This window comes from Triticum urartu, chromosome 3 (genome assembly GCF_003073215.2).
Source record: "Triticum urartu cultivar G1812 chromosome 3, Tu2.1, whole genome shotgun sequence".
Taxonomy (NCBI): Eukaryota; Viridiplantae; Streptophyta; class Magnoliopsida; order Poales; family Poaceae; genus Triticum; species Triticum urartu.
Window position 1 is genome coordinate 46,366,299 of NC_053024.1, and position 71,569 is coordinate 46,437,867.

Here is a 71,569-nt window from a genome sequence, read left to right on the forward strand (position 1 = left end):
GCGGTCGGCATGCTACCTCTACATCTACCTTCGGGATTAATATTAGACCTAAATAATTGTTATTTGGTGCCAGCGTTGAGCATGAACATTATATCTGGATCTTGTTTGATGCGAGACAGTTATTCATTTAAATCAGAGAATAATGGTTGTTATATTTATATGAGTAATATCTTTTATGGTCATGCACCCTTGAAGAGTGGTCTATTTTTTATGAATCTTGATAGTAGTGATACACATATTCATAATGTTGAAACCAAAAGATGCAGAGTTGATAATGATAGTGCAACTTATTTGTGGCACTGCCGTTTAGGTCATATCGGTGTAAAGCACATGAAGAAACTCCATACTGATGGACTTTTGGAACCACTTGATTATGAATCACTTGGTACTTGCGAACCGTGCCTCATGGGCAAGATGACTAAAACGCCGTTCTTCGGTACTATGGAGAGAGCAACAGATTTGTTGGAAATCATACATACTGATGTATGTGGTCCAATAAATGTTGAGGCTCGTGGCGGATATCATTATTTTCTCACCTTCACAGATGATTTAAGCAGATATGGGTATATCTACTTAATGAAGCATAAGTCTGAAACATTTGAAAAGTTCAAAGAATTTCAGAGTGAAGTTGAAAATCATCGTAACAAGAAAATAAAGTTTCTATGATCTGATCATGGAGGAGAATATTTGAGTTACGAGTTTGGTCTACATTTGAAACAAAGCGGAATAGTTTCGCAACTCACGCCACCCAGAACACCACAGCGTAATGGTGTGTCCGAACGTCGTAATCGTACTTTACTAGATATGGTGCGATCTATGATGTCTCTTACAGATTTACCGCTATCGTTTTGGGGTTATGCTTTAGAGACGGCTGCATTCATGTTAAATAGGGCACCATCAAAATCCGTTGAGACGACGCCTTATGAACTGTGGTTTGGCAAGAAACCAAAGTTGTCGTTTCTGAAAGTTTGGGGCTGCGATGCTTATGTGAAAAAGCTTCAACCCGATAAGCTCGAACCCAAATCGGAGAAATGTGTCTTCATAGGATACCCAAAGGAGACTGTTGGGTACACCTTCTATCACAGATCCGAAGGCAAGACTTTTGTTGCTAAATTCGGAGTTTTTCTAGAGAACGAGTTTCTCTCGAAAGAAGTGAGTGGGAGGAAAGTAGAACTAGATGAGGTAACTGTACCTGCTCCCTTATTGGAAAGTAGTACATCACAGAAACCGGTTTCTGTGACACCTATACCAATTAGTGAGGAAGCTAATGATAATGATCATGAAACTTCAGATCAAGTTACTACCGAACCTCGTAGATTAACCAGAGTAAGATCCGCACCAGAGTGGTACGGTAATCCTGTTCTGGAAGTCATGCTACTAGATCATGATGAACCTACGAACTATGAAGAAGCGATGGTGAGCCCAGATTCCGCAAAATGGCTAGAAGCCATGAAATCTGAGATGGGATCCATGTATGAGAACAAAGTGTGGACTTTGGTTGACTTGCCCGTTGATCGGCAAGCAATTGAGAATAAATGGATCTTCAAGAAGAAGACTGACGCTGACGGTAATGTTACTGTCTACAAAGCTCGACTTGTTGCGAAAGGTTTTCGACAAGTTCAAGGGATTGACTACGATGAGACCTTCTCACCCGTAGCGATGCTTAAGTCTGTCCGAATCATGTTGGTGATTGCCGCATTTTATGATTATGAAATTTGGCAGATGGATGTCAAAACTGCATTCCTGAATGGATTTTTGGAAGAAGAGTTGTATAAGATGCAACTAGAAGGTTTTGTCGATCCAAAGGGAGCTAACAAAGTGTGCAAGCTCCAGCGATCCATTTATGGACTGGTGCATGCCTCTCGGAGTTGGAATAAACGCTTTGATAGTGTGATCAAAGCATTTGGTTTTGTACAGACTTTTGGAGAAGCATGTATTTACAAGAAAGTGAGTGGGAGCTCTGTAGCATTTCTGATATTATATGTGGATGACATATTATTGATTGGAAATGATATAGAATTTCTGGATAGCATAAAGGGATACTTGAATAAGAGTTTTTCAATGAAAGACCTCGGTGAAGCTGCTTACATATTGGCATTAAGATCTATAGAGATAGATCAAGACGCTTAATTGGACTTTCACAAAGCACATACCTTGACAAAATTTTGAAGAAATTCAAAATGGATCAAGCAAAGAAAGGGTTCTTACCTGTGTTACAAGGTGTGAAGTTGAGTAAGACTCAATGTCTGACCACCGCAGAAGATAGAGAGAAAATGAAAGATGTTCCCCATGCTTCAGCCATAGGCTCTATAATGTATGCAATGTTGTGTACCAGACCTGATGTGTGCCTTGCTATAAGTCTAGCAGGGAGGTACCAAAGTAATCCAGGAGTGGATCACTGGACAGCGGTCAAGAACATCCTGAAGTACCTGAAAAGGACTAAGGATATGTTTCTCGTATATGGAGGTGACAAAGAGCTCATTGTAAATGGTTACATTGATGCAAGCTTTGACACTGATCCAGACGATTCTAAATTGCAAACCGGATACGTGTTTACATTGAATGGTGGAGCTGTCAGTTGGTGCAGTTCTAAACAACGCATCGTGGCAGGATCTACATGTGAAGCGGAGTACATAGCTACTTTGGAAGCAGCAAATGAAGGAGTCTGGATGAAGGATTTCATATCCGATCTAGGTGTCATACCTAGTGCATCGGGTCCAATGAAAATCTTTTATGACAATACTGGTGCAATTGCCTTGGCAAAGGAATCCAGATTTCACAAGAGAACCAAGCACATCAAGAGACGCTTCAATTCCATTCGGGATTTAGTCCAAGTGGGAGACATAGAAATTTGCAAGATACATACGGATCTGATTGTTGCAGACCCACTGACTAAGCCTCTTCCACGAGCAAAACATGATCAACACCAAGGCTCCATGGGTGTTAGAATCATTACTGTGTAATCTATATTATTGACTCTAGTGCAAGTGGGAGACTGAAGGAAATATGCCCTAGAGGCAATAATAAAAGTTACTATTTATTTCCTTATATCATGATAAATGGTTATTATTCATGCTAGAATTGTATTAACCGGAAACATAATACATGTGTGAATACATAGACAAACATAGTGCCACTAGTATTCCTCTACTTGACTAGCTCGTTGATCAAAGATGGTTATGTTTCCTAGCCATAGACATGAGTTGTCATTTGATTAACGGGATCACATCATTAGGATAATGATGTGATTGAATTGACCCATTCCATTAGCTTAGCACTTGATCGTTTAGTTTGTTGATATTGCTTTCTTCATAACTTATACATGTTCCTATGACTATGAGATTATGCAACTCCCGTTTACCGAAGGACCACTTTGTGTGCTACCAAACGTCACAACGTAACTGGGTGATTATAAAGGTGATCTACAGGTGTCTCCAAAGGTACTTGTTGGGTTGGCGTATTTCGAGATTAGGATTTGTCACTCTAATTGTCGGAGAGGTATCTCTGGGCCCTCTCGGTAATACACATCACTCAAGCCTTGCAAGCATTGCAAGCATTGCAACTAATAAGTTAGTTGTGGGATGATGTATTACGGAACGAGTAAAGAGACTTGCCGGTAACGAGATTGAACTAGGTATTGATATACCGACGATCGAATCTCGGGCAAGTAACATACCGATGACAAAGGGAACAACGTATGTTGTTATGCGGTCTGACCAATAAAGATCTTCGTAGAATATGTAGGAGCCAATATGAGCATCCAGGTTCCGCTATTGGTTATTGACTGGAGACGTGTCTCGATCATGTCTACATAGTTCTCGAACCCGTAGGGTCCGCACGCTTAAACTTCGGTGACGATCTTAATTAGGGTTTTTTGTGTTTTGATATACCGAAGGTTGTTCGGAGTCCCGGATGTGATCACGGACATGATGAGGAGTCTCGAAATGGTCGAGACATAAAGATTTATATATTGGAAGCCTATATTTGGATATCGGAAACGTTCCAGGTGAAATCGGGATTTTACTGGAGTACCGGGGGTTACCGGAACCCCCCCCCCCCGGGGGGGTTAATGGGCCTACATGGGCCCTAAGGAAGAAGAGGAGGGCCGGCCAGGGAGGTCGCGCGCCCCCTCCCCCCTAGTACGAATAGGACAAGGAAGGGGGGGCGGCGCCCCCCTTCCTCTTTCCCCCTTCCCCTTTCCTTCTCCAACAAGGCAAGAGGGGGGAGTCCTACTCCCGGTGGGAGTAGGACTCCTCCAGGCGCACCCCTAGTGTCGGCCGCACCTCCCCCTCTCCCTCCTTTATATACGGGGGCAAGGGGGCACCCCATGACACACAAGTTGATCTTTGTGATCGTTCCTTAGCCGTGTGCGGTGCCCCCTTCCACCATATTCCACCTCGGTCATATCGTAGCGGTGCTTAGGCGAAGCCCTGCGTCGGTACAACATCATCACCGTCATCACGCCGTCGTGTTGACGAAACTCTCCCTCAACACTCGGCTGGATCAGAGCTCGAGGGACGTCACCGAGTTGAACGTGTGCAGAACTCGGAGGTGTCGTACGTTCGGTACTTGGATCGGTCGGATCGGGAAGACGTACGACTACTTCCTCTACGTTGTGTCAACGCATCCGTTGCCGGTCTACGAGGGTACGTAGACAACACTCTCCCCTCTCATTGCTATGCATCACCATGATATTGCGTGTGCATAGGAATTTTTTTGAAATTACTTCGTTCCCCAACACTACTTTCCAATTTGGAAGAAGGTACAATTACCTCATCAAGTTTTACATTCCTCCCACTCACTTCTTTCGATAGAAACTTCTTCTCTAGAAAGGATTGATTCTTAGAAATTAATATCTTGCCTTCAGATTTGTGATAGAAGGTGTACCCAACAGTTTCCTTTGGGTATCCTATGAAGACGCATTTCTCCGATTTGGGTTCGAGCTTATCAGGTTGAAACTTTTTCACATAAGCATCATAGCCCCAAACTTTAAGAAACGAGAGCTTAGGTTTCTTGATAAACCATAGTTCATATGGTGTCATCTCAACGGATTTAGATGGTGCCCTATTTAATGTGAATGCAGCTATCTCTAATGCATAACCCCAAAATGATAGTGATAAATCAGTTAGAGACATCATAGATCGCACCATATCTAATGAAGTACGGTTATGATGTTCGGACACACCATTACGATGTGGTGTTCCAGGTGGCGTGAGTTGCGAAACTATTCCGCATTGTTTCAAATGAAGACCAAACTCGTAACTCAAATATTCTCCTCCACGATCAGATCATAGAAACTTTATTTTCTTGTTATGATGATTTTCCACTTCACTCTGAAATTCTTTGAACTTTTCAAATGTTTCAGACTTATGTTTCATCAAGTAGATATACCCATATATGCTCAAATCATCTATGAAGGTCAGAAAATAATGATACCCTCCATGAGCCTCAACACTCATCGGATTGCACACATCAGTATGTATTATTTCCAATAAGTCAGTTGCTTGCTCCATTGTTCCAGAGAACGGAGTTTTAGTCATCTTGCCCATGAGGCATGGTTCGCAAGCATCAAATGATTCATAATCAAGTGATTCCAAAAGTCAGCATGGAGTTTCTTCATGCGCTTTACACCAATATGACCTAAACGGCAGTGCCACATATAAGTTGCACTATCATTATTAACTTTGCATCTTTTGACTTCAATATTATGAATATGTGTATCACTATGATCGAGATTCAATAAACCTTTCACCTTGGGTGTATGACCTCAGAAGGTTTTATTCATGTAAACAGAATAACAATTATTCTTTGACTTAAATGAATAATCGTATTGCAATAAACATGATCCAATCATATTGTGCTCAACGCAGACACCAAATAACATTTATTTTAGGTTCAACACTAATCCCAAAGGTAAAGGGAGTGTGCGATAGTGATCTTATCAACCTTGGAATCACTTCCAACTCACATCATCACCTCTCCCTTAACTAGTCTCTGTTTATTTTGCAACTCCCGTTTCGAGTTACTTCTCTTAGCAACTGAACCAATATCAAATACTAAGGGGTTGCTATAAACACTAGTAAAGTACACATCAATAGCATGTATATCAAATATACTTTTGTTCACTTTTCCATCCTTCTTATCCGCCAAGTATCTAGGGTAGTTCCATTTCCACTGACCATTTCCTTTGCAGTAGAAGCACTCAGTTCCAGGCTTGGGTATAGCTTTGGGCTTCTTCATGGGAGCAGCAAATTGCTCGCTATTCTTCTTTGAAGTTCCTCTTTCTTTCCCTTTGCCTTTTTCTTGAAACTAGTGGTCTTGATAACCATCAACACTTGATGCTATTTCTTGATTTCTACCTTCGCTGATTTCAACATCGCGAAGATCTTGGGAATTACTTTCGTCATCCGTTGCATATTATAGTTCATCACTAAGTTCTAGCAACTTGGTGATAGTGACTAGAGAACTTTGTCAATTACTATCTTATTTGGAAGATTAACTCCCACTTGATTCAAGCAATTGTAGTACCCATACAATCTGAGCACATGCTCACTGGTTGAGCTATTTTCCTCCATCTTGTAGGAAAAGTATTGTCAGAGATCTCCTACCTCTCGACACGAGCATGAGTATGAAATACCAATTTCAACTCTTAGAACATCTTATATGCACTGTGTCGTTCAAAAACATTTTTGAAGTCCCGGATCTAAGCCGTAAAGTATGGTGCACTAAACTATCAAGTAGTCATCATACCAAGCTTGCCAAATGTTTATAACATCTGCATCTGCTCCTGCAATAGGTCCGTCACCTAGCGGTGCATCAAGGACATAATTCTTCTGTGCAGCAATGAGGATAATTCTCAGATCACGGATCCAATCCGCATCATTGCTACTATCATCTTTCAACATAGTTTTCTCTAGGAACATATCATAAATAAAGCGGGGAAGCTATACGCGAGCAATTGATCTACAACATAGATATGCAAATACTATCAGGACTAAGTTCATGATAAATTTAAGTTCAATTAATCATATTACTTAAGAACTCCCACTTAGATAGACATCCCTCTAATCATCTAAGTGATCACGTGATCCATATCAACTAAACCATGTCCGATCATCACGTGAGATGGAGTAGTTTTCAATGGTGAACATCATTATGTTGATCATATCTACTATATGATTCACGCTCGACCTTTCGGTCTTAGTGTTCCGAGGCCATATCTGCATATGCTAGGCTCGTCAAGTTTAACCCGAGTATTCTGCATGTGCAAAACTGGCTTGCACCCGTTGTATGTGAACGTAGAGCTTATTACACCCGATCATCATGTGGTGTCTCAGCACGAAGAACTGTCGCAACGGTGCATACTCATGGAGAACACTTATACCTTGAAATTTAGTGAGAGATCATCTTATAATGCTACCGCCGAACTAAGCAAAATAAGATGCATAAAGGATAAACATCATATGCAATCAAAATATGTGACATGATATGGCCATCATCATCTTGTGCCTTTGATCTCCATCTCCAAAGTACCGTCATGATCTCCATCGTCACCAGCATGACACCATGATCTCCATCATCTTTATCCCTATCAACGTGTCGTCACATGGTCGTCTCGCCAACTATTGCTTTTGCAACTATTGCTATCCCATAGCGATAAAGTAAAGCAATTGTATGGTGCTTGCATCTTATGCAATAAAGAGACAACCATAAGGCTTCTGCCAGTTGCCGATAACTCTATTACAAAACATGATCATCTCATACAATAAAATTTAGCATCATGTATTGACCATATCACATCACAACATGCCCTGCAAAAACAAGTTAGACGTCCTCTACTTTGTTGTTGCAAGTTTTACGTGGCTGCTACAGGCTGAGCAAGAACCGTTCTTACCTACGCATCAAAAACCACAACGCAGTATAGTGATTGCCTTTTGATCTTAAGAAAGAACCATGTTCATTGAATCCGATTCAACTAAAGTTGGAGAAACTGACACCCACCAGCCACATGTGTGCGAAGCACGTCGGTAGAACCAGTCTCGCGTAAGCATACGCGTAATGTCGGTCTGAGCCGCTTCATCCAACAATACCACTGAATCAAGAATCAACTAGTGACGGCAAGCAATATGTATATACCCAACTCCTTTGTGTTCTACTCGTGCATATAACATCTACGCATAGACCTGGCTCTGATGCCACTGTTGGGGAACGTAGTAATTTCAACAAATTTCCTACGCACACGCAAGATCTATCTAGGTGATGCGTAGCAAGGAGAGGGGAAGAGTGTTGTCCACGTACCCTCGTAGACCTTAAGCGGAAGCGTTATGACAACGCGGTTGATGTAGTCGTACCTCTTCACGATCCGACCGATCCTAGTACCTAAAGTACGGCACCTCCGCGATTTGCACACGTTCAGCTCGGTGACATCCCACGAACTCTCGATCCAGCTGAGTGTCGAGGGAGAGCTTCGTCAGCACGACGGCGTGATGCCGGTGATGATGAAGCTACCGACGCAGGGCTTCTCCTAAGCACTACGACGATATGACCGAGGTGGATTATGGTGGAGGGGGGCACCGCACACGGCTAAGACAATAGTCAACTTGTGTGTCTATGGGGTGCCCCCCTCCCCGTATATAAAAGAGTGGAGGAGGAGGGAGGGCTGGCCCTCTATGGAGCGCCCTGGAGGAGTCCTACTCCCACCGGGAGTAGGATTCCCCCTTCCCTAGTTGGACTAGGAGAGGAAGGAAGGGGGAGGAAGGAGGAAGGAAAGGGGGGGGCGTCCCCCACCCAATTCGGATTGGGCTTGGGGGGGGTTCCCCCTCCTAGGCTTCCTTCTCCTCTCTCCCACTAAAGCCCAATAAGGCCCATATACTTCCCCGGGGGTTCCGGTAACCTCCCGGTACTCTTGTATATTCCCGAACTCACCCAGAACCATTCCGATGTCCAAACATAGGCTTCCAATATATTGATATTTATGTCTCGACCATTTCGGGACTCCTCGTCATGCCCGTGATCACATCCGGGACTCTGAACAACCTTCAGTACATCAAAACACATAAACTCATAATACCAATCGTTACCGAACGTTAAGCGTGCGGACCCTACGGGTTTGAGAACTAGGTAGACATGACCGAGACTCATCTCCGGTCAATAACAAATAGCGGAACCTTGATGCTCATATTGGTTCCTACATATTCTACGAAGATCTTTATCGGTCAAACCACATAACAACATACGTTGATCCCTTTGTCATCGGTATATTACTTGCCCGAGATTCGATCGTCGGTATCTCAATACCTAGTTCAATCTCGTTATCGGCAAGTCTCTTTACTCGTTCTGTAATGCTACATCCCATAACTAACTCATTAGTCACATAGTGCAAGGCTTATAGTGATGAGCATTAGCGAAAGGGCCCAGAGATACCTCTCCGATACACGGAGTGACAAATCCTAATCTCGATATATGCCAACTCAACAAACACCATCGGAGACACCTGTAGAGCATATTTATAGTCACCCAGTTACGTTGTGACATTTGATAGCACACTAAGTGTTCCTCTGGTATTCGGGAGTTGCATAATCTCATAGTCATAGGAACCTGTATAAGTTATGAAGAAAGCAATAGCAACAAACTAAATGATCATCGTGCTAAGCTAACGGATGGGTCAAGTCAATCACATCATTCTCTAATGATGTGATCCCGTTCATCAAATGACAACTCTTGTCCATGGCTAGGAAACTTAACCATCTTTGATTAACGAGCTAGTCAAGTAGAGCCATACTAGTGACACTCAGTTTGCCTATGTATTCACACATGTACTAAGTTTTTGGTTAATACAATTCTAGCATGAATAATAAACATTTATCATGATATAAGGAAATAAAGAATAACTTTATTATTGCCTCTAGGGCATATTTCCTTCAGATGGATGTGCTGACGGTGCTCGTACAGAAAGCCATGGACATGGGGGTGATGAGCCAATTTCCTGGCATTACGGCTGTGCAAAGACTATCAATATACGCGGATGATGTTGCATTGTTTATCAAGCCAATCAAGTTGGACCTTGAGTTCGTAAATATATCTTTGCAAGCCTTTGGAGAGGCATCGGGTCTACGGGTGAACTACCAGAAATCTTCTGCAATTGTGATGAGAGGGAACCCGGAGGATAGACAGAGGGTGGCCAAGCTACTACAATGTGACATCGCGGAATTTCCATGTCGGTACCTTGGTCTACAGCTTGCGATGAACAATTTGACCCGGGCTGAGTGGCAGCCAATATTGGACAAAGTAAGACGTTTCGTGCCAGCTTGGCAGATGGGGTTGATCCAACGTCCTGGACGATTAATCCTAGTACAATCTGTCATATCTGCTAGGCCTATACATCATCTTATGATCGCAGATGCCTCGGCATTGGTCCTTGAGGATATCAATAAGTGGACATCATTTTTTGGGGCAGGGAAAGACAAGGTGAATGGAGGGCAATGCCTAGTCGCTTGGGATAATATATGCATGCTGAAATGTTTTGGAGGTCTTGGTATTAAGAACCTAAGATTACAATCACTCGCTCTAAGAGTTAGATGGGAATGGCTCAGGAGAACGGAGCCACACATGCCCTGGCAGGGGCTTTTGATGATCGAAGATACAATGGTGAGGGACGTGTTTGACAGCTTTGTGCAGATTAGTGTTGGCAAGGGAGACAAAGTGCAGTTTTGGCGCGATAGATGGATTGACGGCTTCGTAGTGGATGACATTGCGCCCCTGTTGCTGGATACCGTGCAGAAGAGAGTCATCAACACACGGACGGTGCAGCAAGCCCTCCTCCACGACAGATGGACGGAGGATTGCCAACCTCAAGTCACCTTCATGGCGCAAATACAATGTATGCATCTATGCCACACACTTGCCACGGTGCATAGAAACCCGGATGAGCGGGATGTTTTCACCTGGACTTGCACGGCAACAGGACAGTACTCGGCTAAATACATTTACAGAAGGATATGTTCGGGCTTGGGTTGGACTAAATCTCTGATGGCCACATGCATTTGGAGGAGCTGGGCGCCACTTAAGTACAAAATCTTCGCGTGGTTGGCTATGTAGTACAGGATCTGGACACCGGATCGGCGTGTGAGGCATGGCTTGCAGGATGAGACTTCGGCGTGTTACACTTGTCTGCAGGACGAGGATAACGCAGACCACATCCTCACATGATGCCCGTACGCCCGTGAGGTATGGTGCAATGTCTGGGACATGCCCCGGATCAATGTCCAGGACCCCCTTCCTACAGATATGACTATAGAATGGTGGCTCAAAGAGAGAAGGAAACTCCACAAGGCCGATAGAAGAGGTTTCGACACTATTGTCATAGCAGTTACATGGTCCTTATGGAAACAGAGAAACGCGAGGGTGTTTAACAAAACAGAGCAGCAAAAGAGACCCTTGGAGCTCACCACGACAATTCTAGTGGAGGTGGCAGATTGGCAGCAGGCGGCAGGTGGTGTTAGTGGCCTACAACGTTTTGTGAGAGGGTAGCCTAGGTTTTGTCATAGTAGGTGTGAGTGTTGGCGTCTTGTGTTTGATTGAATGTACGCAGTCGAGATACACTTCTTGTAAATATGCTCTCTTTCCTCTATAAAAATATGATATGCCATTGGCGTACTTTTGAATTTTTTTTGTTGCTGTTGTTGTAGTAGATGTTTCCGTCATCTTGGCGGCTAAATTCCCTGTCAGTGATTGATGATGTCTTTGTTACGTGTGTGGGTAGTTTTTCCTTGCTATGATTCTCTATGCGAAAAAAATTGGCGTCCTGTACTTGATCTTGACATTTTTTAAATGTCTAACGTTGAAGAATGTCAAGGTGCGATAAATGGAGAAAGAGACTTCTTCAATATATTGTGACGCAGAGCCTCTTTGGTTCAAAGGAGTTTTACATGAATTTTGGAAGATTATGTTTCTTACTTCCTATATAATTAGTTTGAATAATTTGTAAGACTTTTCCTTCAAAATAACAATAATTCGCAGGACTAGAAAGTGAAAATCATATGATTTCTTATGGACCACTTTACATGCGTTTAATTTGAAATGGGAAAAAAATATATTATGCTCAAGTTTCTTCTTTTCTTTTCTTATTATTGGGACGCCGAGTTCAAGGTTAGGGAAATGTTGTCTCGATGATACACCATTCACCTAATCCTTTTAGAATAAACATCATGCTCTCTGTCACGCAACTAATGAACTTGTATTATATCACCCGCAAAAAGAAAAGAACTTGTATTATACCAACACGTTTTTCTTGAATGACGCGTGACAAATTCGTTCGTACGTTGCCTTGTGTTTGATGGGAGGAGGCCATGAAACAACCTGTATTATACTTGCAGTCAAATCGTTTGCTTACACAAATCCCAATTTGCAAATTACATAATCTCTAGTGTGAATGGCGAGGTGCGGGCCGTTGGATTCCGGTCTACACTTTGGCTCTCGGACGAAAGGAACCCCGTGGTTGCTACTACCAACCGAGTGAGCCAATGAATCTTCTCCAGACAATTGCGGGGTTGACGCTTTTGCCGGAATCTTTTGCGTGGAATACCAGGTATCTCACCGCTCAATCATCCATCCTCGCTTCCTTGGCAAGAACTGCGATGAACACTAATTAATTGGTCGATAATACTACACCTACGTAACTTTTTACGCAGCCTTACGTAATCCTTATACATCCAATAATAACCCGAATATTCCTTAGATAAGCTGCAGTAGAGACTTTTTCTTGAAGCGTTTTCTAATATTTTCTTAGACAAACTCTCTTCTTCAGTCTTTGCTGACGAGCCCATGGATTCGCATCTCATCTGCCTGCCGCTCCGGCCGTCAATGACGGGGAGAGGAATCTGTGTGCCTTTGCTCCGCCTAGTAGCCTAGATTAACTTTTTTAGTCCCCGTAGGTGTCATGTTTGGATAGATGGCGACGCTTCTTTTTTAAGTTTGCCTTCCGGACTCTGTTCCTCCTTGAAACCGTTCATCTAGACATAGTCAACGGAGTTCTAGCGTAGATTTCTGCCGTCATATTGGAGCGGCAACATTAGGGTTTTTTGTTGTGGGTGCGGGCGACGACGAGATTTGATGTTAGTTGTTTTAGATCTATTTAAGGGTTCAACAACTAAAACCACGCCAAAGCGCTTGTCCCTTAGGGGCTCGTGTACGAAGACTTTCCGTCTGTCATCGACAAGGTCAAGCAGGAATAGATAGGGGAGCAACGACAGTGACGCGTCGACGCCTCGTTCTGCCAGTGGTAGTGGTCACTCGGTGATCTAGAGATCCTGATATATATTTTTTATTATGTTTAAGGGGCTCTGTAATACATTCGGAAGGGCAAACACAGGGTGTACGTCGTCCTCCACGCATGCGGCCGGGTGGCCATGGACGTGGTCGGCTCACGGCAATATATAACCCGCTGGCCCCGGCGCCTCGATCGGTGCATGGAGAGGAACGGCTGCTCCTTTTCGTCGTCACCTTGTTGTCTTGACTGACTCTCGGTGCCCCACTGCCATTGCGCCGTACGGTACGGTAGTATATATGCACACCCAGGTCCTTCCTGGCCACACAACGCATACACACATAGAGGTCCCGCTGCTTTCTCAACTCCCGATCTTCAGGGTACTATAGCCGCTTACGATGGGCTTTCTCGGAGCCGGCATGGCGACGGCGGCGGCGACGGAGGAGGACACGACGCGGTTGTGCGACCTCCCGGAGGCGTGCGTGGCGTACGTGCTCGCGCTCACCTCCCCGTGGGACGCGTGCCGCTGCGCCGCCGTGTCGCCCTGCTTCCGCGACGCGGCCGAGTCGGACGTCGTCTGGGCGCGCTTCCTCCCGCCGGACTACCGCGCCATCCTCCAGCTGCACCAGGCGCCGGCGCGGCGCCTCCCTCTCTCGCGCTCCGGCTCCACGGCGGGGGCGGCGTCGCCGTCGGGCTCGAGCAAGAAGGAGGCCTTCCTCGGGCTCACCGACGCGGCCGTGCTGGTGGACGGCGGCGGCATGGCGGTGTGGCTGGCCAGGGGGAGCGGGGCCAAGTGCGTGGCGCTGTCGGCGAGGAGGCTCAGCCTGCCGTGGGAGGACGGCGAGTTCAGCTGGAGGTGGACGCCCCACCCGCTCTCCAGGTACGTACAAACATCCACGTCCATCCTTGTTAGATTCTGCTCCTTTCTCCTCACTACTCCCGATCTACGAACTCGATTGCCATCTTTAACTTTAATTGGTTGCTAATCTACTACTAGTAGAACACAAACACACCAATTACTAGTCTACCATGCATGCCTGAATCTTCTCTTGTGTCGTTATGCCTATTTTATTTCCTTCAAACCAGGCTGCAGCCAAGTCCATCGGTGAGACTTGTTCGGAAATTCACGTCCACAAACTATGCCATCATCTTAAAAAAAAACTATGCAATCGTTTTCTCCGACAGCGTCGTAGAAGGCAGAAATCACCGTTGCCGGGCAGGATTAACTAAGCAAGTCCATGCGCGTGCGTGTGGCTACGATCTACTTACAAAGTCAACTCCACAGGCCACCGCACCCGACGACTCCCCAAATAATTTGGCATCCATCACCAGTTGATCACTCGTCAACTTGCGCACGTCGCCGTCGACGAATTTTTTTCCAGAGCTTTGCGTGTTGATTCATTAAGTTAGGGAAGAAACAGTTACAAAGATTTTTAATGGTACAAACTCAGAGTCAGAGCCACCAATACCACCGATACACTATGCATTGGTAATCGTATCCTAGCTGTGTGCATCACATGATCGACGTGGATCGTTGCCGGCAAGTTTGCCATTCTATTATAAGATTATTAAATTGTGATACTACCAGTAGTGTCCTTGTGCTGATATTGACTATTATAGTATTATTAGCTCGCTGGCTTTCTTTTTGAGAAAATAAGCAGCTTGCTTATACCACGCGCTTTCTCCATTTGTGTCTGATTTGTTGTTCTACATAAGTACAAATCATCTCTAATAAACTTTGACTGACTGACTAAGTGTCACTGATTCAAATGGTTAGCAATGCTTTTTACGTTATTGGTTAGCTTCTTTTTTTGCGTATATACGTTATTTGTTAACTTCCTGTACATAGAGAAAGGTGCTCAGTGTTGCATCGCCACAAGAAGTTAAAAGATTACTACAGTATGGAGTTTGATCTTGAATTCTTTATCTGCTGAAGAAATCATTCCGCGCACCCAAATGGATTTGGTTGTAAAATTTGCAATAATCTCTGCCCTATAAATATATCAGGTTCGCGGACGTGGCCCAGCTGGAGGACTGCACGTGCCTGGACATCTACGGCCGGCTCCCCACAGCCGCGCTGACGCCGGCCACCGCCTATGCAGCGTACCTTGTCTTCGTCACCACGGACGCCCACCGCGGCCTGAGCTTCCCGGACCAGGAGACAACGATTAGCGTGGGCGGCAGTGCCCCATCCCGCCATACCGTGTGCCTCCGCCCCGACGCCGCCGAGGCACGCAGGTTCAGAGGCGGGAAAGGTACGGACGGCGTCGACGTGAGGGGGCCTGCGCTGCGCGGCGACGGGTGGTGGGAGATAGAGATGGGGCGGCTGCGCACCGGCAACGAGGCAGTGGCGGGGGAGGAGGTGGCGGTGAGCTTTGAGATGCTGGGGTGGTACCACAAGCGTGGGCTCGTCGTGGAAGGCGTCGAGTTCAGGCCCCTATGATCAAATCGATGTCGGAGATGACCTCAAGTTAATACGGATGTGTACATACCAGTGAAAAAGAATACGGATGTGTATGTCGTTTGCACTCTGCGCTGAATGCCGGTACATCAGTCCATGAGCTAGCACGCGGTTTGCGTGCAGTTTGTGAATAGTAATTTGAACAACTTTATTTTGAGTGCCCAGTGTCTTAACTAGTGATGTCAGAGGCTTATTCTTCTTACTTTTCTGCATTGCATCAGAGACATTTTTTTACGAACATGGCATGGGCGTATACGCTCATATACACGCTCAAACACTTACTCATATGAATGCACTTATCTCTATGAGCACATTTGAAAGAGTTACCTAACGGGTCTAGAGGCTGACGAAGTCTCTCTACCGATGAAAACCTCGCCTCCCACTTAAATATGAAAGAATATCCTGCCTTTATGAGACACATGTGTCAAACTTAGGGTTTGATCCTATGGACCGAGGAGTGAATTAATGGTACCATGCACTCTTTACGGTTAACAAACATATTCATGTAATGATCCCATGTACTCTAGAGTCTACGAGTAATACCTGTAATAACCCATATTTTTGGGTTATTAATTTAAATTAAGATGATTAATTAAATTTCTATTATTGTTTAACAGAAAATATTGGGCAAATAAGATATGCTAGATTATTGATTCAAGTGATTAAAATAGAACTGTAATTTTTGCATGCATAAAATATTAGATGGATATAATTACACACTAAGTAAGTATGTATATGTGCACATAGACTAGCATCCATGCACTCACGTTATGGCATTAGCATGCAAAGTAATACAAATTAGTGGGTAGTAGAGGCTAGCTAGTAATGAGAAGATGGCCAAATACTAGAAGATGTGCATGCATGTAATGATGAGAATGCACACGTATGTACTATGCTTACAAGCTAAGTAAAATCCTATGCATGAGAGGGCCAACGTGGCCTGGTACTAGATGAAGCTAGGTTGTGCTGGCAGCACCCTTAGATATTTAGGACCAAGAAATTTCTACGTGGAGGTTTTGTATAGTGGTCAGGTTTGTTTGGCTTTTGCACAAGCAAAAGGGGCAGCAGTTCGAAGGGTCAAGGGGCAAGGGTCAAAGGCCATTGCGGCTTGATCTTTTACCAGGTTCTCCACGTAGACCAATGCATGCTTGCCACGTAATAGGTAGAGTCCAGATGATCGTGTGCTTCAAGAACAGCTCAGCTAAGTTCACTCTGGGCTCACCATCTATAAATAGCTGCTGCTACTCGTTTTGCACATCCTCATCACCAAGAGTGAGAGCATGAGAGAAATAGAGCATACCAGCGGAGAGAGAGCGAAGAGAAGAGAGATGAAGAATATAAGTATGCATGCGTCCATGTTTGAAGATATATAGATCGTGTAGATGTTGCTGGAGGGAAGAACGGAGCCATACGTCAGAAGAATATTAGTATATGAGTGTTCGTCAGATTCTATACAAAGATGATGGAGTATTGGAGCTGGCAAAATATTATTTTAAAGGACAAATCATATTATCCGAGGCAAGTGGTTACTTTGCTAACTCCTTGAATCCTATCTTATTGTTGTCTCCTGTGATCATCGTTCTGATTATGTTGCTAGACCTTGAATCTTATTTATCCTTTGTTGATTCCTGTTTTATTTGAGGACATGTTGTCCTTGATAATCCATTTGTTGAAGGACATGTTGTCCTTGATGATCCATTTGTTGATGGAAAGTCTGATACGAGAGGAACTCATGTAAAGGCATGGGTTTATTGTCTTGGCTGATATTTCAGTGATCCTATATAGCTGATCCAGCCCCATGTCATATTCTGTCCATCTATATTGGTGTCACGACGGCAAACGTATTGTACCGGTCATAGTTCAGGTATGGGACTGTCTGAGTTCTTCACTAAGGACGGACCTTCACTAGTAGAAAAAGGGGCTATAGTCCCGGTTCGTAAGGGTCTTTAGTCCCGGTTCCTGAACCGGGACTAAAGTGTCGGTATTAATGCCCTATACCTTTAGTCCCGGTTCAATCCAGAACCGGGACTGATGGGCCTCCACGTGGGCAGTGCGCAGAGCCCAGGCAGGAGACCCTTTGTCCCGGTTGATGGCACCAACCGGGATCAATAGGCATCCACGCGTCAGCATTTCTGTGGCTGGGTTTTTTTTTGAAAGGGGGGGGGGTTTGGGGGTTTTGGGGAGTTAATTTAGGTGTTTCATATATTGTGTTAGCTAGCTATAATTAATAGAGAGAAGTGTCCTCTCTTACGTCCGTGCTTGGTCGACGCTACGTACTATACATACGTATAGAGAGGACTAGACACGCTAGTTAGCTAGTAAGCAAACGAAGGAAACAGAAGATCGTCATGAACATATATGCATACAGAGAGAAGTGATATCGACCACCTCTCCTTCTCCGAGAGATTGGTCGAACAACAAGTTCTCGTATATCTATCCGACATTACCGGCTACATATATACAATAATTATCTCTTACAAATATAATCATACGGACTCATGGTCCACATAGTATTCTCCGTCTTCAGCGATCACTTGGTCAAGAAAGAATGCCGCCAATTCCTCTTGAATTGCTCGCATGCGAGCTGGTGCTAGGAGTTCATCCCGCTTCCGAAACATCTAATTTGAAGAAGGGGGTCAATACATATATATATGAATGAATGAAACTCAATACAAATGATGGTAATAAAATAAAATTGTGAATGTTGTTATTTACGTACTTCATATTGTTCGTCAGAGTACCCGCCCCGCTCACAGGTCGTGTGGCGAATGGACTCGCAGACGTAGTATCCACAGAAATCATTCCCTTTTTCCTGCCACAACCACTTTACAAGAAATAGAGGTCAATCAAACTGATAAGCAAGAATGCTAAATGGTATTGATGAAACTAGCGCTTGAATCACTAGGAGATGCATGGAACATGCTACTATAGTACTTACTTTCGGGTGTCTAAATTCCAGCTCCTTCGGCAGTCCCGGAATTGTTCTGGTGAATTTTCTCCAAACCCTGCCGGACAAAGAAAACAATTACTTGATATCAGGAAATGAACAAAGTTGCCGATATGGTGAATAATGATCGATTTAACTTACTTCTTGAGGATTTCAGTCATGTCCGCATACTCCTGGGGATCTTTTCGTTTAGAGTCCAAGACGGTTACTACTCCCTGCTCAAGCCTAATCTCTAGGAGAATATAGTGGAAACTGCACACGCATGCATAACTCATCAATTACATTACTATAACCTGGACTAATATATAAGGGAAACCGAATATGCACAAGACAGTAACACTCACTTGAAGTTGTAAGGAAAGAGTATTATATCTTTGTTTTCATTTTTTTTGAATGATCATAGCAAGTTGGCCTCGGTATCTCCGGGACGATGTTGAACCTCAGTTGCATCTATGAGATATGTGTTAACGAACCCAATATCACCGATTTGTCTTTTCTTCAATTCGGCGATCTTCATTCTGCATAATATAGTGAGGATAATTATAAATACATGCAATGAAAGAGATGAGCTATATAGAGAGACTTAATGACAGAAGTAGTAGTACTTACAGACAGTAGCAGGTGATCGTTGTTTTATCGAGGGCCAATTGATTGAAAAACTGATAGAACTCCTCAAATGGAATAGGCAACAGTTCATTTCCAACGAGGTCATGCTCCGGTTTAACTCTCGCATACAAAGTACTCCTCCCCCAGACTATCTGCAGATTTTCAAGTACCAATCATGTAATTTTCGCATCATCGTTGTTAAAGATTTTTCATCTTTGACGAGAGGCTTCCCGTACTCGTATCTGTGTATCTGCACCTCCATGGTATCATAATGTACATCGTCGGGCAGGTAATCGTCAACATTGCCATAACCGGGCACCATCCTCGGATCGACGATGTCGCTAGGCACCTTGAGGGGGGGCACGATTGCTTCGCTTGTTTGCCGAGCTGGGCAATTTGTTTCCCAGCTGCTCGTCGTTCTTTCAGCCTTTGATCACTGACTGTACTTCCCGACCGCTCCGCTTCGGCCCATGTCTTTGCAATAATGCGCTCATAGTTGCCTTTCGGCGGAGACTTGGGTGGTTTTGCCAGGGCAGCCAGAGTGCGCTTCACTTTCACTGGATCTACCTTCTCCTCCGGAGGTGGATGTCTCTTTGCTCTCAACCCTTGAAACCAGTCATCCACTTCGGTTCGCCCGATCTCGGCGTTCTCCTCCGGGGTCCTCTCATATGGTAACTTCTCTGGAGTCTTCAGAGAAGGACCGAATCTGTATGTCCTCCCGCCTCTGGTTGTACTGCTAGACACCGACCGAGCAGACGGAGCGGTTGTCTTCTTTACTTGCTTACGAGGCGGAGGAGAAGGACTACGACGCGCTGGAGCAGCTGGAGCGGCGGCAGGTCTCTTCCGCCCTTGCTGACGAGGCGGAGAAGGAGGAGGCTGGCTGCTCGGGCACGTCGGCGCAGGCGGAGAAGGAGGCGGAGTGCCGCCACGCGCCGGAGAAGGAGCCGGCCGAGGGCCCTGATCATCACTCGTCGGAGGAGGAGGCGGTGGAGGAGGCGGAGTGCCCTGACTCGCCGGAGGAGGAGGAGGAGGCGGAGGCGTCCAGTTCGGAAGGTTGATGAGCTCCTTCCGCCATAGGCATGGATTTCTTCAATACTTTGACACTAGGAAACCTCTCTCGACCCCTCGGCGATCCTCGACCCCTCGAACCCTCGACGACCCTGGAACCCTCGACCCCTAGACAACCCTGGAACCCTCGACCCTCGACCCTATAGAACCCTCGAACCCTCGACCCTGAAACCCTCGACCCTTGACCCTTTAACGACCCTCGACCCTCTACCCTAGTTCCCGACCCTCGACCCCTCGGCGATCCTCGACACCCTCGTTCCCGATAAAAATTAAGAAGAAGAAGAAGAAGAATAAGAAGAAGAAGAAAGAGGAGAAGAAGAAAGGAATAGCTAGAGGAGAAGATCAAAGAAAAAAAAGAAGAAAAAAAAAGAAGAAAAAAAAAGAGGAGAAAAAGAAAGGAATAGTGGAGAAGAAGAGAAAATAGAATATATTCTATTTTCTCTTCTTCTCCACTATTCCTTTCTTCTTCTCCTCTTCTTTTTCTTCTTTTTTCTTCTTCTTATTTATTTCTCCTCTTCTTCCACTCCTCTTCTTCTTCTTATTTAGTTCTCTCGACCCCTCGTCCCTCTCTCGACCCCTCGACGACCCTCGTCCCTGATAACATTTTTTTTCTCCCCTCGCCACCTCTCGACCTCTCGTCCCACTCTCGACCCCTCATCATCATCTATCACCCCCCTCATTTTCTTTAGCATATATCCATGAACAAAATAATAATTCATATATAGAAAAAATGCTATATGAACATACATACATATGAGCATATACATAGAGCATATACATAGCCAAATCCATATACAGAGAGCATATACATACATACATACATATGAGCATATACATACATACATAGCCATACATACATACATAGCCATACATATGAGCCTCTCGGCGGCGATGGTCAGAGCGACAGGGATCGATGGGAAGGGGAGAGCTCACTGGGGGCGCAATGGGGAGGAGGCCGGGGACGGGGAGGAGGCCGGCGACGCGGCGCGGGGCGAGGGGACGGGGAGGAGGCCGGCGACGCGGCGCGGGGCGACGAGGAGGGGGTCGGAGATGGCGCACGCAGCGACGAGGAGGAGGCCGCGACGGGCGCAAGCAGCGACGGGGACAAGGCTGCGGCGGCGCGGGCGACGGCGACGGGGAGGGGACGGACGGCTCGGGGCGGCGGGACGACGACGAACGGCCTGGGGGCGTCGGGGGCGATGGGAGGTTGGCGAAATTATCACAAGTGCTACCTTATATACCAGAGCAATGTGGTCCCGGTTCGTGGCACGAATCGTGACCAATGCCCCCTTTGGTCCCGGTTGGTGCCACCAACGGGACCCAAATGCAATTTTTCAGACCCAAAGGGCGGGAAGCGGCGGCCTTTGGTCGGTTGGTGCCAACCGGGACTAAAGGGGCATTGGTCGGTTGTGCCGAACGGACAATGCCCTTTAGTCCCGATTGGGGTGCACCAATCGGGACCAATGGCCTTGTGCTGCCCGCGCCCAAAGTTTAGTCCCCACTCGCTAGTTGAGAGGGCTCGGGAAGTGGTTTATAAGCGCTGCTACGCCCACCCCCGAACTCCTCTCAACTGCAGGCTTTCGGGCATCTGTCACTGCAATGCTGTGGGGCTACTGGGCGCTGCGGGCCTGAATCCTGGCCCATGGTGAGGTTTTTCTAGTCGTATTCAGGCGTGGTGGCAGTAGGTGGCATTTTTTGTTTTTTTTGTTGCTTTATTTATTTTCTTTTGTTTTTTTGCTTTATTTTTTAATTCTTTATGCTTTTAGTTTTAGAAAAATTATAAACTTTTTGTTAATGCCATTAGTTTTCAAATTTGAAAATAATTTTTTAGTTTTTTAGTTTTCTTTGTTGCTTTATTTTATTTTATTTTGTGATTAACTTTACTATAAAAATAGTATTTTCCTGTTTTTTATTAGTTTTTTGCATTATTTATTTTATTTTGTTTTTTGCTTTAATTTTTAATTCTGTTTGCTTTTAGGTTAGCAAAATTATAAACTTTGATTAACTTTACTATAAAAATAGTTTTTTCCTATTTTTTTGATTTGTTTTTTGCATTATTTATTTTCTTTTGTTTTTTGCTTTAATTTTTAATTCTGTTTGCTTTTAGGTTAGCAAAATTATAAACTTTCTGTTAGTGCCATTAGTTTTACAAAAATTATAAATTTTCTGTTAGTGCCATTAGTTTTCAAATTTGAAAACACTTTTTTAGTTTTTTTGTTTTCTTTGTTGCTTTATTTATTTTATTTTGTGATTAACTTTACTATAAAAATAGTTTTTTCCTTTTTTTTGATTTGTTTTTTGCATTTTTTTTGTTTTTTGCTTTAATTTTTAATTCTGTTTGCTTTTAGGTTAGCAAAATTATAAACTTTTTGTTAGTGCCATTAGTTTTAGAAAAATTATAAACTTTCTGTTAGTGCCATTAGTTTTCAAATTTGAATAGTTAAAATTTGAATTCTTTGAATCACAAGTTTGTGATTAACTTACTAAAAAATGAGAATAGATGAAAGTTGAAAGTTTCTGTTAGTGCCATTAGTTTTAGAAAGTTGAAAGTTAAAAGTTGGCATGGGCCAGGGACTAATGGTCATGGTATTACGAGGGCCGAACCATAAGACATGAAAGCATTTCAAATGAACTCTAAAAAAGTTGAAAGTTGAGATGGTATCATAATTTCACCCACATAGCATGTGCATGTACAGAACGGACAATGGTAGCATGTTCGTGTGTTACAAAGTTGCGGGAGAAAGGAGCGATGCTAGGGCATATTTCCAACAGGCATCCTTCCCGCGACCCTTAAACTGTCCATGCCATGCTAGAAGGAGCGATCATGTTGGTTCACAAAATTGCAAAATGTGGATGAACAAATCTTTGGATATCCTGAACCGGAGATGGAAGTACCCTCTGGAAAAACGGGTGGTGTACCAAAATAGTTGCACATCAATCCCTCATGCTCTGAACCCGTTCTCCCGATGAACTCACGGCCAAATAAGGGACCACCATGCTTTGACTTATTCCTCTTGTGCATTGCCCCTCGCATAGCACTGTCCTCTTCTTCGTTCATATCAAATTCCTCATCCGACGAGGAATCGTCCATGAAAGAGGAGTCGCACGACTCATCTACAATGCGGAAATCACCGTCAAACTACACGTTCATGTCCGATAAAAAAACCCTCCTAGTTTGCAAGATTTTTTTTCATTGCGGGAATTTGCTCGAACACGTTGCGGGCAAGGTGGAAGGAATCAACCAGCGGCGGGTCGGGATGTGTGCGGCGGCTGCAGACTTGAGATGGCGGGTGCCGGGTGGGCAATGGCTGCAGGTAGCCGCGTGGCTGCCGGAGGACTTTGCTTGCGTGGAGGCGCCGGTGAAGGCAACACCCGAGAAACCGCTGGCTCGGCCGATTGCGGTGGTCGTGCGACATCACCTTTTTAGCTTCGGCGGCTGAAAACTGCTACAAGAAGGTGGCCGAGAGCTTGTACAACCATTACGACAGCTGGAGCTCCGACGAATTTCCAAATCGGTCGCGCGATCTCGGCGGGGCACAATCAGATCGGCGTCGACTACGGCGGCGCGGTTGATGGCGGGAATAGGCAGCCGAGTCGGGTAGGCGGCGTCGCGTTTTGGGGCAAAAATCGCATGTGGACGGGCGGGCCAAAGTGAAATGAAGGTTTATTATATTACGTCTTTCATGTTACAAGTTGAAATGACATCGTATTCAAGATTTTTTTTCCGACAAAGGGTGGATTTTATTACCTCAAAATGAAGCATCAAGTGAATACAACAGATAATGAGCAGACACCAGCCTCTGCATAGCTAAGATGCACAAAGGCAACACAGACTAAACACACTAAACACACCGACAGATAGCAATGTCATACAAGACCAAAGCCATGCCTTAGCATGGAAAAAGAAGAAGAAGAAAAAAGCCAAAGCGGTCAAAACAGAGATCGACAAACTACAATAACGATCTTATCCGCACTAATCTTCTCTTGACACCACAAGGACGGCGAAATTCTTCAACAACAACGTCTTCAGACAGGAAACAACGCTCAAACGCCGTATTGAAGATGATTATTGCATCACAGTGTGCAGAACCCCCAATCCTGATTTAAAAAAGAAGAATGATTGATGATTGCAGTTGTCACAGTCAGGATCTGATTTGCTTATCCAGAAGGCGACGATCCCAATGCCCATGCCCGCCTCCGTTACAAAGCTCCGACCCATCATCCATCGTCCATCACCAGTGCGGTATACACCCCGGTTGACTAGCGCTGATTTGCTCCCTCTCCAGCTCCGGCTCCCAGATCGAGACGGCGGCGGCGGCGGCGATGGGCGCCCACCCTTACGTGCCGGCGAGCCTGGACCTCCCGGGCTACGTGCCGCTGCGCCTCACCCAGCTCGAGATCCTCGGGGCCTACCTCGGCACCTCCCTCTTCGTCCTCGTCGCCGTCTGGCTCCTCTCCGGTAAAAACATTACCTTCCCCCAATCCCGCCCCAGTCGAGATCTCGCCGGCCGTCAGTCAGCTCACGCCTCCGCCTCCGCCTCCGCTGCGCAGGGAGATGCCGCAGGTTGTCCGGCACCGACCGCCTGCTCATGTGCTGGTGGGCGTTCACCGGCCTCACCCACATACTCATCGAGGGCCCCTTCGTCTTCACCCCCGATTTCTTCACCAAGACCAACCCCAACTTCTTCGACGAAGTCTGTAAGTTGATCTCCATGCTGATTCTTTTCACCAAGAACAATCCCAATTACTAGCTAGTTTAGCTCCAAATCTGGATCGGTCAAGATGGAGTCCTTGAGGTCGTTGTGTCTGCTCTCGTGTTTGTCCAGGGAAGGAGTACAGCAAGGGTGACTCCAGGTACGTCGCCAGGGACACCGCCACCGTCACCGTCGAAGGAATCACGGCCGTGCTGAAAGGCCCCGCCTCGCTGCTCGCAGTGTACGTCTTCTCATCTTGGCTATGAATGATGGTGCTTCATACGAAGCAGCAGCAGCAGCAGCTTGCTCTGTTTTCTGCATTTTTCAGACATGGTTCTGCAAATGGGCTTAACTGCGTAGGATCCGCAAGTAGTGTGGTGGTCCTGTATTAACACTAGTGCTCTATATTTGCATGATAAGATGCATGAAAGATAATGGAATTCCAACAGATTGCAGGACTCTTGAAAGGTGGAGTTGGTTTTCATGTGCTTTCTTGTGGACTGTTTTGCTGGCCCTGAAATAAACAAGCATCGTGATGGTTTGAGTATTTGGTTGAATCTAGACGGTCCTGGGTTAGAATAGCATATTTTGAGCGAAATTGGAGTGCTTACTGCCCAGTATATTCTTTCAAAAGTATAAACTCTATCAGCTTAGTATTGCATTTTGCAAAATGTAAGAACCACATGATAATTTTGCAGATTGATGTTCTTGCAGATATTAGTTGTGGTTGAGTAAATCTGTAGTACATGCTTGGTGATTAAATGTGCAAACAAACAATTCAGTACCTTTTGCGTTTCTTGGTTTGACCCAAATTTAGATCTACTCGACCGCAAAGTATAGCAAGACAAGGCACTAGCACTGTTTTTACTGAACCTGTTCCAGGGGTCTGAAGAATCTCTCCTCTTGACAATTTCAGTCTGAACTTGTTTATAAAAATGGCAAGCTCATTTTCTTGCCTAGTACACAAGTCCATCGCCGATATAGTTAATCTGAAATTTCAGTCCAGCTCCGCTGTTCAAACTTTTATGATGCACAAGCTTTACTTTCATCTTACCACGAGTTTTCTCATTGCAGCTATGCCATCGCATCGCGCAAGTCCTACAGCCACATCCTCCAGTTCGCCGTGTGCCTCGGTCAGCTCTACGGATGCATCGTCTACTTCACCACCGCCTACTTGGACGGCTTCAACTTCTGGGCCAGTCCGTTCTACTTCTGGGCATATTTCATCGGCGCAAACAGTTCATGGGTTGTGATACCGTTGCTGATCGCCACGAGGAGCTGGAAGAGGATCTGCACAGCGATTCATCAAAGTGAGAAGATCAAGACTAAGTAATTCCTGCAGCAGACAGGATTTGGTTGCAACCAGGACACACTGAACTTCTTATTTTACGCCTAGAAATTTGTTGGCTTATATCGTACCCTTTGCAAACTACATTGCCTGAAACAAGTATGTTGTACTACTGGATTGTGTTGTAACATCAAGGAGGGCGGCTGTTTATTCCTGCAAATGAAAATTATATGCCACCCTTGCATGGTTGGCATAATTTTCCATGGACAATCACCATTTCAAATATTGTCAGGCAACTAATAGTCATAGGCTGGGTGTTGCTCATTATGCTTTGTATCCGACGGAGGTTACATTTTGAATTAATAAAAGCACCTTTTGTTGGAAGAAAAAAAAAACTAACAGTCAGAGCTGCTAGTACATTGGCTCCATAGGTCCACTGCATTAAGCAAAACCTCTGAAATGCTACTACTGGATCTGAAATGAAACTCTACCCTATCTCACTAATCAGCAACCTTGCAGATGTCCTCGTACTCGACAGCCTCGAGAATTCTCCCATCATAGAGGCCCTTCTCAATGCGCAGTTTGGCGGAGAATCTCTCCATGTCCACCGAGAGCAGCCTCGCATTCGATCCCCGGTAGGCGCCATTGACGATCCGCACAAGCCCGCCGATCCGTGGGACGACGGTCTCGAGCTCATCTTGGTCGACCCTGACGACATGCTTGCTCTCCAGCATCTCGATCTCGCCGACGTACCTGTCTATGACCCTCTTCACCAGCCCTTTGTGCTTGTAGTAGTGGTGCCCCTTCTCGGCCAGTGATTTGCTCATCACCTTGACCACGATGCCGGGGCACAGCCAGTGGTCCTTCCTGTTGCTCCGGTCCTTGGCCTTCTCCTCCTCCTCCATCAGATCATCAATGGCTGACCTCCTCGTACCCGTTGATTTCCCTGCGTCTTTCCCCTTGTTGTTGATCACCTCCTCCTCCTCTTCATCCAAGCCAAATTTCATCTCTGGCTTAACCTCAGGCGTTGCCGGAGCAGCGCGCCGGAGTGCGATCGCAACCTTCCCGGTTGCCTTGTTGAACTCTTCTTGATCAGCGTCGCCTGGTCCCGAATACGCATCCTCAATCTTCCCGAGGTCGCCATTGTCGGCACCATTGGCCTCGGCCATGGATTTCTTCTGGGCACGCTCGATCTGCCGGGCAATGACGAGCTCCTCGGACTGGACCCTCTTGCGCTTGAGCCCGGCCTTGGCGGCCTGCTCGGAGCCTCTGTCGACGTAGGCGATGAACCAGCCCTTGGGCGTGTGCTCGACCGTGGCGAGGCCCTGGCGGCCGAGGAACTGGACGAACTCGGTGAGCGTGGCCCAGCGCGTGGAGTTCATGTGCACGTGGCGGCGGTCGGCGACGAGCTGGTTGTAGACGACGGTGGCGGCGACGCGGGAGCCGCGGTGGCCGTGGCGGAGCAGGGCGAGGAACGCCTCGAGGAACTCGCCGGAGAAGCGCTCGACGGCGCGGTCGGGGGCCTGGCCGAAGACGGCCATCTGCCGCTGGTGCGACTCCGACGAGCAGTGGCACCTGAAGCCGTTCTCGTCGCGGCACTGCTTCTCGCACATCTGGCAGTACCACCGCAGCTTCTGCAGCCCCTTGGCCTTCATCCGGTTCGCCATGGCCTTCAGCTCGCTCTTCCCCATCGCGCCTGCGCTGCGCCGCTGGGGTACGTCGTGGGAGGAGGCGGCGTTCCTCTTCTCTTTTGTGGAGGGCTGGGAGGTGCCCGGCGGCCCGGTTTTGGGTCGGCGTTGGTGACCGACACGTATACTACTCGGACACGTACACAACATGGAAAGCGTATAGGAAGCCGTCGACATCTCAATTTGTCTTGCGAACGTTCATTTTTTTTTGCGGGAAATTACTTGTATTACTCACGTAGCCCGAGCTACTAGCAGAATTACACAGTTTGACGACCTCATCAGGTCCAGATCCGAGCCACACCATGGTACGACCCGTAGTTCTACCAAAAGATGCCAACAAATGGCTTACAGTGTTTTGACTACGATAAATGTGAGTAATACAAGAATTTCGTTGATCCATGAGTATTTTGATTTCATGAACCATGAAACTGTTCGCAGATCTATCCATTTCTCCCTTCTTCAACAGATTGATAGCCTCCAAGCAATCAGACTCAATGTCTATAGGTAGCTCGCTCCATTGTAAAGCAAGTGACAACCCTCTCTGATGGCTGCAAGTTCAGACTCTAAAGCATTGAGGCAATGATACAGATGACGACAAGCACTGAGGACTATATTACCGTTGTGATCACGCAAGATCATGCCGCTGCCAGCAGTACCGTCCGCTGAAACAAAGGAGCCATCTGTATTGAGTTTCAATCGTCCTTCTTCAGGTCTCAGCCACACAGCTGGTGGAATTACCAGTTCAGACGTAGCCGCAGGTGCAACAGAAAAAGAACAATCTAGCATAGCAGATTTCCCCTTCAAAGGGTCTTTCTCTGACTCTTTGGCGATTGTCAAAATGGACTGAACATAGCTTCTAAGAAAGCGTACAGAAACCTGAACTGGCGGTGCTGGTTTATCATGTACTACCTCATTCCGAACGTACCAAATTCTCCATAAGAGCATAACCAGGTGCAGGCGCTGCTCATCAGGCAATTTGCACAGGGCATGGAGAAGCCATTCCGGGCCTGTGTTCATCATGTCTTTAAGATCGGGGATAGGCCAAATATCAGCCATTGCAAGCCAAAGATTCCTGGCATTGGGACATCGACACAAAGCATGAAATGTGTCTTCTTTTTCAGTGCCACAAACTGGACATAAATCCACAACCTCCAGCTTCCTAGCATGCTTCAGATCCCAAGTCGGAAGTGAGTTGTTTGCAGCACGCCAAGCAAAAATGCGGGTCTTTGGTGGAGCATTACAAGACCAAATAGCTGACCAAGCTCTTCGTTCTCCATCAGGAGAGTTACTGGAAGAAGATTGATTCGGCTGGTTCATTTCTTCAAAGGCAATCCTATATGCGCTACGAACCAAGAAGATGCCCGTCTTCTCTCCAGCCCAAGCAATAAAATCGTCCTCGTTGCACACGGAATTCTTGATCTTCAAGATTACATCAGCATCAAGCGGAAACCATTGACGGACTGCAGCAACGTCCCAGTTGCCATTGATATCCAAGAGTTCGGACACCCACTTCAACCTGCAACGCCCCTTGGCAGAGATTATTTGGAAGGAGGGTTTTCGAGGGATCCATCTATCTCTCCATATTCGCACTTGGGTGCCATTTCCAATCCTCCATATTAGCCCTTTTTTCAAAAGCTCAAGACCATGAGCTACTCCTTGCCATGATGATGACGGGTTACCAGCAAAAACAGTGTCCTCAAGCCTACCATTAGGGTAGTATTTGGCACGTAGGACACGTGCACAAAGACTGTCCGGGATTGTCAGGAGACGCCAAGCTTGCCGCGCAAGTAAGGCTTGGTTAAACAACCTGAAATCCCGAAAACCAATACCACCCATACACTTCGGTTTAGTAATCTCCTCCCAAGATTTCCAATGGGTTTCCTTTTCCCTTTTTCTGAGCCCCACCAATAGTTGCGGATCATCTGATTTAGTTCATCGCAAAGTCCTAGAGGCAATTTAAAGATACTCATGATATAAGTTGGAATGGACTGAGCAATGGACTTTATAAGAACTTCTTTACCACCTTGTGAGGGGCATCCCCAAAGCAACATTCTCTTTGTCAGCTTAACTTGTAGATTTTGGAATTTACCTTTTGTCATGCGACCACCAGGAGTCGGTAAACCAAGGTAACTCTCTTCAAATTTTATGGTATCAGCTTGGAGCATGGCTCTGACTTCATGCTGCTGAATAATGGGACAATATTCCCCAAAAAGGATGGAGCATTTTGCAGGGTTGAGTAATTGTCCAGTAGCAGCAGTATAAGCATTCAAAATACTCTTAACATGCATTGCCTGAGATTGTTTTGCTTCAAAGAATAGGAGTGTATCATCAGCAAACAATAAATGAGAGATTCCCGGGGCGCTACGACGTATCTTCACAGGAAAAACATTCCCTAGTCTGGTTGCACTGTCAAAAAGAGCAGACAGACCGTCTGCAACAAACAGGAATAGGTACGGAGATAGAGGATCACCTTGCCGTAGCCCACGCGACGGTGCAAATGAATCCAAGATTGTTCCATTTAATTTTACAGAATATCTCATAGTGGTGACACATGTCATTATCCAGTCAACCCATTTGTGAGTGAAACCAATCTTTTCCATTGTTTGCCTAAGGTAATTCCAATCAACCCTATCATAAGCCTTGGAAAGGTCAAGCTTGTAAGCACAGAAACTTTTTTCTGGGTCCTTCTCTTGCTTGATATAATGGATGCACTCAAATGCAATTAAGGCGTTATCCGTGATCATTCTACCCGGAATAAATGCACTCTGAGTAGGAGAAATAATATCATCGAGTAGAGGTCTCAGTCTATTCACCAGGCACTTAGCAACAACTTTATAGATAACATTACAAAGGCTAATAGGGCGAAAATCAGTTAATTTAACCGGGTTCGGAATTTTCGGAATCAGAACAATGATTGTATCATTAACAGAATCTGGCATGATACCTGAGTTAAAGAATTCCTTAACTGCTGCTATAACATCTGCACGCACTGTGGACCAGTTTCTTTGGAAGAATTGAGCAGGAAATCCATCCAATCCCGGGGCCTTTAGCGGTCCAATTTGGAAAACAGCATCCGCTATCTCCTGTTCAGTAAACTCAGCACATAAAGACTCATTAATTTCATCATTAACATGTGTTTGCATGAGCTGTACAATAGGAGATGGATCAAGCAAGGGGTCGGCAGTGAAGATGTTTTGAAAGTAAGAAGTAGCAGCCTGGCCCATTGCATCTCCAGAATGAACAACCCCATTTGTATCTTCAAGTTTTTTAATACTGTTCATTTCATAAGCTATTTTTCGGGCACGATCGACCCGGTTATGCACCGTTGGATCCGCCGCATGGCTGCAGCAGATGTGCTCGTGATGATCTCGTGCTGCTGCCGTGATGATGTGACTGACGCTTATCGACATAATTAGTACTCCTAAGTAGGAGTAATCTAAACGGTCTTATATTTGTTTACAGGTAGAGCATTTATTAGAATCCAACACATTAGACAGTACCTTTTTTTGAGTGAATTTCATTTTTACTTGCAAATTCATGTTTTTGACAGATATAATACCCGGGTTTTTTTTTGGGCACACACAAGAGCTTTGCGTGTTGATTCATTAGGACTGGAAAGATGTACAATAATTAGTTTACAAAAAGATTGGAAAGATAGTACCCCATTTAGTGAAAATTCTCAATTTATACAGAATTTAGGCAAGGTTTGTGATACACTCTACTCCATTTTTTCTCAGAATTTGGTGTTGACTATATGTGCCGCGTACATGGTTTTGTTTTTTTTCTCTGGTTTTTGGATTTTTCTTGCACAGGAAAAAAAGAACCGAACCAAACCACTGCGAAAAAAAAAAAAGCCCCGCGGCAAAGGCTTGGGGATGGGGTGAAATTGGGCTTCCTTGTCCATAACTTTCAAGGTGGTACGAAAAAAGGAAATTATAAATGAATGGCAAACCTAGAAAACTATGTTTCCTGTTAAGTACAACAACCTATGTTTCCTGTTGAGTGGGAACACCAGTACGGTGCACAAACTAGAAGAAGTGATGGGAAAGGATCAATGAATATTAATCTTGTTTGGGACTTTTTTTTTAAGAGGATGACCCCGGCCTGTACATCAGAACGATGCATGTAGCCATATATTATTAATAATGTAAAATTCAGCAAGCAAACAACCTTGACCCGGAAATAAAGCGGAAAACAAACCCTGTGGCCGTATACCTCGCGACAGTAACTCCCAGATAGCCACTAACCCTATGTTAAGTAAGATAAAAGTATTTGCCACGCGTGCTTTGCATGGGATTGTCCATGGTATGGCAGTACTAGCAAATCGACATATTAAGGTACACCTGCAATGTCCTGTGTGAGCAAGGAGCAGAAGATATACGCCATTTGATGTTCACATGTAGAAGGGCAAAACAAGTGTGGACAGAACTGGGAATGCAACCGTTAACAGAAGAAGTGATTGATTAATATTGACAGGTCAGGAGTGTTATTCTTGAGGAGCTTCTCACACAGCCAGCGAGCCATCCTCCTGTGCTTGGCCGATTGGGCCTCAGGGAGTCTTTGATCATTGGCGCATGGTATATTTCGTGGCAGCTGAGAGAGTTTGCGAAGGGAGAAAAAGTCCTTAATCCTATAAGTACTGCATTCGCTATCTTGGCAATCACAAGTAAGTTCAGTCGAGCCACTAATCTGAATGAACCAGAGAAGGTGTTGTGGAAGAAACCTCCAGTTAAATCGTACCCCCTCCGTTCCGAATTACTTGTCTTGGTTTTGTCTACATACGAATGTATCTAGACTTATTTCAGTGTTAGATACCTCCGTATCTAGACAAATCTAAGACAAGTAATTCGGAACAGAGGGAGTAGAAGCTAAACGTCGAGGCAGCTTATTTTGAGAAGGGTGCGGCGGCTGCTGTTCTTCGAAACAGTCGTGGTGAGGCTGTGGCGGGGGCGTCGTGGCTGCTAAATCATCCCCATGACACGACAACAACAGAGGCGATCACACTTCAGCGAGGGCTGGAACAGTTGGAAGATCTTGGATGTCAATCGGTGATTGTTGAATCAGATTCTCTGGAAATTATTCAAGCTTACAATGGTGTGATTGAAATCTGGAGCCCTTACTCTGTTATTTTGATGGATTGCTTTCAAAAGGCTCTTCGTATAGGTGTTGGTTTCTTTCACACATTGTTTTGATTCGAACTCTACTTTTGTTTAGGATGGTGATCCCCCCCGTTTTTTTTAAATTTCCGGTCATTATGGATGATGTAACTTTGATTTGAGTTAATAAAGTGCACCAAGTGGCTTTCTCTCCTAAGAAAAACTGATCTTAATTCAATCGTTAAATATGAATTCAAACATGGAAGTAACATAGTAAAACACAGCGGTTTAGAGATAGTAGACGTCTACAGGGCTATACATGGTATGCATGGGTTGAACACATGGCAGTCCTACAAACTATTGCTTGGGTTCCATGCTGCGCGTCCGGCGCCTCGACACGAAGTAGCGCACCGCCAGAGTGACAATGGCGGCTGTGGCTGCCACGGACCCGAGCACCGCGATGAGTATCACCCACCATGACGTTCTCTTCTTGCCGCCGGCGTCTAACCTGTCCACCGTCAGGTCCCAGTCACGGACGCCGAGGAAGACATCGCGGACCGTGGCGGCGAAGAACCCAACCATCGCGGTCTGCGTGGTGCGCCGGCCGGCGAGAGAGAGCCGCGCGTCGATGAGGGCTCCGGGCGGCCTCGGCTCCCCGCCAGCCGCGACGTACACGCGCAGGACGTGCGCGGCGGCGTCGTACTCGACCCACACGGCCACGGCGCGGCGGCCGTTGGGCGTGACGGTGACGTTGAGGCCGACGTACGGGGACTCCGGCTAGTACGACCTCACCGCGCCGACCTCGACCGCGGCGAGGCCGCTGGCCGTGGCGTTGGCGTCGGGCACGGCGTCGGCCGAGCCGTTGGCGCCGCGGAGGCCCGTCCGGCTGTTGAACAGCGGGGACCTGTCGAGGAGGAGCACGAAGGAGACGGGGGTGGCGGAGCTCTCCACCGTGAAGCTCGTGTTGAAGGACGCCTCGCGCGCAGGCAGCAGCCCACCGCCCGCGCCCGCGCGCCAGACGTCGACCGTGTCCGGGAGGAGCAGGAAGCCCTCGGACACGTTGATGCTGGCCGCGGTGGAGTCGATCTCGGGCTGGAAGAGCAGCGCCGCCGGCCCGACCACGGTCGTGTTCGTGGCGGCAACCAGGCTGGCCGTCGTGGTGGCGTTGAAGGCGGGGAAGCTGTAGGATCAGTACTAGCAACTTGTATGTATTAACATAAAACAAATGGATTAGGAGCATACTTAGTGGAACCACGCCAGATGCTGGAAGTCGTATGGAAAAAGTAGCACTTGCTAATTAGCAAGTGCCACGTGATCAAATAATTAACAATAAACGAGATTAGTTGCTTCATTTTCTTTGTCACTTATTTGACTACTAGTGGCCTTTGTTTCTACATACAAAGAATTCCACGAGAAATCAACATTGGCCATGGCGCAGAACCCACCGGGAGCACGTCGGTGTCATCCTTGGCGCCGTCCTCGATTAGCACGCCCCGGCCAAGGTAACCCGATGCACGGCGGCCAAGGTGCCGCCGTCCGTCGCTGCTCCTCGTAGGGCCGCAACCGCGCCGACTCGGTAGTAACTCCGGACACAGAGATATGCAAAGACGTACTCCCCCCATTCCACAATGTAGTGTTTTCTTTATCCCCGTGCTTCAACTTTGATCGTAAATCTAACTACCAAGACCGATTGCGGCGGGAGCAAAAGTTATATTAGTGAATTCGTATTCGAAAAAAGTTTTCAATTATGTAACTTTTTCTCCTGTCGCAGTCGGTCTTGCTCGTTAAATTTATGGTCAAAGTTCAACCTTAGGAAATGCGGGCACACTATATTTTGGAATGGAGGGAGTAGCAAGTAGCATTGGAAAAGTTGTTGTGGAGCTCAGGCTCCATGGCACATGTTTTAATGTTCACATTCGCGGCGGCCTAGGTGCCGCCCTCTCTCGCTGCTCGTCGAAGCGCCTGCAACCGGACCATGTCCGATAGTAACTCCGGACACAGTAGATATGCAAAGATGTACTTTCAGATCTGTCTATGACACATTTAGATGTGTCCTAATTATTACGCATCTAAATGCATCAATCAAATAAGAAAGAAAATAAAAGACAAAAGAAAACGCTCGCACGAATCTCAGCATAAAATCAATGACATAGAGGTTAGATGTGCAATACCTAAAACCCATCTAGATGTGCTTTAGCGAAACCGTAAATCATTCCAAGAAGCCAACAGTCCTGGTCTTCTTATTACTTCCGGGTGACGCAAACACAATCAAATGGGCGGTGGAAGAAAATGAGGGTCATATGCACAGGATCGGAGCGCAGAAAAACATTCGTCTGGCTGGTTACACTGCGTGAAATCGATCCTTTTCTTTCTTGTGGAAGGAAAGAATGGAACAAATTCGATCCGAGACGAGGTGTGTTTCCTTTGGGAGGAGTGGGGAATTGCCGCCATACACAGCAGCCGCCGGGTGGAAACACAAGGCACCCACGAGGCTCTGTTCATTGTTAAGGGCTCGTATCATTATTTTGGAGTATTGAATTCACGGTTTAGAATACAAGGGGTTCGCAGTGAGTTTGTAAGATTACATGGGAATGCATAGCTATATAGTATATAGTAAAAAAGTTCCTCTAACTTAGTGCAACATGAGAGACCTGCATTTATTCTAAGATAAGAAATATATTTAAAATGTAAAGATTACCTAAATTTATAACTCAATGATTTTTACCTGTATGCCCATGATAAAAAATTATGTTACCCATTGGTTATTTTGCCTCGAGTAATAATCATCATGCATTTGAAAAGAGTTGATCCTGTATTTTGAAAATATTCATCGTATATTAAAAAGTATCCATGTATACAAAATATATCTTATTTATAATTAAAATTTAAAATGACAAACCATCCTGTATTTTAAAAAGTTCGACTATGCACATTCAAATATGTTTATAAAATCATAACGAAAATAAAAAAGAAAAGTCAGGGAAAAAGAAAAACCATGGAAAAATACCCGAAAGTAACCTAACCTGAACAGAAAACCCACGAAAAAGATAAGGGTCGGCCATGAAAACCAGTGACGGGCCTTGGTCCATCTACACACATGCCATGGATATAGGGGGCCTATTTGACCAGTGAGCGTGGATTAGGAATTTCCGTCAGCGCAGAATAGAGGTCAAATCGCCTAAGGGGAAATTACATGGGTCGGTCCATTTAGGTTTAATCCTCTTAAGTTTTTATTTAATAGAATTAAGTGACAATGTGAAAAGGTGGTTTAAACAGTCGAGTATTTATAAAAAATGGTAATCCATTATATTTTCTAATCTAAGATATTTTCTTCAAAATCAGTTTCAAAAATGAAAACAATTATATCATGGAATTGAAAACATCCAAATACGCTTGTCTTTGTAAGGACGTGCGATACTTAATATATGGCCTTTCTGACGAATAACACATATCCACATACGGAAATGCTCGACGTTGCTAGGTATTGGAGTGGCTGCCGGTGCTGGACATGCTCGCCGACGCTAGGGATTGGACGCATTGGGGAAATGGGAGCGTTGTGGAGCGGAGCAGAATGAGCTAGGATTTCTTTCAGACAGGGAATTTTGTGGGGTCAGGGTGGGCCAGGTTGACGTGGTGGACAGGCCCGGGCCGCTCCATATCTGTCCTACATTTGAGACGGACATGAGGGGTGTCGGTCAGCCCGGGCGTTTGAGGCCCGTTTGAGAGCTCCAGTTGGGTCGGTTTTTGTGACCGGCCAGTGTCCGAACGACCTGTCCGGGCGTTTGAGATGGATATAGGGCGCCAGATATGCTCTTAGCAACTAAACTCTTAAATGCATATGTGTTTTAATTTTTTGTTGCTAAGCATTATTCACTTTTAATATCAGATGTGTATTAGAGCAACATCATTTTAAATAGCATCATTTAGCAACTTGATTTTATATCAAGTTAGGATATTTAGAGTTTATTCGCTTAACGAGACAAGGCACATATGCGAATAATCTAATCTCTGCCATGAATCCCCATTAATATTATGAGTTAGCATATTTGTAACTTTAGAATATAAGAAATTTTCGGTCACCGGTTTGATTTTTTCATCTATAAACACAAAAGATAACATACTTGCAAAACCCTGTGCTATTGTAACAACATATTACAACCTGAGGCAAAGGAATCTGAGTCGACTCTCTCTTCTTGAAGGGCCAGCTGCGACCGGCTCCCTTGCCCCAATTTCATTTTGAAGCCGGTGCAAAAGACTCATTGGCCTTGAATTTAATTTTTTAGTCGTGCCGATGTCCCATTCTTGGATAGTATATCAAGAAAACAGAAACGTGTGAAGTTGCTCTTGTCTGCTCGAGCTCACATGCACTCTTTGTCACAGTAAAATCTGGAAAAAAATATATCATCTTTATTTAAAGAATCTGATTTTTTTGGCAACAAACATTGGTGTGCATTTCACATGCATGAAATTTTTTGTAATGGAATGACATGCATGGAGGTCTCGGCGAAAAAACAAAATCAACGCTCCAAAATACTTTCAAAACAATGTTTTTGGAGCATTGATTTTTTTTCTGTCCAGACAACATTCCATTGTAAAATTTTGCACACATGCAAAAAACGCATCGATGTTTATTGCGAGTTATTTTTAAATAGTACTTCTAGTATATTTGGGATTTCACTTTTTTTAGACAAATATTTTGGATTTTACTGTGGTAAAGGGTGAGCTCGAGCTCACAAACTCGATGGCCCATGCCCCCTTATATATTTTTTTTTAAAAGAGGAAGAACGAGATGTGGATCTGCAGGCTGCAGCCACCACCAGCGGCCGTCTGCCTAGGAAGGGGACGGACACCGAGAAGCATAGATCCTGCGGGCCGCCCCTCAAACTCACCTCGAGGTGGGTAACTGGGGAAGGCTCGCGGGAAGACGAGATCGACATCCAAGACGGGGATGGTCGAACACAGAGAATCTGGTCGCCGACGACCGATCCGATATACCGCGCTGCCCCGAGCTGGACGCCTGCCAGCCAGTCTTGAGGTCATGCATCGCCATGCCTTGTTGCTGAGGGCGGCACCATCGGCGGAGATGTGCCGCATGCAGCGGCCACTTGCCAAGACGACCAGGCTGCTCGTCAGGTGCGTCTGCAAACCGCGCTTACTCGCACGAGAGATGCGGATCGTGGACGTTCAGTTTGGAACTGCTTCCCTCGTCCATGTCCTATGCTTTCACTGAAGCGACTGTGTGCAGCCAACAACTCTCGCCTTGCAGCAAAACAGAAGAGCCTCTAGATGACGGTTCAATTTTTGACCAACCTCATTGCTGTCGGTCCCCAATACTGTTGCTTTTGGAAGATTCAGACAGAATAGCAGTTGGAGGCTACCTTTAAGTTGGTGTCGGCCATCAGCAGCTCTGCTATTGGAGGTGTGGTTGCCTTGGTGGTCAATTACAATGTAACTGGTGGTTCAGGGAAGACCGGAAGCGCTATTCTTGTAGCCATCTTCTTGGTGTTCACTACTTCAATCTAGAGTCTGCTCTCCATGGAGATCCGTGCTAAGGTACTAGAGATCAACAGTCCAAGGCTCAGAGGATGTATCATCAAATGCATGTGGCTGGCGATTATCTTCATGCATTTGCTGCTAGCATGTGCAGTTCTTGCAGAGGTTTTTGCTATAGTTGAGTTCGCCATCTTAGCAGCATTCGCCCCTTGGGTTTTTGCAGCCGCTGTCCACATTTTCATGGAGCACTGTGTTGGCCGTGCAGCATCCCAGGACAATAACACCAGTGAGTACCAAGAGGCGCACCTCAAGTGGAAGGCGGAGAGGGGGGGGGGGGGGGGGGGGGTGGTCAAAATCACAATATGGTCTTTTATGGCGATCATCGCCATCTTTGGAGGGTTCCTTCATGGGAAGACTGAATCTCCCAAGGCCTGCATCATATTAATCACCTCAGCCTTTATGTCCGGGTTTGCTCTCATGGTGGTCCCCATCAAGCCGAACTTGACCAGTGTCGGCCTTGCTGCAGCCACCACCGTGCTAGATTGGACTGTAGCGATAACATTTGCTGCAACAATATTTGCTATTATCATTGCAGTGGTCTTGAATATATACACTTTGCACGGCATGTCCATGCACCAGAAGGTCCAGAATGAAAGAAAGGTGAATGCGTGAAATCACATGGTATGCCAGGAATTGCCAAATTATCTAGTTTTAATCTGGAAAACCTCAATGAATACGGGGTCAGCTTCTGCGGCTCGAGGCAGGATTACATATGTTTTCAAGCACAAACTTGGGATCCAGACTTGTTATATACTCCCTCGTACCAAAATATAGGTCGTTGAACAAATCGTCCCGACCAGGCGAAAATCAGGGCAATGACCTTATTACCCCTACTAAATTTGAATCCTCCCCCTCTCCGATCATCTTCAAACGGACCACCGAAAACCCCCGAAGAAACTATCCTCCTCCACCCCACCTAGTCTAGCCCTAGCTAGCTTCCACAAAGCGAACCCGGCACAAATGTTATCAACAACGATCATCGACATGAGCCACCTTATCGAAAACCCTCTTGTTTCACTCTGGAAGGCACAGTGATGAGGAGAATAACGGAGCTAATCTCAGACCTCACACGGGGAGGTACTACTACCGCCCTCCCCCACCCCCCACCCACACACAGAGTGTATCCTATGCACTCAGAGTTTTTGTGCTACTGGTGCACTGAACATCAGAAGCATGTACTATTAGTTCTAAGAAATCTAAAAAATAATCGAGTGTAAAGAGATAGCATACATCTAACATGTTGTAAAATTTCGTTGCTAAATTCAACTCACAACAAGAGAAACAAAAACAACAAATTCAGCTCTGGTAGTGCAAGCGGCCCCAATGATTGGCCCAGTTTAAATTAACAACATTATGTCACGATTTGTCTTTTTTGCTTATCAAGGTGTGAGTAGAATTTAAAATTCTATGACATGACAGACATATATTGTGTCCATGTACTCATTTGCTTATAGAATTTTTGAAAAGTTTTCGCATGAGTTTTTGACATTGATGCACCCGTAGCACAAGAACATCGGTTGCAGCAGATACGTCCTCCACACACAGTAACCAAGGGGTTTAGGAGCAAATAAATTTACCAATCTTAAAGCAATTGTGTGGATGCATGCATCCAGAAGGAACCTCAGACATACGGAAAATGTTCCGCCCGTCGGAAGTCCTTCAACGCACGCAAGTGAAGTACACGACAGGGCGAAACCAGCCATGGGCTCACTTTAATTATGTGGGATCGGCCTAGGTGATCTTTTTAGACGCCGGCGACGAGCCACATGGCATGCTGCAAGGGCAAGACCGGTGCACAATACAATATTAAACGCATCGAAGAAAAGGGTGGAGAACGTGTGGGTGTTGCTGATGAAGCAGTGACGAAAGCTACAGTTTGGGCGAAGTTTATAAGGATATAAAGTACAGTTTTTGAGAAAGTATACTTTTTGTCCCTCAACTCTTCGCTGAGTTTACTTTTCGTTCCTTAACTCTAAAACCGGACAGAGTGCACCCCGAACTCTCGAAACCGATTATTTTTCGTCCCTGCGACTGAGTCAACCCGGTTTTGACCACGTGTGAACAGTACACCAGATGAACAATAAATTCGAAAAATAGAGCAAAAAGAATAAAAAAAAATCTGAAATGTTATGACATCGAAGATACTCAGGTGTGCCATGTGCGTGCAAATTTTCATCATGTTTGGAAGTTCGAGGAGCTCGCAGCAAAAATAAAAAATTAATCTACTCTGAAGTGAACAGTAAAATTAAAAAAATAGCAAAAAAATCTAAAATTTTTTGGTATCAAAGATGCTCGGGTGTGCAAGGTGCGTACATATTTTCGTGGTCAAATGACAACCGAGAAGGTCATGCCAATAAAAACAAAATAGCGTACGTGTGCGTGCCGCTTCGGGTGGTTTCCAAACCCTCGGATCTTATTTTACCACGAAAATTTGCACGTACCTTGACCACCCAAGCATCTTCAATGGCAAAAAATTTCAAATTTTTTTGACTTGTTTTCTAATTTTTTTTAATGTACTGTTCACTTCAGAGTAGATTTAATTTTTCTTTTTTTGCTGCGAGCTCCTCGAACTTCCAAACATGTCAAAAATTTGCACACACGTGGCTAACTGAGTATCTTTGATGTCATAAATTTTCAGATTTTTTTGCTATTTTTTTGAATTTACTGTTCATCATGTGTACTGTTCACGTGTGGTCAAAACCGGGTTGACTCAGTCGCAGGGACGAAAAATGACCGGTTTCGAGAGTTCGGGGTGCACTCTGTCTGGTTTTAGAGTTGAGGAACAAAAAATAAACTTAGCGAAGAATTGAGGAACGAAAAGTATACTTTTCTCTTTCTTTTAATATGATCTTACGACAACATTCTAAATTCCTTCTGGATGTGATTTCTTCTTTTTCAGTCGCATGTCCCTCATGGCATAGCTTTCATGAGCAGTCCCAAACAAATGTCTAAATTATCAGGGCTGGGCCAGAATATTGTCCTTCCAAATAACAGCTACTTGTATGGCTGGAATAATTAGTTGGTGTATGCCTACAGGCTACAGGTAAGAATGCAATTGTCATCCTGCTCGTCTGAACAATAGAGCGCGAAGAGGTGAGCGCCTAGAAATAAGATAAACAATGCTATCACGGCCAGGACGGAATTCTAGAAACGTAAACCCATTACCAGACTCTCGTATGTCCAAGAAGAAAGAATAGTTTTCTTTTTTCAGAAAGGAAGCTTGAATCCCTGCCTCTGCATAAGCAGAAAAAAGAGTTGGTCTCACTTGAATGATGACATCCGTCCAGATAGTCTATTTTAGGCAGGCACAGAGTCATCAGCACCCGGAAGAGAAGTGTTGTTTTCTTATTGAATCGTGTTAGATTTGTCATAGCGAGAGTAACTTAGCTGGTAGTAACATAGATGCCTTGTAGACAAAGAAAAACTGATATGTCAAGTAATTATCAAAGAGAGAGGATTGGAGTAACATAATATGTTGGGCTACTCATAGCGGGGAGTATCATACACTAGTATCATGCATATGATACTAGTGTATAATACTACCTTCATAGTGCATAGTATCATAAATAAATATCATACATGATCTTATTTATTGTCATCCATGACATATAGTATCATAGCATTTATTATGATATGATATCTACCTATGTTACTCTACCTCTCCCAATGCTCCACCTTGTACACGTGCTAAGATTGTCAACTAAGCATAAAATATGATGTGGCATGTTAATAAAAAAAAGTAGTATGGTGATGTCAGGAAGAAACAATGCTAAGCATGTGTACCTAGGTGGGAAACATAAATCTAAGTCTATACCTAATTAAATGAAAGAATTTTAGCGACCAAAAGCTAAGCACCTGTGCATTAATTGGGGAGTTTAGTTGCTAAGCCCCTTAATGCATTTAGTACCTTATCTAAGCACACATGCATTGGAAGAGGTCTAGCCATCTCTCTTTTCTTTAGTTGTATGTCACATCAGCGTGTTTACTAGTCCTGAGTGCATGATACCAACAGCTGGTCGTAATGGGAGTATCATAGGTAGTATCATGCATGCCAACTAAGCGAATTTGTTGAGGTGACATAGAATTAAATGAACAAAGAGTATCATATCATCATACCATATCATATTAAATGTTGTGTTACTATGTGTCATGCATGGTAATAAATGGAGTTATCTATGATACTAACATATGATACTATGCACTATGAATGTAGTATCATACACTAGTATCATATGCAGGATACTAGTATATGATACTCGCCATTACGACCAGCCCACCACCACTATGGCCAACATTATTGTAACATCTCACATATCCCAAGACAATAATGTATGAGCTTTGCATGACATCATACTTATGTTACTATTCACTATAGAGGTAGTATGTGCATGTACTAGTGAAAGTTACTCTCTACTATGGCTAGTCTTAATAAGGTTGTCTGTAGTGGGTAGTACCTTAACTTTGTATTGTGCATATGATACTAGTGTATGATAGTACCTTCTTAATGCATAGTATCATAGATGACCTTATTTATTGTCATGCATAACACATAGTAGCATATCATTTATTATGATACAGTATTATGATATGATACCCAACCCTCTTTTTTCGTTTAATTCTATACCACCTCATCAAAATTGCTTAGTTAGCATGCATAATAATAATGTTGCATCCCGCACCTCGCCGCTCCTGCTGAGGGTCGCGCTGCCACTAAGCAAGGTCATGCCGACCAGGATGGGAGGTCACTTGCAGTGGAGAGATCCGTGTCGCGTCGCCTATTGGTGGGAGAAGAAGCATACTGGGGAGCAGGGGAGGGGAGAAGGGGGCGTCCCATCGCCACCATGGGCCGGCCAGAGGCCGCTGACAATGGCAACGGGGGGGGGGGGGTTGAGGTGGTGGCAAGGGTCGGCCCGTGAGCCGTAGGAGCGACCCACGAGACATGGTCGTGTTTTCCAGCTTGTATATCTCTTGGTAACACATCAAAAAATCAATTTGGAAAATATATTCAACATTGATCTCATTTTGAACATCTCATCAAAGCAAAAATGGTGGTCAACGAAAAACTGAATTCCAACATATAGTTCAACATATATGAACATATTTATGTTTGGAGAAATAAAAATAGCATTGATTCAATGATGGGAAAGGATAGAGTGGAGTGTGGTTTGATTTCAGCATAGTATGAGGTCGTATTTAGAAATGTTCTATCAATCCATCTCCACTCTCATCCCTCTCGGTTCCATATCTCTGGGATGTTTACTTACCGATGACCCCAGCGCCATGAGACTTGTTCCAACATGTGTGATGATTGAGAGGGGATAACAGGGGAGAGAAGAGTAGAGCATTGGCACCCCGCAGTTCACACTCGGACGCCGAGAAACTAAGTCTAGTTGCCACGTCATCATAGCATATACACATAGACATTGCACACGCTCTATTTCCTCCCCTTGTGTTCACCCCTCCACAGCTCCAGCTCTCATAACTCGTCGAAGAGCCTGCGTTCCCGAATCCGCGATCCATTCCAGCGCCAAGCTAGGCGATCAGGTGGGAGGGATCATGTTTCTTTCCCCTTTCCCCCTGATTTGGGTAGATAAAGGCCTTCTTCTTTCTCTGTCCGTTCTTTTGTTTGTTTCAAATTGATTCATACCCTCTCTTTCCTAGTTCGTGCATGATCGTGGATCTCACTCGATCGAGGGTTGCTTCTTTCTTGGTATGAGTCTTGGAGTTGCGTTCTCCTCTATCTGGATTTGCTACTTGGAAGAATTTAAGAGGGTAGGGCTAATTAGTATGGTAGGACAAGGGTTTCCTGCTCCAGTCCTAGTATGGTAGTGCTAGTCCTAAACAGGAAGAGATCTAGTTCTTTCATCGCCTCGCCGCCCAGCTTTATCAGCAGGCCCCTTCTTTTGCAATACTTAAGGTCTCTCATGGCCAAATTCTTATTAAAGCCTTCTTGCCTCGGCTATCTTCCGTCGTTTGTGCTGCTTGTATCATGCATCTTGTGGATTTGATTTCTGCAAATCACCAATGGATTCCAAATTTGTGATTAACTTAGGTTGATACTAAATTTTGTTACGCCAAGTCAATGGACAATCTCTCTCTCTCTCTCTCTCTCTCTCTCTCTCTCTCTCCCCTGCTGCTGCTTCTTCCTCTTCTTCCCTAAAAAATCAAAAATTCTTCTCTCTCAGCCTAACTGGTGCACCGAAAGCAGTGCCTGGAGGCAACTATATCAAATTAACCCCTGCAGATTAAATTACGTGTCTTTGCGGGTCTGCTTATGAAGTTATAATTGAATATTTCTTCAAAAAATGCTAAAAGGGATGGTACAATTCTGCTAATTGCAGAGGGGGGGACTAGACAGGAGGCAGGGAGGAGATCACGAACGATCGTGGCCATGGCAGAGGAATGCAAAACCCAAACCTCACGACTCGTGCGCGCTAACCAGCTCGACGTCGATGTGGAAGGTGAGCACCATGGATATCATCTCTATGCTTTGCTACTATTCGTTTTAAGCTATATATTTATCTGCAGCTTAGTTCGCACCTCCGTTTTGGGTTCTGTTGTCGCTTAAATTTGCAGCTTTGCCGCCAACACTGAACATGGACAAGAAGGGCGGAGCAGCGCAACCGCCGTCGCCGCCGTCAAGGACCCTGGCTCCGGTAAGCACACGAAACAGCATCGGTCCATTGTATTTTGACTCTTCCATTCATGCAATGATCCAAAATTTTCGCAAAGCGGACACGTCTATATCTTACTACAGCAGATATCTTTTCTGTCCTTTTCAAGTATCAACTTGCATAGTTTTTTTTGCGGGAAACTTGCATAGTTTATGTGTTAAAAATAACTTGCATGGTTTATTGTGTCATGGCATATGGCTGTTGTCCACTTTCCGTGATTGGTTATGGAGTAAGGACAAAACATAGTTTTTGTCTACTCGATAGTTGACAAAGCATACTTTTAAGTCAATGGTCAAAGTCAAACAAACTGTCGGTAGCTATTGTAAAAATATTGGTAGAGTGGTTCCTATTTTTTGTTCTTCATTCTTGTCTAGCATGGTCTAAAGGAATTATTGCACAAAGGAATTATATATACATATGTTGGGGAACGTAGCAGAAATTCAAAATTTTCCTACGTGTCACCAAGATCTATCTATGGAGATACCAGCAACGAGGGGAAGGAGAGTGCATCTACATACCCTTGTAGATCGCTAAGCGGAAGCGTTCAAGAGAACGGGGTTGATGGAGTCGTACTCGTCGTGATCCAAATCACCGGATATCCTAGTGCCGAACGGACGGCACCTCCGCGTTCAACACACGTACAGCCCGACGATGTCTCCCATGTCTTGATCCAGCAAGGAGAGAGGGAGAGGTTGAGGAAGACTCCATCCAGCAGCAGCACAACGGCGTGGTGGTGATGGAGGAGCGTGGCAATCCTGCAGGGCTTCGCCAAGCACCACGGGAGAGGAGAAGGACTTGGGAGAAGGGGAGGGTTGCACCAGAACATTGGTATGGCTGCCCTCCCACCCCCCACATATATATAGGGGCAAGGGAGAGGGGGGGAGGCGCAGCCTTGGCCCTTCCTCCAAGGAAGGGTGCGGCTAGGAGGAGTCCCTCCTCCCCAAAGGCACCTCGGAGGTGCCTTCCCCCTCAAGGACTCTTCCTTTCCCTTGATTCTTGGCGCATGGGCCTCTTGGGGCTGGTGCCCTTGGCCCATGTAGGCCAAGGCGCACCCCCTACAGCCCATGTGGCCCCCGGGGCAGGTGGCCCCACCCGGTGGACCCCGGGACCCTTCCGGTGGTCCCGGTACAATACCGGTGACCCCGAAACTTGTCCGGTGACCACAACAGGACTTCCCATATATAAATCTTTACCTCCGGACCATTCCGGAACTCCTCGTGACGTCCGGGATCTCATACGGGACTCCGAACAACATTCGATAACCACATACAAGCTTCCTTTATAACCCTAGCGTCATCGAACCTTAAGTGTGTAGACCCTACGGGTTCGGGAGACATGCAGACATGACCGAGACGTTCTCCGGTCAATAACCAACAGCGGGATCTGGATACCCATGTTGGCTCCCACATGTTCCACGATGATCTCATCGGATGAACCACGATGTCAAGGACTTAATCAATCCCGTATACAATTCCCTTTGTCTAGCGGTACGATACTTGCCCGAGATTCGATCGTCGGTATCCCGATACCTTGTTCAATCTCGTTACCGGCAAGTCTCTTTACTCGTTCCGTAACACATCATCCCGTGATCAACTCCTTGATCACATTGTGCACATTATGATGATGTCCTACCGAGTGGGCCCAGAGATACCTCTCCGTTTACACGGAGTGACAAATCCCAGTCTCGATTCGTGCCAACCCAACAGACACTTTCGGAGATACTCGTAGTGTACCTTTATAGCCACCCAGTTACGTTGTGATGTTTGGCACACCCAAAGCACTCCTACGGTATCCGGGAGTTGCACAATCTCATGGTCTAAGGAAATGATACTCGACATTAGAAAAGCTTTAGCATACGAACTACATGATCTTTGTGCTAGGCTTAGGATTGGGTCTTGTCCATCACATCATTCTCCTAATGATGTGATCCCGTTATCAATGACATCCAATGTCCATGGTCAGGAAACCGTAACCATCTATTGATCAACGAGCCAGTCAACTAGAGGCTTATTAGGGACATGGTGTTGTCTATGTATCCACACATGTATCTGAGTTTCCTATCAATACAATTCTAGCATGGATAATAAACGATTATCATGAACAAGGAAATATAATAATAACTAATTTATTATTGCCTCTAGGGCATATTTCCAACAACATACTACTCACATTGATTCAGAATAAGATCGTACTTACTTTGATATGGTTGTGTCACCAGTAATGATTCTTATAAATTTGACCAAATTTATAAAGGAGATACAAGAGAATACCAACATCTACGACAGTAAATTCCCTTAGAACAAGTTTAAATTTATGGCAACCCTAATTAATGCTCCATTATTTGAAACAGATATAGCACTTGAGAATTATTCGGAACACAAAGAGTGTACATCATGTGATCGCTTCTCATAAAAAACAAGATCGAAATCACTAGTTGAGGGGTACCTTTTGTGAATGTTATTTCAAGCACCTTTGGTGCCACATGTGGCGCAACTCGTGTGTGACACTTGTTGCCACCAGAGAGTTTTGATTATTATTTTTCACTCATGCGGAAGGGTGAGAGGGCACTGTACGTGCTTTACTTTGAGATCCAAATTTCAAATGAAAATATCTCTTGATGCGAGTGTCCAAATTATGAACGTTTTCACCTTTGTTACTCGTGGCTATATCTCTGAAAGTTGATCACATGTTCATAGGTTTCGTTGAACTCTTTTTTGGATGTAACTTGTACTTAGAACAATGAAGCTTTGTACTTCCTCTATAACATAATGTACTCTCGCGTAGTGTAACTTGTACTCCTCATGCGGTGCCACCTATGTGTAACGTGTACTTCCCGTGTGAGGAAACATGTCCTATTTTTTTTGCGAATGAAACATGTCCTTCCCCACAGCGCACTTGCACTCCTCGTGTAGCATAACTTGTACTCCCTGCATAGCCCAGTCCGTACTCCACCTGCAACTTGTTGGAATTTTGCTAGTAGGCCTTTGGCCCAAAGCCCAACTAAAATTCTGAAATTCTCTTGGCCCATTCATGCACACATGTGAGTGGAGTGAGTGAGGCTAAAGTTTAGTCCCACCCCGAAAGTTGAGAGAGAGTTGCACCTTTTTATAAGGTGAGCTCTTCTACCACTTGTATGAGCATGAGAAGAGGAGACCTACACGCGCGCTCCTCCTCCTCGCTCGTCATGACGCGCCGCGGGTTGCGGGATTGAGCCGAGCCGAGGACAGAGCTATGCACGTTGTCTATATTTTTGCTGCATGAGAAAATTAATGAGTCATTAATTAATAATTAACGGACGCGTTAATTACTGAACCGTTTTCGATTCTTTTGGATCGTGATGACTCGGACGTGGGGTTTACTCCCACGACCTACCCGGCCCGCACTATATAGTCAGGCAGACGTCTACCCTAGCCGCCGCCGCTTTGTATGGTTTCTCACCACCGTTCCAGATCATTGCGCCGCTAAGCAAGTCTTCTCCATCCCTCCTTCCGGCGTGCACCGCGAGAAGGGACAGCAGGCCTCCGGAACCCCGCCTCTCGTGATCCTGTACGGGAGAGGGACGATCAGGTTTTTGGGGAGCGCACTCGCGCGACTGCTGGCAGCGACGACTTCGCGAACGACGACTTCTTCCCCGACCTCGGCAACCTCGTCCTCGACAACATGGGTGACAACGTCAATGCCGGCGGTGCTGCACCCGCTGCACCGTATGTGATTCTATCCTTCCTGTTCGAGATCGTGGTAGAATTCATGCTTTTAGTATGTGCCCTAGATGTGATATGTTCATCTGCTATGCTAGTTCGCATGATTAGTTTAATCTCTGCTGCTGTGGTCATGATTTATCTTCTGTTTATTCGGATTAAATCTTGTAGTAATTTGCTCATATTTCCAACACAACTCACCTGTACTCCATGCGTTGCACAACATGTACCCACCGCAAAGCAACTTGTATTCTTTTTCTTTACGAGGGAAAGCAACATATGTATTCCCCATATCACATTTGGATTCTCCACACGGTGCACCTATACTCCCACACGGTTAGTGAGTACACAATGAGCGGTACATACACGTGACAGCCTAAGAAAACTATAAGGGAAAAAACCAGAGAAAAGCCAGAAGGAAAAAAAGAAGAAGAGAAAACAACCTGAAAGAGAAGAAAACACCAGGTGAAAAAAGATGTCGCTTTTTTTTTGTCCCAGGCACTCCGCACGCCGCTCCCTCAAACCTCTCCACGTGTCACGCACACCTCGTGGTGCTTCCTGCGGGGCACCCCTCTTAATTAGTCCCTCTCAAACAAGGTATATATTGAGTAACAAAAGATAGATTGGGACAGATTATATAAAGAAAAGCTAGATTGCGACTGATTAAAAAAATTGTAAACCCAACGAGCAGCCGGGAGTGTGGTCCTCCCCGTCGCTTCTAACCCAATCCCCTGTAGCTGAGCATCAGCATCAAAATTTTGTCGAATTCCTTGGCCGTCCAACGTCATACATACCCACGTAATCCCACGTCCGTAGACCCACCTAAAAATAAAATAATCCGTAGGCTACGACTGGGCATGAGAGGATCAGGACGATGCGCCCGCCGGAGCGCCGCCGGGCGCGGGGTAGCTCAGCCGTGGCCATCACAACCTGTAGTTTTTTAAATGGCACATCTCCCCGGCGTCGCGCATCCTCCCACTCCCTCCACCTTGACAGACCACACGCCGGGCTCCTAGGATCCACTTTCCGTTCTGCTCCTCCTGCCATCTCTTGCGAGTTTTCTCCTTCTTGCAATCCACATGGCCCATGATATATACTACAAGTGTTTGGCGCAGCGCCGTTGGTGTTGTTGGATTTTCTAAAAAGTAATCGCTCTGTTTCAAAATATTAGGTGTAATAGTTTTCTGAAAAGTAGAACCTTTTAAGTTTGATCAAATTCGTAGAGAAACATATCAAAATCCATAGTATCAAATCGCTATTTTTAGATTCATCGTGAAATGAAATTTCCATACTTACTTTTTTTTTAATATTATGGATGTCTATATTTTGTCTATGAACTTGGTCAAAGTTACATAAATTTGACTTTCTAAAAACCAATAGCACGTATATTTTGAAACCGATGGAATATTTAATTTGGCTGGTGGAGAGATTATAGAGTGTGTTTTAGTTTTATTTGTAATGCAGTGATTTGATGGGCCTTTTGTGGTGTAATTCTATGTTATCCGCTAACTAAAGTAGGTTGATGTGGGGAAATTTCTGTGTTGGTGATTGCATGTACAATATGGGTGCTATAATATCACATGGTGGCGCTTCTTTTTTCTTGTTGGTGGGAGTGTGTGCTAGATTGATATGTTTTTAAAGGTCTGTTGCTGCAGATTGATTTGAAAAATCATTGGTCCGGTCAAAATCATAAACCAAATCCAAAATTGAATACCTCAATTGAATAAAAAAGTTTCAAAATTAGGGAACATAATGGATTAAAATAATTGAATGGGAGAGCTTCAGAAATTGTTGACCCGATCAAAATCAGATGACCCAATTTTAAATTTAATACACGAATTAATTGTGATGCCTTAGAAATTAGGAAGCACAATGTCTAGTATAAATGAATCGAATGAGAGTTTTGAGAAATTGTTGACCCAGTCAAAAATCAGGTGATCCAATTCAAATTGGAGACCTCAATTGAATGTGAGCTCTTTAAAACTAGAGAGCTTAGTGTTAGAGAGGATTATTATAGGAATCCCTTCTCAGCAATTTATATCATTTTTCATTTATTTTTTTGAACAAGAAAGGGCCCAGAGTCACGGTATAACTGATAGAAGGATCCATAAGAAAAGATAATTTAGAACTAGGTCCTTGAACTTTGCAATAAGGACCCCAGACGCAAGACCTAGATTGCAATCTTGTCCTACTCTTGCGACAAGGCTTCATCACGTAATCAATCCCATCATCGTCAGGACAAGCACCATAGCCAGCCCTCCGACTTGCTAGAAGGGAAGGTGTAGGCCTAAGGCAAAAATAAAAAATTGGCGGCTCAGTCTCGAAGATGATCAAACTAGTGGTGTGTGCATGTGTGCATTAATAGGAGTGAGTGTTAATATGAGCCAATGTGTTTGTACTGTGTTGCTAAAGAAACTCATATACTCCTTTTGTTCATTTTTGTAAGTCATTTAGGACAGCTGAAATTGAACTGTTTTAGGTGCTGTCTTAAATGTCTAAAAGGTCTTACAAAAGTGAACGGAGGGAGTATCTTTTTTCAGTTTGACCATCTAGTAATTGACTATATAATTGAAATTTTATTCTACTCCGCTGCTGAATTATGCGTTCATGTGATAATGGGATGGATTGATACGTTTAGATGCAGCAATTTGTTCCTGGATCATATAGTTATACATAATGTCTTAAATAGTGGTCTTGCCCACGTCCTGCATCTAAACAAACTCTCCCGCCCACGTGAAGTGACACACTTCTGTTCGTATCAGTCTGCGGACTCCACGTAATCGACCACGATGACCTTAAGAAGAAAAGAGGGGACGGTGCGGGCTAAAGATTTGATCTTCCTTGGTTGGAGTATAATTTTTTTACTAATATCTTACATTAGCTCATTAGATTCATCGTAAAATACTAGTATATACAGTTGATGTTGTAGATGTTGATAAATTTTTCTGTAGACTTGGTCAAACATAAGATGTTTCACTTTAGACAAACCTAGAACTTCAAGTATTTTGTAGTGGAGAAAATATTTGTTAAGAAAGCTTTATATCGATAAAAATATATTGAGCACGCAGGCAGACACAACCAATGGCCGAGACACAGTCCAGAATAAATGAACTATGTGTCTTCAGTGTTCTCTAGGCACATGATACATGAGTTGTCTGGCACATGATACATGAGTTGTCTGGTAGACGATATTTTCTCCTTCCCAATAGATTCCTGACGCTGACTTTGTCATGTAAGAGCATTTATAGTTGGATTTGGCAAATCCGGTCCCTCAAATATTTGTGGGCGTGTCTGTGGACAGTGATCGAGTCACGTCTTAAATAATCCATTCTACAACCTGATAACTCAAATTAGAAATCTGAAATCCATACTATTACATGCAACGTAAAACATATTCTAAGCGGAGATCGCCTGGCTCCGCCGTGTCCATGTCCGGCGGCCAGCTGCGCTCCTCGGAGTGTTGGTCCGACCGCCAGCAAGGAAGAGTAGGGCATGGGACACGAGTCGGCTCACAGAACTCAAGGCGTCGCCGTCTCCCATGCCCTACTCTTCCTCGTCGGAGCCTGGAACCCAGTCGGTGTCGATGGACACCAGATCGACGATGGATCCGTACTGGGACGAGCCGGCCACATCCACCATGACGCAGTTCCGCCGCCCAGACTAGTGCACCATACAGGGCGCCGGAAAAAAAATGCGACTCCGCCTCGGTAACATCCATCGCCATGAGGGCTGCTGCCGCCACCCGCGCCCGCTGCTTCACACGTGGCGAGCACGCCGTGCCTGTTTACATTGGATGACTCATGGTGCATCCATCGCCTCGGCGCGCTAACAGAGGGGTTGCGCATCCGCCGCCGCTTTCAGACGCTAGACGAACTGCACCGCCTCCATTGAGGCAGCGATGGCACACCTACATCGGATCCATGCGCCATTTGAACGGACACAATAAATTCCCGACGGAAGGAGTCCGAGAGCTGCCGCCGGGCGGCCTCCTCCCGGGAACGACGGAGCGCAAGCCGGATAGTCATCTCTTCCTCAGGCTCTGGTGGCATGAGCTCGGGGTCGACGGATCTGAAGGTGTAGGACTAAGATACGTTGCCCGCCATGACGGAGAAGGCCGGAGATCATCGGACGGGAGCTTGGGTGACGGAGGAGAGTGGAGGGAGTGGAGTGAAGTGGCTGGGGTTTGGTCCGGTATATATATACATATGGGGTCGGGTGGGTCAGCGTGGGTGGCGGACACGCCTAGTCGCGCCCGAGCACCCTCATATCCGCCATATATTTGGGTTAAATATGAGGGGTGCCGATCAGCCTGGACATTCGAGGCTCGTTTGAGGCACCCATTTAGGTCACCTTTTTGTGACCAGGCCGTTAGAGCATCTTCATCCACGTATCTCCAATTCGACCCCTCAAACAACCGCGGACGCGCCTGATCTGTGACAAACTTTTTTGACAAAAAAAACGAACCAGGAGCACGTTTTTCCCTTCCGACAGACATTTTCGAGAGCTCGTGGAAGGAAAAAAATATTTTTTTCGTTTCCGAGAAGCATGGCTATACCTCCCGCGGAAGCAAAACTGTGTCTCATGAAAGGAAAAAAAATATGTTTTCGCGGAAATAAAACCATGCCTCTTGTGGAAGCAAAATCATGTCTTTCACAGAACCAAATTCGTGACTCTTGCAGAAGGAAAAATAGAAATCATGTTTTTTCGAGAAAAAATCATTTTTTGTCAAAAAGTTAAGAAAGACAGATGAAAAACCAAAAACTTGAAGAAAAAAATCAGAAAAGACCATCTAAAAGCCGAAAAGCATGTGGAAAACAAAAGAAACAAAATTTGAAAGGGCGCCTAGAGCGCGACACGTGACGACAACTGAGAGAGCGACTGTAGCGATAGCTGAGAGCGTGTCACTCAGCCCACCTCAAGTGATTGTTGGGAGGCTTTCGTAGGAGGGCTCCTCAATTAGCTGCTCTCATGAACGTGGAGTGATTACGTTTGGGAATGATTAGTAATCGGGGGATGTTGGGCCGATGGACAAATGAGCTGCGCTCGCAATCACGTAGGACCTCACGGGAACCAGGAATCGTAAATAAGATCGGCTTCTTCGGTGATTATGGTTTTTGATGACAGAAAATCGAACATACACTGAACACCAAATAGCGATCGAAGTTTCCACCAAACCAAACAACCGTACATCGAATAAACATACAAATCGGTTAATCTGGTTCGATTCGGTTAAGTTTTTCGGTTTTCGATGTGACAGTGCCCACCCCTAGACGTGTCCAACCGAAATTCTTGGTGGAAACTTTCCCTCCATCCATGACTTCGGTATTTTTTTATGCCATTGATTCAAGTGCTCATTAAGAGGTTCCTGTGCACGAAGAGTCAGACCAATGGAATACTAGTATTTTTCTAGATGCATTTTCTGGTTAAACTATGAAACAGGCAAGAAAAGGGGGGAAAAGCGCAACCCAAGGGTCGAATCGAAGTCCTCTGATTCATGAATTGGAGTCCTCTGATTTACGAATCGGTTACTCAATTCACGAATTAGAGATGTATACCCCCAACGAACTCGATTCATAGGCAGTACCGAATGGCAAATCCGAACCGGAATTGTGAACCCAGAGAACACCAAATCGGGTAACTATGGCCCGGACATTTGAAATAGGTTTGGGGCGCCCGGTTGTAGGTGTTCTAGTAGCAGCTAGGAAAATATTTTGCTAGATGGTCCAAATAAGCGCCTAAAACAGGATGTCCCTGCCCCGGTAACTCCAATCGATCTGGAAGAGTGCTTGTGAGTATCATATTAGTTTCATCAGATTTGTCATAAAAACCAGCAACTCCGATGGATCTGGAAGAGTGCTTGTCAATTAGTTGACCTGTTTCGGGGCTAAAGATTAGATCTTCCTTGGTTGGAGTATAGAAAAATATACTAATACCTACAGTATCATACTAGTTTCATTAGATTCATTATAAAATATATTTTTATACTATATATAGTTGATGTTGTACATGTCGATATATTTTTATATAGACTTGGTCAAACATGAAGATTATTGACTTAAGAAAACCTAGAACTTTAAGTATTTTGGAGTGGATGAAGTATTTGTTAAGCAAACTTTATCGAAAGAAAAAAAATGTTAAGCACGCAGGTGGGCACAACCAAGGGCCGAGGACACGGTCCCAGAATAAACCCATGTGTATTTCTTCGATGTTCTCTAGGCAGATCCGCAGATGATACATGTGTGGTCTGATAGATGAATTATCTTTTCCGTCATTTCTGGTGCTAACTCTATCGTCTAATAGAAGCCAGGAAAATATTTTGATCTTTAACTGACAAGCACTCTTCGAGATCCACTGGAGTTGCTGGGGCAGGGACTCATCAAATGCATGTTGATCTCCAGTACCTTGTCAGGGGATGCATCATCAAATGCATGTCACTAGCGATTATCTTCATTCATTTGCTGCTAGCCTGTGCAGTTCTTGCAGTGGCTTTCGATATAGTTGAGTTCTCCATCTTCGCAGCATTCGCCCCTTGGGTTTTTGCGGCGGCTGTCCACATTTTCAAGGAGCACTGTGTTGGCCGTACAACAGCCCAGGACAGCAACCCGAGTGACTACCAAAAGGCACGCCTCAAGTGGAAGGCAGAGATGGGGCACAAGATCACAATGTGGTCTTTTACAGCAATCATCGCCATCTTTGGAGGGTTCCTTCATGGGAAGGCTGAATCTCTCAAGGCCTGCACCATATTATTCACCTCAGCTTTTATGTCCGGCTTTGCTCTCACGGTGGCCACCATCAAGCCAGACTTGACCAGTGTCGGCCTCGCTGCAGCTACCACCGTACTCGATTGGACTGCGAAGGCAACATTTGCTGCGGCAATATTTGCTATTATCATTGCAGTGGTCCTGGATATATTTTGAAGCCTTGCTACTCCTGCAGTGTCAACCTTCTTCGATGACGCACTCTGCACTCTGCACTCTCTGCACTCTGCACACCATGTCCATGCACCGGAATAAAAGAAAGGTGAATGCTTGAAGTCACATGGTAAGTCAAGAATCACCAAATTGTCTAGTTGTAATCTGGAAAAAATCAATGAATGTGGGATCAGCTTCTGCGGGTCGATGCATGATTATATATGTTTCCAAGAACAAACTTGCGATCTAGACCTCTTATATAATTAGAAGAAAAGCTTTATTTGCAGAGAAGAGCAAATGGGCACCCATCGTCAACTGCCTGCTATGAGCTGAAATGGTACTAGAGTGGCCTGACGCTATGTGGAAACTATAATGAAAAACCTGTGGGTTCTCAGGTTGACAACTTGAGATTTTCCTTTCTAAATATATACTGTAAGAAAATGAATTAAGAGAACGGTAGATAAATTTTGCTGCTATGTATGGTGGCAGATTTTGTGGTATATTTCTGGTCCAAATGCCACTCGGCATCTTCGTAATAGGTGAGTTCATGGCCCCGCCAGGTGCTATATTTTGGTACTACATTCTTCACTGTGGGAAGCAAAATATGTATTACTGTTGTCACGCTGCATGTTCCATATTTTACCTTTCATACACCACATTTTCACATACCTGGCATGTTGCACGTTTATATCATCCTTGTGATGTAGTCCTTTTGTTTCACAGTGTAAGTTCCTTCAGTTTTCTCTCAAGTCAGCCGTTTAAAAGAAAGTATCAACATATGCAACACCAAACTAGTATTATTAGATGCATTATCAAATATATTTTTATATTATATGTATTTGGTGTTGCACATGTTGGTAGTCTCTTCTATAAACTTGGTGAAAGTTAAAATGGATTGGCTTAGAACAAAGCCAAATGAACTTACATTGTGAAACAGAGGGAGTAGTATGTTTCTTTTGTTGGTCACTCGTTAGTAATCTACCAATCCAGCTTGGCTCATTTCTTTTCAGTTACTCAGCTCTTGTACTTCGAATAGATAAGGATTCAAGACTGATCCTGCTCTGGAGGTTGAACCTGTTAAGCTTCATGCACTAGCCAACACAACAAAAAGTCCGAATTGATGGAAAGGGCCAGGCAATCCACATATAGTACTCCCACATATAGTACTCTTCAATAGAACCCTTGGGGATCATGAATTTCACAAAATTATGTCTCATCGAAAGGCAAAGCCTAGACTATTAGTTTGGTGCACCATTACGATTAACTAAAAAGACAATGGATGTGATGTTTAGATCTAAGACAATTACAATTAAGTGAAAATCAGCAATTGTGACATCTAGATCCAATAGGGTGATTAAGTAAAAAAACAATGCGTACAATCTGTTAAAATCCTAATCATTAAGTGAAAAACAATTGATGGGATATTTAGTTCTAGTACGACAAAAAGTGAATTAATTCACAATATCTTCAAGCAAATATTCCATTAGATAAAAGTGAAGGATGCCAAAAGATCCCGTAAAAAGGAAAAACATCTAGGCTTCAATTTGGACAATTACTATCAAGTGAAAACAAATGGACGCGCCATTTAGATGTTGGATGAGCCATTTTGGGGGCTTTTGTTTTGGTTGATCTGGACTTGTAGGAAAGCTACAGTCTTTGACAACAACATGAATGCTAGTATTCCATGAAAATGTTGAATGGAGCTCGGCTTCCATGGAGGCCGAATTTGAAATGATCAAATTCATGTTTGTATGTTTCAAGAATTATTTTTTTTTAAATACACATCTACTTAGAGACAAGATGTACAAGTGTGTAAATTTTCAGAACGAAATACGTTAAAATGAGGGCTACACAAAAAAAAATCTGCAGCTTTTTAGTACATGCACTATTCATCTTTAAAGTCCATGATTTTGTTTCTTTTGCACAGCTCACATTGCAAGGTATTTCATCGTGAAATTTTACACCCATACACATCACGTCCTTGCATACTTGTACTAAAAATAATCAGATTTTTTTGAAACTGAGAAGTTTGAATTTTGATTTATTTATTTTTTATAAAAAAAATCGGCCTCTATGGAGGCCGAGCTCCAAAACACCCTACTCAGTATTCCATTGCATATAACTTATAAAACAATTACTTGTATTTCGCAGTGGATGCCGTCTCTTCCGGTCGAGCTTCTTCCGGCCGGCCGAGCGTAAGGAGCAATTGGTGGTGGCGCAAGGCAAGATTCAGAACATGACAAGGAACCTGGAATGGTGATGCCGTGATGGGAAGGCGCTAAAGAATAGGCTGAGTTGTATTTTGATTCTACCTACCTTTTGGTGTTGGATGGACGATGCTATCTTGAACTGCCTACTCCTTATATAAGCAGGACTGTAATGATCTTTTCTCTAAGAAAATCACGCAGGAAGTGCTAATCACGCAGTTGATGATTTCAACTACTACTCCCTCCGTTCCTAAATATTTGTTTTTCTAGACATTTCAAATGACTACTACATACGGATGTATGTAGACATATTTTAGAGTGTGGATTCACTCATTTTGCTCCGTATGTAGTCACTTGTTGAAATGACTAGAAAGACAAATATTTAGAAACGGAGGGAGTACTATGGAGTACTTAACAGGAGATGGCGACCTTTGCGAGCAACATGGCGTATCCAATGTGGACATGTATTATTTTAACATCCATTCTACATTTTTAGGAAAAGCTCTTTAATTTTTTTCTTGTGCATGATCAGACAAATCAAAATTATATAGGATGCAGATGGTTATGACGTTCTAATTTTCGTGCATTTTTAGAATTGTAGTACGAATCAAACAGACCCTGAGAAAGAATTTCTATGGCCACCGATGTTAGAGCATCGACAGCCGGGCTCTTCAAACGGCCCCTATATGTCTGGACGGATAGCCCGATCAGTGATCGGTCACAAAATCCGGACCCGGCAGGACTCCTCATACCGGCCCTATACGTCTTGGCTACCCCACCCCCATCATATCCAGCACATATCTGGGGTGGATATGAGGAGGCAGGAGGGCTCGGCCGTGCTCGGGCGCGTCCGTCACGTCGGAGTGATGGCCAGAACAAGGACCCACATGGGCATACGTCAGAACACAAACAGTCTAGTGAGAACGCCGCTCTAGCACGCCTCTCAAGGGGCCAAATCCAGCTACTTAAGCCGGACGGCGGCAACCCAAACCTAGTCCATCCCATTTCCACCCTCTCCCTCCCCTCCGTGTCGCCGTCGTCCAATTCGCTTGCCATCCCCCAGTCGTCATGGCCCGGCAACGGATCACCACATAAGCCATGCTCACTCTGGAGTGGCATTTGGAGCTCCTTGAGGAGATCCGGACTAGGCACAAAGCTTGGATTGCAGACAGCCTGCCTCAGGACTCGCCAGAGTCGGAGGAGGAGCAGGCACCGGACGCGATCATGGAGGACGCGGGGCCGAAGGAGGAGGAAGAGGACGAAGGCGAGGAAGATCCAATGCCTCTGGCTGCGGGCTTCGCCATGCCAGACGTGTTGACGGAGTTTGAGGTCACCCAAGCGAAGGAGGCAGTAGAGCAACAGGACATCCTCGACTCCATTCGCTCGGAGGCGGAGGTGGAGGAAACTGCCGCTTCCTCCATAAGGCATGGGCAACGAATGACGCACTCTTCATGGACATGGGGTCTGATGAGGAGATGGAGTAGCGGGCGGCGGCCATGGACCAGGAGGCCGTTTCGTCCGGCACTGCCGGCATGGAGGTCGTCTAGATCTCTGACGACGAGTAGTATACGCTAGTTTTCGGTTATCTATGTAGTGTGTAGATTTTGTGTTGTATGTGTAGTATAGATTTGAGGTATGAAATCTGAGGTACACGATTGCACCGACGCAAAATGAGGGATAAGGGCAACTCCAACACGCTGCCGCAAACGGACACGATTTTTGTCAACTTTTCCTGCGTTGGGGTCGGCTAGAGGCGTGTTGTCCGGCCGGCCCCGCCCGAACCTGTTGTGTGGTCTTGGTGACGAGGGCCTTATTCGCCGCCATAGTGGCCTCTGTTGTGCGGCCGCAGCGACGACTTCCAATCTATCTGCCTGAACCTTCATCGATACAGCCCTCTTCGCCGACTGTATGGCCCGCTCCTCCTACATCTGCTCCTTCTTGGGCCGCTTCTTGCGGACGGAGCGGGGCTTGTCGGACACGTTGTTGACCGTGCAGACGGGGACAACAGCGGGGGGGGGGGGGGGGGGGGGGGGGGGGGGGGGGGGGGGGGGGGGGGGGGGGGGGGGGGGGGGGGGGGGGGGGGGGGTTGGCGCGTCAGCCATGGCGAGTGGACGGGAGGGCGAGATGGTGGGAGAGTTTTGGGAGAGAGGGAGAAATGGGGTGAATGTGCCACTGTATGGCGGGCCAGGGAAGGACAAGAGTGGGTATCACGCGCGTCCGTGCCGATGCAGACCTGGACCAAATTTGGGCCGGAAATCGGTCGTGGGCGCATTGGCACATTAGGCCGCTATTTCTGTCCGTTTCGACTCAAACGGACGCGCGTGGATAAAATGCGTCGGGGCGTTGGAGTTGCGCTAACTGGGCCCTCTCCACGAACACGTCCGGATGCGTTCATGAACATACGAGGAATCATTTTTGTCATATGTGGGTTTAGATGCTCTCAATGCCGCTGGTTAAGAGGCACGGCAGCATGTCCATCCAAGTAGAAGTAGGCAAAGAAGATGTGCAGGCCTGTAGGAATGTTCCGGTTCATAACGATGGCGATGGCTAGACGCGGGTTCGGACGTTACCATTCAAAGATTGCAATGTGTTTTCACGCCCGGTGACCTTTCCTCCCATCCATCAGAAAAAAGTCTTTGGAACGCGCTAATGGACCAGTCTTCCGTCCCGCTCATGTCGCTGTTGGCCGCGTCACGTGGATGCCGTGGGTCCCCGTGGAGCGGAGTCCAGTGGCTTCCCATTATCATACCACTCCGATCAGTCTGGTCATAGTGAGTAGTAATTTATGCTAGTGTCATGCATATGACATTAGTCTAAATTATCATCTTTATAGTGTAAAGTAACATGATACTAGTATTATAAATGCTTTTATTTATTAGCTTGTAAACTTATATTGTATTGAGAAGTGTTACATTACAGTAATATATTATGTTACCCCTTCTTATTAAGACTGCGCATAGTGGGGAGTAACATAAAGTAGTAACTTGTCGATGTTATTAATCTATGTTACTACCTTCATAGTGGATAGTACTCCCTCCTTTTCGGTTTATAGGGCTTATCTCAAAATCTTAGTTTTTTCATTTTATAAGGCTCAATTTGATTGTTCCTCATCACAAGTTCAGATTCCAAGGTGTATTAAATAATTGCATACAAGTATTAAGAGAAAATTGACCAATGCATGTACTTTATGCATATATGCATTGCAATTAATACATTGGTAAACATAAATTTTTAGGAAAACTAGAGCATTAATTGGGTGCTTTTGCAAATTACATAAAGTATTCCACCACTCACCATCTACCTTGGTTGGTGAGATTTTTGAATTGAGCCCTATAAACCGGAAAGGAGGGAGTAACATATACTCCCTCCGTCCGAGTTTATTGGGTCCGGAGACAAGATTGACAGGACCAAGGAACCTAGTAACTGGCCTTGATTAAGGTGAAAATTTCCAGTGTTTAATTGTGACGTACGTTTCGGTAGCCACGTAATTTAATGCACACTCTAGGTAATCCAGCCAGCAGCCCAGAGTTCACGCGCATGCTGATGCATGGCCGCTAGCATGGCCAATCTAAAGACTAGGAGAAGCGCATGCGTCTGTTTAGGTCGCCGCATGCAATGGGCTAGTTAATTTCCCTCGGTCCTCTGGAACTGAATGAGTTTGATTCCAAGAAAATTATTTAGAAGGGCCTTATAAGTCGAGACGTACTATTGTTGCTGAGAGGCCTAATAAACCCGGACGGAGGAAGTAAGTGGTATCATGAAAGAGTTCATTTATTAGGCTATAGACTCATTATGCCTTGAAATATGTGATGTTATAGTAACTACATAAGTTACCACAAACCCTCTCTCCTCATTAATTAGCTGCCATATAAGCAATCTTGTATTGAAATGTGTGATGTTACTAGTCAAGTTACTTCCATTGTGACTAGTCTAACTCTTTGCCACATAAGCAAAATTTTCTTTAAGTGCGTTATGTTACTGGCTAAATTACTCTCACTATGACTAGCCTTATATTAATCTCATGTAACGTAATGCGGCCAGGGGAGTAGGAACGGTTGCTTCCACGTAATAGCAGCAGCCTCCATGTCATCGATCCTGTCAACGTGTGAGTTTCAAATGGTTCAGCTCGGCCCAAAGTTTTCCCAAGTCGCCGTCCCTTTCCGTCACCATCCACGCAACACCAGCGAGCCATTTAGTATTGGTATATACATACGCACACTGGAGATGGACATTGGCGAGCGAAGGAAGAGTCGTCGCTCATTGCGCTGTGCCTACCACCGCTACTGACGCGCGTGACGACCGCTACCGACGCAGCAAAGATGCCGGCCGAGGAGCTGCGCCACGGCCCCGTCGGCGCCGTCTCCTGGCTCGGCATCGCCTTCCTCACCGTCAACTCGGCCATGGCGATCCACAGGTCCAAGGGCGACCCGGCCGCGGTCGGCTTCGTCGCCTTCTCCTACCTCGACCTCGTACTGCTCTTCTACTGCCACAGGAGGTTCGAGAGCGCCGCGCCCGGCTCGCCGGCGAGACGCAGGCTCAAGGTGGCCGTCTGGGTCCTCACCACCATGCTCACGGCCGTTCTGAGCTATAAAGTCGCGGCTATCATGCCGCTGCCCGTGCAGATCCTCGTTTGGGCCATGGCCGCCGCCGCCGTCGGAGGAGGATTCTACGCCTTCTTCCTGTTCCGGGAAGGCAAGGCAAGTGTCCGTCCATTCCTTCACCTTATTATACTTATATATATATATAATATATGTATACTACTAGTTTAAATTATTTTCATAAACGGAACTTTATACTTTTCACAGCAATATCAAGTCGTTTATTGAAAAGAAAAATGTTTACTTGCACCTATACATATTTTTTAGTCTTGGCTCACCATCAGCACAGAGGGTTTTTATGCTTGTCTCCCGTCGTACTTGTCTTCTCATACAACTGTCCAGATGCCTGGGCGGCAACAACTGATCACCAAGCGTGCCCGCCGGCCAACCTAAGCAGCAGCATATCACCCCGGCCGGTTGCTTTCAACATCGACAACCCGTTCGGTGAAATATATATGTGGACAACTGAGCCGGAGATTCCGTTGGACACCATGTAATTTTTGTCCACGCGACCGGACACCCCCAAATAGATTAATGCATCTCTAGGGTGGATATTTGGCTTCTTGTGTTTAGTTTTTATAAAAAGATAAAGGAAACAAGTATATCCTCACGTGTATATGTATACAAGTGACAAACTCAACCGTCAACTAGTCTAGACAGCAATCAGCGAGAACTATGATAGCCAACCTAGAGGATATCAATTATCCTGTCAAATCGCATTTAGATACTGAATAACAAGCAGAGGGCACGCTTCAGCTCCCTCTGTCTCATAATATAAAATTGTTTTGATACTACACTAGCTAGTGTAAAAAACGCTCTTATATTATGGGACGAAGAAAGTACCTTGCTAAGGAGGTGATCAACATAAGAAGGGTAGCATTAGGTGATCATGATTGGTTCCCTTGCCGCTTTGTGCCTTGTCCGTGGTGCCAAACCAACACAACTTTTTTGTCAAAGTGTCATTTTCAGGTCAAAATAAACCATGCATAAAAGAACATTTAGATTTGATCTTCTGCAGTTCTCTAAATTATACCTTTTTAGAGAGTTCACACTTCACAGTTCCTTATGTTTTTCTTTTGTTTTGGTTTTCCTCGTGTTTGGTAAATTTCCTGCTTTTGATTCAAAACTTCTACTTTTATTAATTCTGAATTTGCTGGAAAAAATTCTTATGTGGTTTATCACAGAATATATATGCTTTATACAAACTTGGTGTAGACAATATTGACATCATTGAGTCTATACATAAGCAAGGCCACTAAATTCGAGTGATTTGGTGCAAATATGTGCCAACATAAAACACAACATTTAGCCATGAATCTTGTCGGATTTTAATAGAGTTTCTAAGTTTATCTGAAGTGATGCAAAATGCACAATGATCTTATGCGGTTTCTCGAAGGAAAATGGTTTGTGCCGAGTGAAAATCAGAGAAAGTTGACAGAATCATGCAGTGATCAATAGAATGGTGTCACAAGACGTAATTAAGCCAGTAGTTGTTGAGATGGCCAAGTCAATGTTCAATGAGAGGACATCAATGAGAACGGTATTCCTGATACCTTTTGGAAACAAGTTGTCAATAGAACAACTTATAATTTCGACAAACACTATTTAAAGAAGATGGATCGAAGTCAGACAAAGCTGTTCCTACAGGATCTAACATGATTTTTGGGACCAATGTGAAGCCGGTCTAAACTGACAGTTTAACTATCATATTCTCTAGTCTGGCTCTTAACAAACTTGGGTTTGATCTGAAGTCAAGCAAAAACAGTTCCAACTTCCATATACTCTATGTCTGGTGTGGATCTTAACATGACTTCAGTTTTGTAAAATTGTTTTTCTTAGGTCCATTGCTAAATAGCAAAACTTGAATCTATTTGTCCACATGTGTTCACAGGATTTTCTTCCATAACAGTTTGACAGTAAAAACACCCTTTGTCTTTGATGAAGATAAGATAGTAAAAACAAAAGGAATGAGGTGTGCTAGTTTGCAGGCTTTGAGCTAAATGATACATGCAAACAGTCATGCTCATTTCTTATCTTCAGCACGCTATTTGTTCGAATAAACATAACAAGTTTTTTCTGTTCTGTTTCGCAGGATGGTTAAGGAAGCATGGCAGATATTTTCTGGGAAAGCCCTTATTTTGGATCCTACATGCTCTAAACGTAGCTGGAAAAAGAAATCAAAGGTACATATGTTCTTTCAGGAAAAATGGGACGTTATGGACAAGGTTTGGCACACTCTCACTTCCAGGTCATTAGCTGCCGCCCCAACTATTGCCGCTGAGCACGCAAATGTTCGAGTTTTGTCCTTCTAGGACCATGGGCACTGAACTCAGGAGGGCGTTCTCTCCGTCAAATTCTTGTCACGCTACATGAAACCTTACATCTAAGCTGCTAAAGTGAATGATGGGTATTATGTGCATTGTGTATTGTGTATTATGTATTATGTATGGTGTAGGTAGCAAGCAGCTTCCTTTTGTCCCAGGTCATGTAATATCATCAGCAAAAATAGAACTTAAGACAACAAGGTCTTACATTTTTCCTGTTAAAGAAGATGGTGGTGTAGCAAGACTGATGATAGTGTTGCTCTCTCGGTGTGGTAACTCATACTGTGGCAGTGTAGTTTGGTCATGCCATGACGAGTGGCATGATCAAAACAAGGATCAGTTCAACTTTTTGATAATAACAGAGAAAAAAGAAAGCAAGGACAAAGGGGACGGACTGGGAAGAGTCTGGCTATTATCACAAATCGTAATCGGCAAAATTCTAATAGTATACGACGAATCCAGTTGACCTTACCCGCTTGTCTTTGGTCAAGATGTTTGGTGCACCTAATGGCCAACTACTAACAGCTTGTCATGAAATAGGCAAAGCGTGCAGCGGGTTCAGTCGTGTTAGAATTTTGGGAAAAGTTTTACTACTTTATAAAACATTCGTCGTCGGCTATTTTGATTTGTGAATCATAAAGCCTTTGAGGCAAGCAACTCCCTCAACCCCAAGCCTTGTAGTGTCATCAGTAAGAACGGAACTTAAGGCTGCATTGTTGACTGTGCCTTTCAGGTTTCAGGCACTGGGTGGCGATGATCGAACGGGAAGAACGCCATTGCACACTGCTGAACATTGAACGAGACGTCAATACAAATACTATTCGCATAGACAACGTAAGCGACCCAATAAGTTTGACTTGAGAAGAAAAGGAAAAAATACAAAGACCTTCCAGTACCATATATATGTTCCCGTTGGACATGTAATAAGACATCCAAAGCTTCATGGTTGCTGGTTGTTAGAGTACGTAATGGGCCTGGACCGGTGGTATAGCCCGTTAGTCTTAGAGTTAATTAGAGATAAGGGTCGCTTATTTAGGGGTCAAATAAGCCTTACTCAGGAGTCAAGTAAACCTCTCTATATAAGGAGAGGAGATGTACCAATCTAATCAAGTAAGAATTAAGAAGGGAATCCCTTTCATCTTGCCCGGCCCCCGGTCGGCCCTCTCGCGCCCTCCTTCTAGCAGTGTCATAACAATCTGGTATCAGCTTTCCCGGATTCGATCATGTCCAGCCATCCACCGAGTTCTTTCCACCCGCCGCCGCCGCACACCTACCTGCCGCCACCAGCGTCTTCATCGGCGCTACTGCCCCACACAGCAGGCGCGCCGGCATTGGGCGTGCTGGTGTCCTCAGGGGCGATTGCACTCTCTGCCCCGGCGCCGTCCGCCCTCGTCCTTACCCCGGAGCATATGACAGCCGCAATCCTGGAGTTACGGCAGGCCGTGACGGGCATCAGGGCCTTCCTCGTCAGGCCCTATGTGCCCCAGCCGCATCCCTAGCAGCCACCTCCGCCGCCGCCACACCAACAACAGCTACCCTCCCCCCCCCCCGCTGCTGCCCTCGGACGCGACCACGACGCCCGTCATATCGTACCAGTATGGGATGCCCTACGACGGGACCGCGACGACCTCGTTCCCATCAGTGCCGCTGCCGTCCCAAGGCGTCCCCATTCAGCAGATCAAGTTCCCGCCATCACCGCTTCCGGTTTGGATCGCTACCCGCCACGTGTCAGCGGTAGTGAGGCTGCAGGCTGCTGCGCGCGGCCTCCTAGCGCGTCGGCGTGCGGGAGATGCGTGGTCTGCAGCTGCCACTCCTTCAAATTGCGCTTCGTTGCGCAAAGGACCTTGATCTCATCCGCTACGTCCGGGATCTTGGGCATGCGGTTTTCCCCACGGACGGCGGGCATGTTGTTTTCCCCACGGGCAGCGACATCAGCGGTTGGGAGGGCGCACCCCTCCTCGCCATTCTCCATCGAAAGCCCTCCACTCTCTCTATGCGGTGCAGACCAACAGCCGTCCGGCGGGGAGAAGGCATGGTGTCACCGACAGGAGCGCACCGCGTAGCACCACTGCGTTCCACCGCCGGCCGCCGTGAGAGCGCCTCTGCTAGTCGCTCTTGCGACCACTTCCAGGTGGCCATACACATACACTTCTTTTGTCCAGATGGTGTTCATGGGATCCAGGTGGCTGCACACGTGCATATCCGGCGTGCGGATGGTGTCCACTTTATGTTCTGGGGTCCAAAATAAAGTGTCCTAGTCCATTTCCGGTTGAGAGTAATAAAACAAGCCGATATGTAAAAGGCTTGTTTTTAGGTGTCAGGTTTGTGTTGCGTCGAGTCATGGTTATAAGTCGGTTAGGTTGCAGCTCGAGGACAAGCTGCATGTCCACGTGGAATGTCCAGGTGGAGTGTAGTGTTAGAGTACGTAATGGGCCTGGCCTGGCAGTATAGCCCGTTAGTCTTAGGGTTAATTAGAGATAAGGGTCGCTTGCTGCTTGCTTAGGGGTCAAGTAAATCTTGCTGGGGAGTCAAGTAAACCTTTCTACTCTCTCCATCCCAAAATTCTTGTCTTAAATTTATCTAAATACGGATGTATCAAGTCACGTTTTAGTATTAGATACATCCATATCTACGAATTTAAGACAAGAATTTTGAGACGGAGAGAGTATATAAGAAGAGAAAATGTATCAATATAATAAGTAAGAATTAAGAAGGAAATCACTTTCATCTTGTCCGACCGTGGGCAAAAGGCCCCTGGCCGGTCCTCTCACGCCCTTCTTTTAGCAGCGTCATAACACTGGTGGTGGGCGTGATGATGCTTGTTGACATTTGGCAGACACTACCGGCTCTATGGACAGGGTATGCCCAGTTGCCCACCACCTCCCGTGTAATTTTCTTCTGTAGAACATGAGTAAAATAAAGCGGCCAAAGAGAAAGGACTGAGTACTGAGTAGTACAGAACTAATTTGGCAACACGATATGCAAGTGCCCAAATATTGAAATACGTACTCTAACACGATATGCAAGTGACCAAATATATGTATACTAATATAAAAAGATCCAAAGTAGCTAGGCAGTCAATGCCGGCACTTTGTCCCCTCGCTAAGCAGCATGGGGCTAAAAATATGTCTGTGCTAATACAGTTTCTCTTTACCCGAGTAAGGCAGTGGATGCCGGCGCCTCCCGCCGTCTCGTCCTCCTCGTCTCCGGTCCCCGGCGATCTCCTCGTTACAACGCCCCGCGGTGGCACCACAGCGAGAGATCGTGGGTGGAGGAGAGGATGCTCTCTTGGAGAGGAGCAGGGGAAGACCGAAGACGGAGGAAGGAAGGATCCCGGCGAGCGCCGGCGTTCTCCGCGGAAGGGGATCGGTACCCAGCTCACGGGAAGACAGACGATGAGAGTGCCGCCAGCTCGATGCGGTGTATACTCGGCCCATGTCCGGTTAAGGGTAACGGGCCTTGCGAGTGATTATAGTAGGCCCACCCAAATCCCCCTTCCGTTTCCCGCCATGCGCGCCCGTGGAACTTGGCATCCATCCCGTTTTTTCCCTCAAAAAATGAAAAAACTTGGCATCCCATTTGGTCTGGCGCTTGCTGGCAAACTGGGGCTGATTCCGAGTTTCAGCCTATGGAGAGGAGAAGGTGATGAGGATCGGCTGGAGTGGCTGCGGTTATATTTGGTGATTGTTCTCACATGGCATGCGGTTTTCCTCTCATTCTGCTTGAGCACTGTCCTGGAGAAGACAGCTCTGTTCCTCATCAACTGCCGCGCCATGCGAGAAAAGACCCTGGTGGCACTGTGCCCATGTTGCGAGCTACTCCCTCCGTTTCGAATTACTTGTCTTAGATTTGTCTAGATACGGAGGTATCTAACACTGAAATAAGTCACCCTACTCAAGACTGTTTAGCAGCCACGACGCCCCCGCCATAGCCTCACCACGACTGTTTCGAAGAACAGCAGCCGCCGCACCCTTCTCAAAATAAGCTGCCTCGACGTTTAGCTTCTACTCCCTCCGTTCCAAATTACTTGTCTTAGATTTGTCTAGATACGGAGGTATCTAGCAATAAAATAGTAGTAAGAAAGATGTCATTTGCTGAAGAAAAAAAAGGCATTATTTGAATTAAATTGAAAAAAACTGATTTGCAAATTCACAGTACTTGTTACGATGCATCGCTATTGTACATTTTACTTTTCTTTTAATTCTTAGAAGCACAGCTGCATTTTTTTTTATGCCTCGAACGCACACCTCAAACGGAAATAAAGGCAACCCATGATTTAATAGCAAGGTACCCACTAAGGCCATCTTTGCTAGGCGCTAATCACGGTCACTAGTACTGAACAAAAACTAGGCCCAACGTTGCCCTCCATAGCTAGTGCGAGAGGGGAAAGAAGGCAAGCGCCCAATGCATTAGTTGGCATCGACACCAAACCCGGCGCTACGCCTTCCCTTGGCTCGCCGCATTGTAGGTGAGGGCATCTCCAGCACAGACCCCTACTCCGCCCTTATATGCAGGATCGGACTGAAATCCCTCATTCCGTCCCCAAACAAAGGAGTCCACACATGTACGCGGACATACCACCAACACAACGACCCCACCACAAAGATGTAGAGCTGACACTATCCAAAGATGTACTAGCACATTTATTAACCATCATCATCTCTAGTCAACAACCACCAAGGAAACCTTTCCAAGTTACAGCCTTCATATAAACAAACAACAACAACGGTATCAATTCATGCATGTCTTCTAATTACCCATCCCCCATTCTCTGATTCTCTCCATCTACTGTACATACAACAGGCACCACCATAAGCTCTCTACTTCTTTCTTTCTTCCTTTGCCGGGAAGCATTCTCTTTCTTTCCTTCTGTTTTTGCTAGGAAACTCTCTCTTTCATCAGCCACCTCTCGGTGAACCTGCAGTGGTAAAAAGAACACAACATGTTGGATTAGCCAAACAGCAACTGTCAGAATTCATTCCACCAATCGGTATCACCACCCTCCCTGCTACCAGTGGAAGATTAGTTCAGACTGGGATACTATTGCTAGCAAGTACTTCGAATTCGAGGAAACCAAATCAAATGTATGAAAGAAAAGCAGCTAGCACAAAATGGATCGGACAGTAAGAACTCAACCTAGTGCACAAGAGCAACAGAATGTATCAGATAGTAAGAACTCAACCTAGCACCCAAGAGTCACAGACTTAATCTAGTAGTAAGACCTCCACCTTTGCCCCCGAGGCGACTATCACCTCAGTTGCCAGTAGCCACAGATCTGGCCAGCGACCACCATTCCACACCCACTGAAGTAGGTGGCTAGCTTGACAGGGGCGAGAACTATGGAGAGTAGCAAAATATCGATTTGGGGTTGGTATGGGAGGGAACAAAGACACAGGGAGGGGAGAGGAGAGGAAGCCATCTAGGATGAAATGGTGCTAGGTGCAAGTTAAACGGCATTAGAGTCAGGGTGGAAACTAAACCTAGACAACAATTCAGCAACCAAAAGTAGACCTCCTCTCATTAATTTTCTTGTTCATGGAAGGCAATAATACTAGGCATAGATGGAAGGCAACCAAAAGTAGATCTCCAATTAATTTTCTTGTTCATGGAAATGAATAATACTAGGCATAGATGTTTCAGTCGATGTAAAGTTGGTTTTCTATACAGTAGTCAAAACATCCTTGAGAAATTCCGTTTACTAATTAAGATGCCACTTATCCAGCAAGAATGGTGAGTTTGAACATTACATATTCCTAGCTTGTGATTGATCAAGGAAAGAGGTTATCTTATATTCTTATTGGAGAAAATGTAGGGCAAAGACAAAGATATACCTGATATACATGCTGCAGATAAAGAAAATGCTTTGTCTACAGAAAAGCAGCTTCACAGGTGGCCTTGTTGTGGCCTACTTGCTTGCACCTGCTACAGAGCCGTATAAGAGTGGTTGGCTTGTTGGGGTTAAACCGCTTCCTTCTAGGTTTATCTGATGTCCGTGGCCTGGGAGGCGGGACCATTGCCGCAGCGCTAAAATCAAGGGTGTCCATGTCGGGAATTGGGTAGATTGTTCCTGAGTATGTCTGACGGTAGCTATCTGTTGTGAAAAACTTTGAGCAGTATTCGTAGAAAGACCGCCCAATCCTGTTACACACAGCAATAACATGCATGCAGGGGAGGCCAGAAAGTTGCCACCTCCGGCACGTGCATTCGCAGTTTGCAAGATTAACAACAAAAATACCGCTGCCCCGCACTTCAAACACGGTCTCAGAAGAGCATAGCACGGTCAGCTTGCCAGCCTTGGTTATCTCATCCTTTGCTTTGTAATCAATGGAAGGTGTTAGAGGCCCTTCCCATGACTTGCAGGCTTCACGCCTCGCTTCTATTGTCTCCATTATTTTTGTCCTCAGAGAGTCCACCATCAGCACCATGGACCCCTCCTTCTTTGTAGGTATCCAGTTATTAAACGCATCAACAATGTTCGATGAGAAATGGTCA

General features: G+C 45.3%; 6 protein-coding genes and 2 pseudogenes across 10 annotated transcripts in view; 5 read left to right on the forward strand and 3 right to left on the reverse strand.

The window, feature by feature from the left end:
- The first annotated feature begins 13,487 nt into the window (after positions 1–13,487).
- Positions 13,488–15,882, forward strand: LOC125547881 (F-box protein PP2-B10-like). Its single transcript, XM_048711626.1, has 2 exons — positions 13,488–14,144; positions 15,272–15,882. Exons 1-2 carry the CDS (start codon positions 13,663–13,665, stop codon positions 15,705–15,707), a joined length of 918 nt encoding a protein of 305 aa, XP_048567583.1. The 5' UTR covers positions 13,488–13,662; the 3' UTR covers positions 15,708–15,882.
- Positions 15,883–24,535: 8,653 nt separating this feature from the next.
- On the forward strand, positions 24,536–26,723 carry LOC125542686 (probable 3-beta-hydroxysteroid-Delta(8),Delta(7)-isomerase). The gene is made up of 4 exons (XM_048705825.1): positions 24,536–24,805; positions 24,898–25,044; positions 25,173–25,281; positions 26,115–26,723. The coding sequence occupies exons 1-4, from the start codon at positions 24,670–24,672 to the stop codon at positions 26,371–26,373; spliced, it is 651 nt and encodes a 216-aa protein (XP_048561782.1). The 5' UTR covers positions 24,536–24,669; the 3' UTR covers positions 26,374–26,723.
- Positions 26,724–26,828: 105 nt separating this feature from the next.
- Positions 26,829–28,019, reverse strand: LOC125546613 (KIN17-like protein). The gene has a single exon (XM_048710803.1). The coding sequence runs from the start codon at positions 28,017–28,019 to the stop codon at positions 26,829–26,831; it is 1,191 nt and encodes a 396-aa protein (XP_048566760.1).
- A 5,410-nt stretch (positions 28,020–33,429) lies between these two features.
- On the reverse strand, positions 33,430–34,300 carry LOC125546614 (annotated as a pseudogene).
- A 3,895-nt stretch (positions 34,301–38,195) lies between these two features.
- LOC125546615 lies at positions 38,196–39,277 on the forward strand (annotated as a pseudogene).
- A 16,140-nt stretch (positions 39,278–55,417) lies between these two features.
- LOC125546616 lies at positions 55,418–56,493 on the forward strand. Its single transcript, XM_048710804.1, has one exon. It carries the CDS (start codon positions 55,418–55,420, stop codon positions 55,952–55,954), a length of 537 nt encoding a protein of 178 aa, XP_048566761.1. The 3' UTR covers positions 55,955–56,493.
- A 5,876-nt stretch (positions 56,494–62,369) lies between these two features.
- On the forward strand, positions 62,370–65,339 carry LOC125542687. Its single transcript, XM_048705826.1, has 2 exons — positions 62,370–62,852; positions 64,846–65,339. The coding sequence occupies exons 1-2, from the start codon at positions 62,475–62,477 to the stop codon at positions 64,852–64,854; spliced, it is 387 nt and encodes a 128-aa protein (XP_048561783.1). The 5' UTR covers positions 62,370–62,474; the 3' UTR covers positions 64,855–65,339.
- Positions 65,340–69,691: 4,352 nt separating this feature from the next.
- Positions 69,692–71,569, reverse strand: part of LOC125542688 — a 7,708-nt gene continuing 5,830 nt past the window's right edge. For all 5 annotated transcript variants that reach the window (XM_048705827.1, XM_048705831.1, XM_048705829.1 and 2 more), the window contains exons 6-7: positions 70,909–71,569; positions 69,692–69,995 (exon numbers count right to left, since the gene is read on the reverse strand). The exon at positions 70,909–71,569 is cut by the window's right edge and continues 1,194 nt beyond it. In XM_048705827.1, coding sequence (XP_048561784.1) covers positions 70,945–71,569 — 625 coding nt within the window. In that variant the 3' untranslated portion in view covers positions 69,692–69,995; positions 70,909–70,944. The remainder of the gene's footprint in view (positions 69,996–70,908) is intronic.

Bases quoted from the DNA above. Each gene is read 5' to 3' on its own strand.
- LOC125547881 (XM_048711626.1), top strand. From the start codon at position 13,663: ATGGGCTTTCTCGGAGCCGGCATGGCGACGGCGGCGGCGACGGAGGAG. The intron at 14,145-15,271 runs GTACGTACAAAC...TAAATATATCAG, and splicing joins ACGCCCCACCCGCTCTCCAG to GTTCGCGGACGTGGCCCAGC.
- LOC125542686 (XM_048705825.1), top strand. From the start codon at position 24,670: ATGGGCGCCCACCCTTACGTGCCGGCGAGCCTGGACCTCCCGGGCTAC. The intron at 24,806-24,897 runs GTAAAAACATTA...TCCGCTGCGCAG, and splicing joins CGCCGTCTGGCTCCTCTCCG to GGAGATGCCGCAGGTTGTCC. The intron at 25,282-26,114 runs GTACGTCTTCTC...TTCTCATTGCAG, and splicing joins CCCGCCTCGCTGCTCGCAGT to CTATGCCATCGCATCGCGCA.
- LOC125546613 (XM_048710803.1), bottom strand. From the start codon at position 28,019: ATGGGGAAGAGCGAGCTGAAGGCCATGGCGAACCGGATGAAGGCCAAG.
- LOC125546616 (XM_048710804.1), top strand. From the start codon at position 55,418: ATGCATGTTGATCTCCAGTACCTTGTCAGGGGATGCATCATCAAATGC.
- LOC125542687 (XM_048705826.1), top strand. From the start codon at position 62,475: ATGCCGGCCGAGGAGCTGCGCCACGGCCCCGTCGGCGCCGTCTCCTGG.